Source organism: Syzygium oleosum, unplaced genomic scaffold, assembly GCF_021117445.2.
Source record: "Syzygium oleosum isolate NSW1041296 unplaced genomic scaffold, Sole_v2.1 Sole_v2.18, whole genome shotgun sequence".
Classification (NCBI taxonomy): domain Eukaryota; kingdom Viridiplantae; phylum Streptophyta; class Magnoliopsida; order Myrtales; family Myrtaceae; genus Syzygium; species Syzygium oleosum.
In genome coordinates, this window is record NW_026607502.1 from 3,326,874 (window position 1) to 3,397,739 (window position 70,866).

General features: G+C 40.7%; 6 protein-coding genes across 10 annotated transcripts; 4 read left to right on the forward strand and 2 right to left on the reverse strand.

Moving 5' to 3' along the window:
- Positions 1 to 6,784: 6,784 nt before the first annotated feature.
- LOC115682108 (U-box domain-containing protein 17) lies at positions 6,785 to 9,580 on the forward strand. Its single transcript, XM_030606244.2, has one exon. It carries the CDS (start codon positions 7,330 to 7,332, stop codon positions 9,475 to 9,477), a length of 2,148 nt encoding a protein of 715 aa, XP_030462104.2. The 5' UTR covers positions 6,785 to 7,329; the 3' UTR covers positions 9,478 to 9,580.
- A 6,747-nt stretch (positions 9,581 to 16,327) lies between these two features.
- On the reverse strand, positions 16,328 to 19,569 carry LOC115682138 (uncharacterized). 2 transcript variants are annotated; one of them, XR_008818389.1, is made up of 5 exons: positions 19,067 to 19,569; positions 17,815 to 18,437; positions 17,032 to 17,547; positions 16,581 to 16,844; positions 16,328 to 16,474 (listed from the first exon to the last, which is right to left on the reverse strand). XR_008818389.1 is itself a non-coding variant. In XM_030606281.2 (4 exons), exons 1-4 carry the CDS (start codon positions 19,329 to 19,331, stop codon positions 16,704 to 16,706), a joined length of 1,545 nt encoding a protein of 514 aa, XP_030462141.1. In that variant the 5' UTR covers positions 19,332 to 19,569; the 3' UTR covers positions 16,476 to 16,703. The 2 variants fall into 2 exon arrangements, 1 of the variants encoding a protein (XP_030462141.1); XM_030606281.2 differs by lacking the exon at positions 16,328 to 16,474 and having other exon boundaries at positions 16,476 to 16,844.
- An 8,582-nt stretch (positions 19,570 to 28,151) lies between these two features.
- Positions 28,152 to 29,787, forward strand: LOC115682061 (transcription repressor OFP5-like). The gene has a single exon (XM_030606197.2). The coding sequence runs from the start codon at positions 28,444 to 28,446 to the stop codon at positions 29,602 to 29,604; it is 1,161 nt and encodes a 386-aa protein (XP_030462057.2). The 5' UTR covers positions 28,152 to 28,443; the 3' UTR covers positions 29,605 to 29,787.
- A 4,183-nt stretch (positions 29,788 to 33,970) lies between these two features.
- LOC130140362 (ribosomal protein S19, mitochondrial-like) lies at positions 33,971 to 37,036 on the forward strand. 3 transcript variants are annotated; one of them, XM_056319491.1, is made up of 2 exons: positions 33,971 to 34,059; positions 34,168 to 34,778. In XM_056319491.1, exon 2 carries the CDS (start codon positions 34,209 to 34,211, stop codon positions 34,488 to 34,490), a length of 282 nt encoding a protein of 93 aa, XP_056175466.1. In that variant the 5' UTR covers positions 33,971 to 34,059; positions 34,168 to 34,208; the 3' UTR covers positions 34,491 to 34,778. The 3 variants fall into 3 exon arrangements, with proteins under 3 accessions (XP_056175466.1, XP_056175468.1, XP_056175467.1); XM_056319493.1 differs by adding an exon at positions 36,462 to 37,036 and having other exon boundaries at positions 34,000 to 34,520; XM_056319492.1 differs by having other exon boundaries at positions 34,000 to 34,520; positions 34,690 to 34,778.
- Positions 37,037 to 57,882: 20,846 nt separating this feature from the next.
- LOC115682053 (BES1/BZR1 homolog protein 4) lies at positions 57,883 to 61,590 on the forward strand. Of its 2 annotated transcripts, XM_030606187.2 has the most exons (3): positions 57,883 to 58,122; positions 60,516 to 61,276; positions 61,371 to 61,590. In XM_030606187.2, the coding sequence occupies exons 1-3, from the start codon at positions 57,907 to 57,909 to the stop codon at positions 61,372 to 61,374; spliced, it is 981 nt and encodes a 326-aa protein (XP_030462047.2). In that variant the 5' UTR covers positions 57,883 to 57,906; the 3' UTR covers positions 61,375 to 61,590. The 2 variants fall into 2 exon arrangements, with proteins under 2 accessions (XP_030462047.2, XP_030462046.2); XM_030606186.2 differs by having other exon boundaries at positions 57,884 to 58,122; positions 60,516 to 61,590.
- A 1,158-nt stretch (positions 61,591 to 62,748) lies between these two features.
- LOC115682052 (uncharacterized) lies at positions 62,749 to 67,948 on the reverse strand. The gene is made up of 5 exons (XM_030606185.2): positions 67,510 to 67,948; positions 65,606 to 66,514; positions 64,968 to 65,168; positions 64,023 to 64,218; positions 62,749 to 63,200 (listed from the first exon to the last, which is right to left on the reverse strand). The coding sequence occupies exons 1-5, from the start codon at positions 67,627 to 67,629 to the stop codon at positions 63,016 to 63,018; spliced, it is 1,611 nt and encodes a 536-aa protein (XP_030462045.2). The 5' UTR covers positions 67,630 to 67,948; the 3' UTR covers positions 62,749 to 63,015.
- Positions 67,949 to 70,866: the final 2,918 nt, after the last annotated feature.

The following is a 70,866-nucleotide window of genomic DNA, read 5'->3' on the forward strand; positions in this document are numbered from 1 at the left end:
GTTTGAAATTATGGCAGCAGTTATCTCTCCGATCTCCAGGGTTTCCTTGCCATAAAGGAGCGTAGTCACCAAGTGGTCAAATGAATCCGGCAACGATGCCAATAGTAGAAGTGCTATGTCTTCATCCTCAAACTTTACCTCCAAGCTTGTAAATTTATTGATCATTTGATTGAACACGTTGAGGTGTTCCAACAGATCTCCTCCTTCACTCATCTGAAGCGAATACAATCTCTTCTTCAAGAACAACTTGTTCATAAGAGATTTCATCATGTAGATGCTTTCGAGTTTGAGCCATATCTCCGGAGCGGATTCGATTTTCGCCACGTATTGAAGGGCCTCATCCAATAGGTTCAATCGGATCGCGCTGCACGCCCTCTCCTCCATGTTGGCCCAATCATCGTCGGTGATGGTGGCCGACTTGTTCGATCCTCCCAAAAGAACCTTTGATAAACTCTGTTGAATCAACAGATCCTTCATCCTTCTCCGCCATAGTGTAAAATTATTCTTTTCGGTGAATCGTTCGATATCGAATCGAATGGTCGAACCTTTTCTAGCCATCTAGTCAAAAGTTGCATTACACGAACAGAGAACCTGGATTACTCTTATACCAATTGTTGTGCAGAAGAGCACCCTAACTAGATGAGATGAAACAAGAAGAATCCGAACACAAAGATTTACATGGTTCAACGAAAAAATTTTGCTTACATCCATCGGAGAGAGAGAGAGACGATTTCTTATTTTTTAGCATATTCGATACAAGGTACAATGCTGAATAAATAGATCCTCAGATCCCTACTTCCCTAATCCCAAGAAGTTCCACTCTAAAGATCTTATCAGTTTAGGAAACTAACTAATAAATCTTTAGTGATTATCCCCTAAATATTAGGAATATCACGATATATCCCAGTTACATTGAATTAGGACTATTTCCCATGAAATCCCATATAGATAGGAAATATATTTGAAACGCGTAGCGTGCAAGCTCCAAGCCTTCTTAGATTTCCCGATCGATTTTTTCGAGTCTCTAATCGATTGAAACTTCATGGAATTCAAGACAACATCAACATAAAATTCTCGGGAAAATGACACAAATGGTTCATGAACTTTGGCTAAAAGTGCAACGTGATCCATGAACTTTTAATTTGTTCAATGTGATCCTTAAACCATAATCCAATCTGTAATGTGGTCCATGAACTTTCAATTTATTAAATATGGTCCATGGACTTTTAGAACATGTTCGATTTAGTTCCTGAACTATATGAAAATATTCAATATTGTCCATGAACTTGAAATAATGGAAATGCGGCATTGAATATTTTCATATAGTTTAAGAACTAAATTGACTATGTACATGAAATCCAGGGACCACATTAAAAAAATTGAAAGTTCATGGACCACATTGTACATTGGGTGAAAGTTCATGGACCACATTAAAAAAATTAAAAATTCAGAGATCACGTTGTACATAGTAGCCATCTGTGTCATTATCCCAAAATTCTAAAGCCGGTACCCATTACACATAGACCCTAAATTAATTTTAACTTTACGAAAAATCTCAAAATCGGTGTCCCTAATCCAAATCTACCCTCCGTTATCCCGTTAAAATCCATACATGTCAGCACACATGCATTTTTCACGTTGAATCTATCTATCTCCACATCAAATCATGGACCACATTGCATATTGGGTGAAAGTTCATAGACCACATTGAATAAATTAAAAGTTCAGGGACCACGTTACACATAGTGGCCATCTGTGTCATTATCCCAAAATTCTAAAGCCAGTACCCATTACACAGACCCTAAATTAATTTTAACTTCACGGAAAATCTCAAAACCGGTGTCCCTAATCTAAATCTACCCTCCGTTATCCCGTTAAAATCCATACATGTCAGCACACATGCATTTTTCACGCCGAATCTATCTATCTCCATATCAAATCCATTTTACAGTCGTTTGCCGTGTGTGTTGACACTTATGCATTTTAACAATATGTAGAGTGAAATGGGGAAAATTTCCAAAAAAGTCTTAAACCTATTGAGTTCTAAACCTTTTTTTAGTGCTAATCAAGTCCTAAACAATTTACAATTATGCAAATTCAGTCCATCCCGCTAATTTTGACCGGCCGGCACTAAGTTAGAAGGCGAGGTGGTCGTGCCATCGGGATCCCATGGTGGCTAAGTCAGAGAATAATTCTCAGTGTTACGTGAATATATCGATAATTGTTCTTAAGGGAGGATGTAAATTTGAATTTGCCAAAGTATACAGGATATAAAATGATGATTTCATAAATAAAAAAGAAAAGAAAAGAAAAAGAAATTGGCAACACGTTTGTGATATTGTTTTCTTAAATTAGAAAGCATCAAGGACATGTTCCACGTGGTTCACGGCCGACCGAGCCTACAACGCTAGCTATAATAATACAGTTGGAGCCGGCGGCATAGGTGGCAGCCGCCACACCACAATGTTCAAGCCATCATGGTGGCGTTGTTATTCACACCGACATCCAACGCACCCAAATCCTCCACGTCACTGCCCCCTCCTTTTTGACTAATCCCCCACCAAAATTCCAACGTTAATCTTGTGCCCACCGTTCACTTACCTCTCTCTCTCTCTCTATTTTTTCCCATTCTTAAGAATGATCTTTCTAAAGATGTTGTGCTACATAGTTTGATTTTTTAGTACCACGAAAAAATTCAAACCGGTACATTCATATCACATTTATCTCAATTCGCGAAAAACTCAATGGTGTAGTATATACCGTATTTACCCAAACTAATGTTCGTGTCACAAAATGTTTGGGAACTGAGTAGAGTTTCGAAATTTGGAGACGGCTCTCTTCGCAAAATTAAAAAGATTTCAACGGATCGCCCAATCGAAGGTTTTGGTGATTCGGGAAAAAACCCAATGGTGTATTGAATACCATATCTACCCAAACCAACATTCGTGCCACAAAAAAAGTTTAGGATCTCAGCAGAGTCTCGAAATTTAATAGGGCACTTCGTGCGAAAATTAACAGATTTCAACAGACATCCCAAATCAAAGAGATTTTGGCGAATTGAGATTTTTTTGTAACACGAAAAATTAGTTTCAGGCGATGGACATTAATTCGGAGTAAATACGGTAACGGGGGTGCAAATTTGGGATTCGTTTCGGGGTTTTTTTTTTTTTTTTGAACCTTAGAGAAGAAATGGGAAAAGGGAAAAGAACCGTGGGAAATGGATTGGCCAATGGGCGGGGGGCAACGCTCCTCGCTTTGACTTTTTCCGTTGACTGGGGAGCCACGTGGCGCGGCCGCAGTGGACCTGCGCAGCTGGGGTAGTTAACCGGGAAACGTCGGCCCCCGGGAAGAGCAGGGGCCACGTGGCCCTATCCTGTCTTGTCTTCGCAAAGGTCTGGACGCGTTGAGGTTGAAGCAGACGATTTTTTCCGGTCGGACCGGTTCGCCACGCGTCATCGCCATCGACACGTGGCACGGGCGACAAGATGTGTAGAACCTTCGCGAACAACTGGGATTTTTCTGGTTTTCTTTCTTTTTTTTTTTTCCCCCTCCTCGTCCATCATGCCTTGTTTTTGTTTAGAAATTGGATTTAAGTGCGAATTATTTAGAGATTATGGAAAAAAAAATGCATTCGAAGTTTGTATGCGGGAAAGCTTTTTAAGTGTTTAGGATTTAAAAAAAAATAAAATCAAAGTGCATGTATCGCGGAATCTGAATTACGCAAAAAGTAAAACTCTATTTACTGTCCGCTGTTAATTAATTTTAAATGGGACATAAGAAATTTTCAAAGATGGTAACATCCTGATTTATATTGTTTTGGATTTATGTATGAGCTAATTTCTAGAATTAAAGTTTGAAAATTAAGTGGAATCTCACATGTATATGTTAACAAATTTTTCTTGATTTATGGACTTACCAGTGAGGTAATGACATGGGTAGTTCATGCTCTTTTAATACCGTCTATGAAATTATCCGTCATCGATGACGTGGAATTCCAGCTCAATTATATTTGATATTTTATAAATAAATAAAAACTCTTGCCTTTTCTATTTCCTTCCTCATTCCTCTATATCTTCATCATCAGTGATTCCATGCACGCCAACCATCACCATTATTGTTATCATAGATGTCACACCGTCGATTTTCACCAATATCACTCTCGGTGCTCAACCGTGGTGCCTAGCTCATCCTCAGGTGCTCTCACTCTCCCATGTACCTCCAATGGAGGTCGTGACCAACTGTGCAACCTCCTTTAAGGGAAGTTCTTGAGCTCAAATTTGGGTCATGCAACCGCGAATTTGAGTTGCGCGACCTCCCATCCAAGTCGCACGACATCAAATGTGAGGTCACGCACCTCAATCGCAAGTGGGAACCTCCATTGATGGAAGTTATTGAGCTCAAATCTAGGTTGCACAACCTCGGATTTGAGTTGCGCGACCTCCGATCTTGGTCACATCACCTCAAATGCGAGGTCGCTCGCCTTAACCGCAGGTGGAAACCTCCATTAATAACAACGGACAACATGGCATCGAGTGAGAGAAAGAGAAGAGCGAGCGTACGTGTGTAACGACCCGGTTCGATGAGGGCAATGAGAAATGTAGTGTGTAATGACTCGGTTTGATTGAGGGCGGGAAGAGATAGCCGGAGAGATGGCATAAATAAGGAGCGGCTCCCGACAGATTTTGAGGATGATAAAGAGGGCGTGATTGAACTAAATTGCGTAACGAACATGTGGAGATCATTCCTAGATTTTATATATATAACTGGAATTAACTTACAAGAGGTGTCCTTTGACGTATCGATCTCCAATGTTAAACATGTTGAGATGAGAGCTGTACAAGTTTACCTTAGTAGAGCGATCCTTGGATTAAGGGCATAAGTTAGTGCTTCCCACGAGAAATTAAAAAGTTCGAGATAAATATGTCCTCGATCTAAAACTTCGTGATTTTTAATGATATTGACCAACTATAAGTACTTCTAACAGCAGAACAAACTCATTAAATACCGGATATTTCGAAGGGTCGCCTTGATACGTCGCTTATCAATTCTTTCCTTTTTCACCCACCACCCCCCGAAAAATCCATACTTACACAAAGTGAATAACTATTTTAATTCGACCAACAAAAAATAATAACTTTTTAAAAAAAAAAAACTATAGAATTATTTTACTTTCTTGGAATTTTCTTTTCGTCCACATGTTTTTTTGGACTTTCTAAGTCAAAGCAAAGCTGCAAAAAATTGCCGTCACCACCCCCAAAAAAAAAAGGAAAAGAGAAAAAAAGATTGACCGAGGTAACATGCCAGTTGGATGACCTATACCTGTCCACGCGCCAAGAACAGTACGTGGGGTCCACGACTTTTGTTTAGTCAACGCTTCAATCCAAATCCAATGCTTGCTTTTACTTTTAATTTTTTTGGAAGGTAAAATAGGCAAAAAGGTAATTATACTCTCAACTCACATTTGAAGGAAGCACCAAACTACCATCAAAAGATGTCATCAATTTCGAAACTGAAAAATTACCAAATAAAAAAAAAATTAACATGCCTGGTTGCGGCAAGAAAAAGTAATTTTGAAATCGTGGGCTTGGGCGTCATTGAATTTTGCCTATCAAATCAATTATTGCTTTTCACAATAATTTAGAGCGAAATTTTACTTGGTGTGGCGAGTTCTGACTCGTGTCATACCGATATTGAATCGGACTATATCCTAATTTTAAATGATTATTTCCTATGCTTGCGAAGAGTTCATTTCGATATTCCATAGGACGAGGTATTGCACGAACTTGTTAGTATTGCACCTAGAAATTTACTAATTTCGATCATCATTTGAAAATCATATCTCGACATTCATCGTGGGGTAAACATATTTCGGATGCTCGATAGCCATCTTGCTATTTAGGAGGAATAAATGTACTAGAAGTCCTACAACTTGTCACGAAAGTGCAGTTGAGTCCTAAAAAAACTGCAATCAAATCCTAAAACTTATCAAATGAGATTTAATCAAGTTCATTTGCAAACTCCGTCCAATTAGGCTAACAGAAAATGCTGACATGTCTTATTTTATTATTTTCTCGAGACAGTTGGATGACCGCCATGACAGAAAAATATTTAGAAATAAAAAAAAAGGTTAATACCACGAAAAATCCCAAGCTAGTACACTTGTAACAAATTTATCCTGAACTAATTTTTTGACCACCAAAAATCACAAATTGGTACACCTGTGATAAATTTACCAAAAATTAATTTTTTGACTACCAAGAACCCTAAACTTGTACGCTTGTGATAAATTTACCCTCCGTTAAATTGAATTAATACCACCAAAAATAAAAAATCGGTAAACCTATGACAAACGGATGGGTAAAATCTCAAACTGATACATTTGTCAACTGTTACGTCTCATCCAACTTAGCAATTTGACAATAAAATTTAACGGGAAACTACCGGAGGGTAAATTTGTGATGGGTGTACCAATTTGAGATAGTTCGGGATAAATTTATCATGTGTGTATCAGTTTGGAGTTTTTCGTACTATTAACTCTAACAAAAACGCCAAAAACCAAGTTAGAATTAAAAAAAAACATTCTGACCCAAATAAAAAACAGCTAGAATAAAAAAAAGCTAGGGAAAAGCTAAATGAATGGACATGATGGCCGTCGTTAAGTCGTCACCAAGAAAAAACCAGAGGAGGCCGCATTGGAAAGTCAGCCTCGCCTTCCTCCCTTCCTTCCTTCGTCCCTCCCTCCCAATACGCGCATTTCATCCCTCCTACTGCTACTCCCACGGAAATCTTCAATCCCTCTTCCTCCCTCCCTGTTGTTCTCCTTTTCTTTGATCGCTTCTTTGCTTTCTTGCTTTTCTTGGCCTTGACTTGATAAAATCGAGAGCCCCTTCCGCTCCCCGAAAGATTCAATTCAACCCCGCCTCTCTCTTCTCTCTTTCTCACCCAGTCCACCAAACCCCCATCAACGACAAACAGCTAAACCATAAAAGACTGTAAGCGTTTCTGTTCTTGGCTCCCCATCTACCCCCTCAATCTCTCTCTCTCTTGTTCTTGCTCTTTCTTGTTCTTGATATTGTTGGATTCATTCTTTTGCCGGCAATAGCGGATTCCCCGGTCGTGCCTGGGAATTTGGGTCATCTTGATTTCGGGTCAAGAATTGGAGAATAAGGTTCTTTCTTGATTCTTGTTGGTGGGTCGGATTCTGTTTTTCTCAAGATCTGGTCCTGAGCGTTAGCGAGGGAGCGGAAACCCTGCCTACCCATCTCGCGGGAGGTGGGAATTGTTCGGTAATTTCGTTAAATTTCGTGTCTTTTTTGGGTGAATCAAGAAATGGCGACGGCGGCGATTTTCTCGTCGCTCAGGCGGCGGAGGTCGCCGTGCCTGGAGGCTTTCTTGGCCCCGGTGGACCTCAGCGACGTGGCCCTCATACAAACCCTGGCTTCCATCTCTGGCGAGCTGGTGTCGTGCTACGCGAGCAGGTCGCTCTTCTTCCAGCGCATGAACTCGCGGTCCTTGGTCCGCAAGATCGAGGTCTTCGTCGTGCTCCTGGAGTTCCTGCGGGATGGGAGGTCGGACTTGCCTTCGGCCGCGGTCCTCTGCTTGAAGGAGCTGTATCTGCTGCTGTACCGGTCGAAGATATTGCTCGATTACTGCACGGAATCGAGTAAGCTGTGGCTCTTGCTCCAGAACCATTCGATTTCGGGTCATTTCCACGATCTGAATCAGGAGATATCCACGCTCTTGGATGTTTTCCCGCTGAAGAACCTCGAATTGAGCGAGGATGTTAGGGAGCAACTCGAGTTGTTGCAGAAGCAATCGAGACGGGCCCGGTTTTATGTTGATAAGCATGATGAGGAGCTGAGAGTTCAGCTTTTCGCGTTTCTGAATGAGTTTGAGAACGGGCGGATTCCTAATCCAGTTGAGTTGCGGGTTTTCTTTGTGGATAATTTGGGCATTAGCAACGCAAAGAGTTTTAGGGCTGAGATCGATTTCTTGGAGGAACAGATTATGAACCATGAAGGGGACATCGAGCCTCCGGCTTCAATCCTTCAAGGTTTCGTTGCGCTTACCCGCTTTTGCAGGTTTCTTTTGTGTGGATTCGAGGAGGACGATGTTGGAATGAGATGCGGAAATAAGAAGAAGCAGAGAAGAGGGTTGATCACGCAGGAAATTGCTGATACTTTCATCACAGTTCCTAAGGACTTTTGTTGTCCGATATCGTTGGATTTGATGCAGGACCCAGTTATCGTCTCGACGGGCCAGACATACGATCGGAGATCGATAGCCAGGTGGATGGAAGAAGGGCACTGTAACTGTCCCAAGACGGGGCAAATGCTTGCTCACAACCGTCTTGTCCCGAACCGGGCTTTGAGGAACTTGATTATGCAGTGGTGCACAGCTCATGGAGTCCCCTATGACCCCCCAGAGATGATAGAAACATCAGCAGAAGCTTTTCCGGCGGCTTCGCCCTCCAAAGCTGCCCTTGAAGCTAATAAAGCCACGGCAAAACTTCTCGTTCAGCAGCTGGCAAGTGGGCCTCAGGCTGCGAGGACAATCGCTGCCAAAGAGATCCGATTGTTAGCTAAGACGGGGAAGGAGAACCGAGCTTGCATTGCCGAAGCTGGGGCGATTCCCCATTTGCGGGAATTGCTTTCATCTTCGAGTCCCATTGCCCAGGAGATTTCCGTCACGGCAATGCTTAACTTGTCGATATACGACAAGAACAAAAGCAGGATCATTGATGAGAAAGGATGTTTGCAGTCTATTGTGGACGTCTTGAGGATCGGCCGAACCACAGAAGCAAGGGAAAATGCTGCAGCGACATTGTTCAGCCTCTCAGCCGTTCACGACTATAAGAAGAGAATAGCAGATGAGGGCGGCGCAGTTGAGGCCCTAGCAGGACTCTTGAGAGAGGGGACGCCCAGAGGAAAGAAGGATGCCGTTACTGCCCTGTTCAACCTCTCGACACACACGGAAAATTGCCTTAAAATGATTGAGGCGGGCGCCGTAAATGCACTGGTGGGTGCTTTGGAGAACGAGGTGGTTGCAGAGGAAGCAGCAGGCTCATTGGCCTTAATTGTTAGGCATCCGATGGGGGCGGAAGCGGTTGGAAAGGAGGAAACGGCTGTCTCGGGTTTGATTGGGATGATGCGTTGCGGGACCCCACGGGGCAAAGAGAATGCAGTTGCGGCATTGCTCGAGCTGTGCCGGAGCGGTGGCTCAGCTGCCACGGAGAGGGTGGTGAAGGCGCCGTCTTTGGCCGGGTTGCTGCAGTCTTTGCTTTTCACGGGAACGAAAAGGGCGAGAAGGAAGGCGGCATCGCTAGCGAGAGTATTTCAGAGGTGCGAGAACGCGTCATTGCACTTTGGAGGCTTGGGGGTGGGATACGCATTCGCGGGAAACTCTGCTGCGAATAGGGATTCAGGTTTCGGCAACGACGTCTCGGTACCGATGTCGATCCCCGTGTCCGTTTTGTAGGGGTAATAACGGAGCTCTTGCTATCTTCAAGTTTTCTAGTTCTTGTTCATATATACGAAATTCTTTTATTGAAATATAAAGCTCATGAGAGGAATCATAGCTATGTCACTATGGCAGAAACGTTTTTTGCTCTTTGATATGTTGGATCATCGGTCTACAATTTCCATTCTCAAGACACACATCCCTGCACCCGCGGGGTTTTGCGTACTGTTTTATTTACATAGTCGCGTTCGATCTTCTGTTGGGCGTATGAGCTAAAAATTCCCTGTCGAAATCATCATCGTCTCATCGATAGAGTTTATCATTGAAACGGAAGGAAATCTGCACTTCTTGGTGTTCTAATTCTCGAACTCAGCTCTGGTAGAATTCGGGGTTGGATATTCGGGGCAATTATAGTTTTCTGCATCCATAACCGAGCTGAACAGAACGGAGACGGTACTGTTCCGAAAGCCAATTTTAGGATATCGCATCGCCGGCAATGTTCATCGAGGCGAGACTAGTAAGAGGGTGGTTAGTTTAGGACAGGGAGGAACTAATTCAAATTACATGCGAGGGGTAAAGATTCTTGCTCGTTATGGACTTATTCAACATTTCTTATGATTTCCTGGAAAATGGAACGCTTCTGGGTAGAAATTTTCTCGTTGCTCGCGCAGCTTTCTGAGAAATTTCTCCTGATAGAAACTTCCTTCAATCTCCTCAGTTACCAAGCGCTGATCAAATCAAAGAGAGAGCAAAGAGAGAGAACAACGTCGGTCGTACGTTGTCTCCACTACTGCCAAAACAAAACTGCCCTTGTTCATTCATAAAGAAACTTCTATTCAGCATCTAGTTCTGAGCAGTCCTCCAATGAGTCGCGGATTCTTGCATTCTTTCGTAATTCTCATACACTATGTAACAACGCACAAGAATTTAAAGAATTCTATCGTTAACAGCAAAAATGTAATCAGGTGCCAGCCTTAAATCCTCAGTGGTGATTACATGAGGGTACCTCACCAAAGCAGAGGAATCCTAAGCATCTGACTGGGGCTACCTCGCCTATTTAGGTGTATATACCCGGTGGGCTAGTGTCGATATCCGCACACCCAGGCCCCCAAATTCTTTTTGTGTTTTTGTTTTCTCCAAGAGGAGGGAATACCCTCTGTGTTTTTAATGTCCAAGGAATGTCGAGGTCCGCACGAATCCTTAGATGAAATAGTTTAACCTCTTACTTATGATGACTCGTACAGAATGTAACAACGCACAAGAATTTAAAGAATTCGATCATTAACGGCAAAAGATAATTTTCTTTTTAATCCGATGGTTATCGATGGAATCTCGAAAACTCCCTTTTTGCATCCGAAAGGTAAATTCTGATTCAGATACCGGTGGAAAAAGGAGGGTCAACATCATTTCATTTCAATGGGTGTCTGCTTCTTTCAATTGTCAGAACGAACCAACCAAGCATCTCGAATCTGCTCGGTCAAAGGAACACCACTTGAAGGAAGATGATTCGTGGCAATGGCGAGGCAACAAGATTTTTTTTCTTTCTTTTGATGGCATTTCCGATTTGAAGTTGTGACGAGTTGGAATCCGACGAAGGCGTTGCTTCGTTTGGATTCATCTTTGAGTGATGCGTGCTTTTGCAAACCACTTTGCTTGCCATCATGTTTTGCCGCCATAGAGGCGCAACATGTATGGCTCCCTGAAGAAGCTCGAGCAAGATGTCCCAACTTTCTTTTTGTGTCCACTTTCTTCTATGTACATGTTCGGTTTGCCATATTATCGAATAGGAGGAGTTCCATATTGGGACGATCAGCTCGCATTTTGACTCGCGTTTTACCTAATGAATGGGTACTTCCTGACGTGGATTCAACGACCCGAGGCACTTAAGATGGTCTTTCTCGTTATAAAAAGTTTAAAGTGAAACATTTTCTTTGAATATTTTATGTTTCTCAAATGATTTTATTCCTTAATTTTGTATTGCGACTCAACTACGAATGGTCGGCCCTGGTACGGCCCGTGAAGGCTGAACACATTTATGAGCCGAGCCAAGAATGGCACGACCCTTCTTCAAATGGGCTTAGTCCAACACGGCGCTGTGGCCATTGCTAGCTATAACACTAGGAAAATTGTCCAAAAATTCTAAATCTATTGCACTTGTGCCAATTCGATCTTAAACATTTTAATTGTGCCAATTGAGTCATAAATCTTTTTCGCATTTTGCCAATTGAGTCTATTCGAGTAATTTGGCTAAAAATTGCTGACGTAGACACCGGCCGTTCTAAATGGCACGACCGACGTGGCATAGCCGGTATTGACATGGACAATTTTTAATAACATTTTTTTCGAATTTTTTTATTAATTTTTTTATTTTTCCTTTTTTCTTTTCTTCTCTTTTCCTTTTTTTACTTTTTTTTTCTTTTTTTCCCTCTGCCGGCCATCGAAAAAGCAAAAAGAAAAAAGAAAAGAAGAGAAAAGGAGAAGAAAGAGAGAAAGGAAAAAGTAAAGAAGGAAAAGAAGAAAATAAAATAAAAAGGAAAAATTATAAAATATTAAACATATTATTAACAATGGTTACGTTAACACCGGCCGTGCCACGTAAGACACCTGACATCCATGTAACAATTTCTAGTCAAAATTGGCCGAATAGACTTAATTGGCAAAAAATGAAAATGTTTAGTACTCAATTGAAACGATTAAAAGTTTTATGACTGAATTGGTAAAAATGCAATAGATTTAGGACTTTTTTGACAATTTTGCCTATAACACTTCTTTTTTATTCCCTTTATGTAATTTTCTTGTGGGGGTGGTGCTGCACTAGCAAGTGCTTTGGATTTTATCAGTCTTTTCTTCATTCTTCCTTTCTTGGTTATTCACGGTGTTTCAATACTGACTTTCGAGGATTACATTGAGTGATCATGACCAACGCAGTCGACGGTCGTGAAAATGTATATCGTGCAACTTACTTCTATACTCGGTCAATCACGTGTTCATGTTGATTGAATATGAAATTATAAAAAAGCATATATTTATTGGACATGCTTGCAATTGAATTAGTGATATTACGTCAACATATCGAATTGCATGAATAATATAAATTTTTTCATTGCTAGCTTTCTCATTGTTTCTTGTTGGAAGGGTCCTCTAATGGTTTGGTAGTCTTGGAAGCTGGAACCAAATTGGGGTTAAGGTTGGGGGGGCCAAGTCTCCATGATTGAGCCATGGTACTTCAATGGATCAAATTATGTAGAAGGTGGAGGGGAAAAAAGCAAAAATAGAAGTGGAATCACTATTGATCCACACACCTAACACATCATTGGCTAATGTTCTAAATTGACAATCCTGTGATGGTACATGGATCAACATCTTGGCAAACTAGTTGGAAGTCATGATGGCTAGACATGATTATGAATGGGAAAAGAATGCATGATTCTTGTTTCATCACTCTTAGTGTATGACAATCTCTATCCCATCTAAGATTTTATGCACTATGATTGTTCTAGAATATTTGCAGTTTTATAAATTGAGGAAATGGGTTGGGGTTAAAGAGACTGGGTACCAAGAAATGATTTTGGAAATGATCAATGATCAAGACTGCCCAACTTGATTGTGATGGGGTTCCAAATTGCCATTGACGCCTCAGAATTAGGTTGGAAGATGGGTGATTCTTTATGTCCTTGGCAGGGCAGAGGAAGCTGCAGACATTGGACATTCATTTCCATGGAAACTTACATACCCTCAAAATTAGTTTTTTTCTGTTCTCTAGGGGACCCAACACTTTGATCAATTGGTAGAGAGATATGAAAATAATATTGGGTAAGGTGGATGCAGGTTAACTTTCTTTTAAGTTTACGCTGCACAAAGTTGAATTTATGAGAATTTGCCTATTGGTTAACTATTATTAAGGCATATCAGGTCAAAATCCAGGAGCATCGAGATTAGATAATTTGATAGAGACATGAAAGATGGTTAATAATTTCAATATTATGCTGGAGTCCATACATACGTAAAAACCTAGTTAATGATTTTTCTTTGGGTTATTATCACGAAAAATCCCAAACTGATACATTTGTGATAAATTTACTTCAAATTAATTTTTTAATCACAAAAAACCCTATATTAATACACCTGTGATAAATTTACCCCAAACTAATTTTTTTACCGCCAAAAACTTCAAACTGGTACACTTGTGACAAATTTACCGCCCGTTAGTTTCCGCTAAATTGGATTCATACCACGAAAATATCACTAACTGGTTCATCTATGACAAATGGAGAGAAAAATCCAAAACTAGTACACCCGTCAACTGCCACGTGTCATCAAACTCAGCAATTTGACGGTAAAATTTAAAGAAAACCAATAGAGGGTAAATTTGTCACAGGTGTACTAGTTTTGGATTTTTTGTAGTCAAAAATTAGTTTGAGGTAAATTTGTCATAAGTATATTAATCTAGAGTTTTTCGTGATATTTACTCTTGTTTTTTTGTTTTTGTTGGGGGGTGTGAGAGACAACAAGCATGATCATGATGAGAGAAAGAGGAAGGAAGTTTCGTGATCAATAATAATGCAAAGAGGCTGTCGTACAGCAGGAGAAGTGGAAGTTTGGTGTTTTCCTTACGTGTGACAACAAAGTCATTTCCCTCTTGAATGGAAAAATAGTGGAAGTTGTGTTTCGTATGTTTGAAAACTCCTTGGATCTCTCTTTCTCTAGATGACCCCAAGTCATTGTGAAAGCACACGAAGGTGTTGAAACAACCCCAAAAAAAGGGGTGGCCCTTTAAAATTAGTTCCTGAAATTAATTTGAATAATAAGTTGAAATTTGGCAGGAAAGGGAAAGAAAAACTACTATTTGTTAATTGTTAAGTGTAAACAAAGAGGGCCTAGGAAATTCGGTAGGGGACAGGATATGCAATCGAAACTATAGCACTTTTACCAACAAGGCGTTGATTAGGATGCGATGGAGTTTTGCTCCTCCTCTTGTGATTTTGGGTTCAAGCCTCGCCGGAAGCGCTCCAAGAGTAAAACCTTGAATGCCGCAATGTGTGGGAGCTCGCCATCGAGACTCCTATAAAGGTGGACTTGCTAAGGACTGAAAGTGCACGAAAGCTGATCCGGACACTACTTGTTGAACCAAAAAAAAAAAAAGTTATCACTTCTGTTGTATTATTCAAAGGGTTTAAAAGGTCGATTGCATTTTGTATACAAGATTTAACCCTTGGCCTCTAATATTGCATTAGTAAAAGTACCATAAATGTCGAAATTATAGCCTTGTAAAATCCATTCAAAATATAGCATTTGCAATTAGCCCTTTGACACAGATTGCTACATTATATTAGGTAGTAGAGATAAGCACATCGAATGTCTGAAAACCTATCGTGGAATGTAATTGAACTCTAAAACTTTTAAAAAATGCAATCAAATCATAACATTGTCAAATTAATACAATTAAGTCCCTTTGTTAGCTGTATTTAATTTGGCTAACGCAATATGTTAACATGATTTTTTTATTACTTTCTCCTTCCTACATGGCCATTTTTTTTAAAAGATTGCAAACGATACCTTTTTCCTCTTAAATTTAATTCAAATTAGATTAAAAAAAAAAAGGAAACCAGAGAGAGAAAACACACTCAGAGAGGGAGAAAGAGAGAGAGAGAGAGAGAGGAGGGCTAATGGCCTCCTATTCGCTAGTAGTCCTTGCCCGATAAGTGGTGGTGGAATGGTCTCTAATGCACTTATTCCTAGATGATATTATGACAGTAATATCATGATATTGATGAACCATTTTCATTAAGAAAATTTCTCATGTTAGCCCCTAATTTTACCAATTCTTGGTCAATAAAACACCTGCTATCATTTTGTTCAATTAGGCCCCTAAAATTCTAATATTAATTTAATCTTCCATTTTTTTGGGCAAATCGTCTAGAATTCTTGACTGGGCCTCTCCCCAAATTACAGTTAACGTGAATTTTGACCCATCATCTGGAATGGGTCGACCGCCTCTATTTCATGTGGACTTCTTGAATGTAGAGGTCCGACCCCTGTTTTTCTGAAGAATAGAATTTGCATTTTAACTATGCTTAATGAAACAAGAAAAATTGCAGAGGAATTAGAGACCGCCGGTCTTGATTGAGCCAACCTTTTTCAATATAAGACTCGAATAAATAGAAATCTCGAGAGATCACGCTCGAAGCGCGCGATTTAGTAAACATGTCCGAACTTTTGATCTGGGAGGAGAAACAGGCTCAGATCACTAGTCTAAATACCTCTTGTATTCCAAAAGAACACAGCTCTGAACAAATCCTATTCTATAAAAGATCCTCCAAGGAGAAAAAAAAACAGTATTTGGGCCTAATTAGCATTATCTTTTTAGCAGATTCAATGTGAATGTATACAAAAATGGTGTACTGTGGGCTTTCTGGAAATGGCTTTTGCGAAAGTCCAGCGTTGTAGATGGGCATTAAACCTTCATGAATTGACCGGCGAGGATGAAGAGCCGGTCCAGTTTAATAGTCCAGGATTGAAAAGACATGGGGCAATCTTTGAGCAGATTGGAACCAGTATCATGGTTCCTTTGAGGGCAGGCACTTTTGCCTCTCTTCCATGTTCATTTGTTTCAGTTTGCTTCCTAGGCGAATCCGCCTTGGTTCGCCCCGCCTTTTTCATGTCTGAATGCGACAGAAGTTCGATCATCCATTCAGCATTTTCCGGCAAATTGTTGTTTGACCAAATAATTTAAGTCAGTTTGGGATCGAGATTAGGCGCTGTAATTAGGAAAGTTTGCCCTCTGGCATGAATGGAAGAGTCAATCGTTGTCAACTCTTCAATCGGATTCGGCAAAGAGGGCGAACTAGGAAGGATTTGTAAACCAGAGGGAGCAAACTAATGTAAATGAAAACTGATATTGGCAAATTAATACAGATTTGTAAGCATAAACTTTCTTGCACCAGCCACAGATTCTTTAGTGACTGAAGATTCCTAGCCTCTTTCACACACTCCACCAAGAAACTGTCAGATTAATCTGCACCTAAACATGTGATTAGCGAGTTAAGAAACCAAGTTTGATGCTCGGAACGAGTCATGCATTTGCTTTTTGCTTCAGTGAAAAGAAGAGAAACAGAACTCACTTGCAAGTTCGGTGTTTCTCTGGTTTGGTCTCAACGTTACACAACCCTTTGGGTTGAAACTCTTTCTCTGTTCCCTTCAGTTTTTCTCACTCTCGAAAAAGGAAAAAGGACAGAAAATGCAGACTATGTTCTGACCATCTTCTTGGGCACAACAATATCAAAATCACTAATGATCCATTCGGCAACCTGATCAGGATCTTTGAATATTTCAGTCCCCAAATCTATAGACATCCATTGCCTCCTAGCACTTGGTGTCCCTGGATCCTGCAATACGTTCACACGTCACACATTGAAGCTAAGCAGAAAAAGACGGTCAGCAATGTATGTTTGCTTATCCTAGGGCCTTGTTGGCTCGGCAAGCTTGGACAGGCTCAGCGGGTTGCCAGGTTAATGATCAGGTCTATTTGTCTATACAACCAAAAATGTGAATCCGAGAAAAACAAAATCGAACCTGGTAAAAGTAAAGTGATTGAGACAACCTCCCAGTATCCAATTCCCATGTCCTAGGGTCTCCAATCCAACCCTCCCCTTGCCTTGTCGGGTACCCGTACTCGCCCCACACAGGGTGCGGCAGAATCTGCAGGATCTCCTGGGTCTGGGGGTTACTGTAAGGGTCGCACAAGCTGTAGGGCTCCTCAAGGCGCTCGGCATTCCCTGGTGAGCAGTGCAGATGGTATGCGGCATAGGGGAACCGGGCTGTGTCGTTGCGGTGGACCCGGGTTCCACTCCGGAAGGTGTGGTAAGGGGGGCACACACCGAGGTTGTCTGGGCGGCACCAGGCGCTGGTGTTGGGGTTCAGGATCATCTCACTGTACCTGGTGACATCAGAGGTCACGTCACCATTGCAAGGTTGGCCACTGTTCTTCCAACAGCTTCCGATGTCAATTAGGTAGAATTGGCTGTTTGGACCCCCACCTTGGAGCACATTGAGAGTGAACCTCACTTTGAAGTTTGGTGATTCTGGGATCTGTGTATTGTAACGAAAACATAATGATAAGATTGGTTTGAGTACCCGCTAAAGTTGGTCAAATAAGAATCTTTTTGCTTTCAAGAATAGTTGCACCAGACATGATTGAAATGGTTTATCAAATGGACTATGCTCAAATCTGTTTCTCGTGCGACCAAAAAGAAGTTGCTTTCAGTAAAACCTCAAGAACAGTATTAGCAGTACCAAATGGAGTCTCATTGGTTTCCTTATGATGACTTGAAATGGAAGGAAAAAGGATGTGCTCACAATTTTGGACATTCCTCTGGTGGGGTAGTGATACCCACCAGAGAGCCCGCTGGTGGCATCTGATCTCAGGTAAAGCATCAACCATGGATACTTCTTTGAAGTCCTCAAGACATGATGAAATGCCCAACTCTTGCCCTTCCCAATTTCCTTCTCCCATGTCACAGAATAATATGAATTATTATTACCAATGCCACTGAAAACACCATCCAAGTCCCATGACCCATGAAACCTTCCCTTAAGAGTAGTCAAATTAGGGCCTTGCAAAGTTGTGTAGTCATGGTACATCAGCGGCTGGTTCATGCATCCCTTGCCAAAGCAAGGGAAGGCGGTGTCGGGGCCAAAGGGTCCAACCTTGTGCCCGTTTTTCGGGCACCTGGAGGCAAATGTGTCCATGTTGCCGTTCTTGAGCATGATCATCCAGAACTGCCATGGGTTCGGGGTGTCCTCGACCTGGCATTTCGCGCCCAAGTAGAGCTCCTTGAGCGCGGCGTAGAGGTCTGCATTTAACAGGGCTTCGGCATGGAGTCCTGGGAAGGGGTCTCCAACTCCAAGCCTGTTGTCTACCTCCGTGACCCTGTGGACCAGTATGTAGGGCAGCAATTTGCACAAGGAGCAATTCTTTTCTGCATCAAAATGAGGTGCAATTGGAAAATGCTGTCACCAGAATTTAACTAATATATGGTTGCTCAAATCAAAGAGAGAAAAATGAAGAAGAAAGCAGAACAAGTAATTTGTCGTGGATGAAGAATTAGAGGTTTGCAATACACACCAATTTCACGGATTAACTACATTGTGCTAAAATCCAGGAAATGAATAGGTACCTCTGCATTTGGGTGACGCACTATCAAATCTGAGAGTCACTTTCTTTGGGCAGAGATCAGGTAGAATAATACAAACCCAGAATATTATTAGTGTAATTGAGCAAGTGCTTACATGACTGTGCTTCCCTAACAAAGCACATTTCCCTACTATTTGCATTTGAACACTCGTGGAGATACAGACCAAATGTAGGAGTCATTTTCCTCCACATACGAGAATGTCACATTAAAGAAAAACAGCAAAACATGTTTTAATAACCACAAAAATCGACAGACGAACACTTTATCATATGACTTAAGCTGCTCGGTCCAGGATATACTGAGCAAAGTGAACGAAGGACACAAACCAGAAGAACACCAGAGGCACACAAAGCAGGATTCTTATCAATGAGAAGGAGATGCAAATGAAACTGAGAAAGAAAAATGAGACTGACCATCTCTATTAGGAATGGCTCGGTAAATGTCAAAGCAATCAGCAGCTCTCGGGCTTCCCATGTGAGGAGCTTCCTCACCGACCTCATTGCATTGGTTCCATGACTCTATTCCCACCCTCAGCGCATCTCGCCTCATTCCTGGGTCGCCAACAGCTGACACATACTCCGTCTCATCGGTGCTGGTGGACGAAACCCAATGAATCTCCGAACCCACGACCAGAACAATCAGAATGAGAAAGCAACTCAGGCTCTCCCGCTCGGCCATTTAACGAGGGACAAACAAACACACTAGCCCAAGAAGATGAGCTTCTATATGTACGTATCTGAGCTTCTTTATAAGCATGGACAGGCCCTTTTGCAAATGGAATTGAAGACTAGCTAGGAACTTCGACAAAAGGGTAAGTCTTTCTCCTGGGAATTCAACTTTGTGTACGTATGGAACATTAGCTTTTCTTCTCTAAAAGCATTGCCTTTTCAATTCCCCCATTAGGTAGAAGATCTGAAGTTGTCATAGACATGCATATTTTATACTACTGCTTTTTCTTCCTTTTTCTTTTTATTTTGATTATTGTGGTTTGGTGCATTTGGGTGGCAAATTGATATCTTTAGCTCTTTGTCAATCGACCAAACTTTCTTGTGAGGAAGGAAAAGGGCAAAGCATATGTCTATCCTTTCCCACTAGTGGGGGAGATCTCTTTCATCTTACTTTCTTCATTCAAAAATTCCTAGACTGTCCAAAAACATGTTATTCTATAGAAATCGCGACGCCTGTAATTTTGAAGACACGAACGTACATGTGCACGCCAATATGCGCGAGTATTTATAGGAAAACCAATGTGCGATAATGGGTTGAAAGTGATGAGATTATTTAGAAAACAATCGAGCTAATTACTGAAGAATAATAAGCCCCAGATTAAACAGGTAAACACATATTATGTAAAATTGTCTTGAGGGAGTAGTACTCCGATTCTCTGGGGTTTCTTTCAGTCAAAGTGATGCCTTCATGATGCTTTACTCCAGTTGGGAATGCAATCATTCTTCATTTCCATGTCATCGTTGGTTGCACTAAACTTGGGCCATGTTAGTTGGTCAAAGAGTGTTGCGGACGATTGACATCTACATATTCCAAATCCATACTTATAAGTTTCTAAAAACAAATAAATATTCCACGAATTTTTAACTTCGTAGGAGGGTTTTTTTTTTTAATTTTTGTTTTCAACATGGAGGAGAAATTAATAATAATTTTCCGTCGGACTTTTGCCGGTGTTGATGGATACATCAATTACAAGGAATCGGATCTGGAGCCAAAGGAACTTTATTAGAAAAGTTATAAAATGCATGTTCAATAAGTGGATTAGAAAAATTAAATTTCTAATGACTTGATATTGAGATTCTCGTTGGGTTTGATTCATATATAGTAGAAATTAAGGCAAATTTATCACCTAACTCGGGAAAATCCATATGTTTAAGGTGGAGGCATATTTGGGTCGGGTCAAGTTTAAATTGAAAGGACATTTTTCAAATTGTGGAGTTTTTTTCTCTTGATAAGATGAGTTCATTGCCAACAAGTCTCAAATACAACCCACTATTAACAACAAGTTCATAGCGACAACTCTCAAATACAACCCGCTACTAATTATAAGTTCGTAGCAACAGCTGCTCTATTTTAATCCGAGACATAATGCGAAGTTACAATATTAAGAATAGAGTAAAAATGTCTTGTGTATGTTAGCTTAAATATTGAAAGGAAAATGAGCTGAACGAGAAAATGTCTTGATGCTGGAGCTAGATTGGATTTCAAGAACTCGGAGTGTGTACAGAAAATATTGATTTGCAAACAAAGGGGAAATTTGAGTAAGTTTGGATCTTTAATGTGGTTTTCTACTTGGCTAAAAAATCTAACCAATAAAGTAGACTGTTTTCCTTTTCTGATTCTGATATCTATACCAGGACATGGTGTATACACAGTAAGGATCTAATACATTAGAACCAGCAATTTCCTACATGAATAGGACAAGATACGAATTTACTAAAAGAATACGTATCCGACCTGACACAATTTAACTTGAAACTGATACGAATTGATATAATTTCATTTATTTTTTTTATGGCTAATACCGCCAAAAACTTCAAATTAATACACCCGCGCCACTTCACCCCAAATTAATTTTTGTGTCACAAAAAAAAATTCTAAATTGATATACTAGTGTCATATTTACCCTAGATTGTGGTAAATTTGGGATTTTTGTGGGGGAATGTGGCACGGGTGCCTCAATTTAGGGTAAATGTGGTATGGGTATACCGGTTTGAGATTTTTTATGACATAAAAATTAGTACAGATAAATGTGACACGGGTACACAAGTTTGGAGTTTTTGGTAATAGAGACCATTCTTTAATTAGGAGATTTTTCTTAATCATGTTGAAATATTTTTGAAATTATGAAAAATGACGTGCACGACCAAGATAAATACTATGACAAGATTTTATCTATTTTTTGTGATATTGATGAGAGAGACCGTAGAGACAAGGTTGGTTTTCTTGGTCAACATAGCGACAGCCGGCGACCGGCAGAGGAAGCAAGAAAGAAAAAAAGAAATATTAAAAATTATTTAAAAAATTCGAAATTCAAAAATAAAAATAATTCAAAATTCGATTTTTTTAAAAAAAATATATTAAAAGGAGTGCAATGAGGATTTTCTATACCATTTTCCTAGAAAATGACTTTCTGAAAAACATTTTTAAAAAACATCACGTTTTTTGCAAAACGAACGGAGCCTTAGTATTATCCTTGAAAGAAATCATGATTATATATATAAGTGGTTTGTACGTACGGTAATTTATCTTATTCGGATAAAACTTTCTATTCTTAAAAGGCGTTGTGTTTATATGGACGAAAGCAATCATTAATTGACTATAGTAATGGAAAAATTCTTGTTAGACATGATCATAAAATTACATGTAGTTTATTAATCTATAGTAATCAAGAGAAAAATAATTTTCTTGTCCATATACTTGTTTAGGTTCATATAGAAAAGTTCAAGGAAAGATTTGCAAAATTCCAAATTGCGATTTGTATTTTTTAAACTTACTAATTCTCTAGCATGTGTAATTTTTTCATGGGTTAATATCACAAAAAACTCCAAATTGGTACACCCGTAACAAATTTACCATAAACTAATTTTTTGACCACAAAAAACCCCAAACCAGTATACCTGTGACAAATTTACCCTTCGTCAGTTTCCGTTAAATTTTATCATCAAATTGCTGAGTTGGATAACACATTTTAGTTGACGGGTGTACCAGTGTAGGGTTTTATCTCTTTGTTTGTCATAAACTTATCAATTTATAGTTTTTCGTAGTATTAATCCAATTTAACGGAGGGTAAATTAATCATAAATGTACAAGTTTGGGGTTTTTTGTGGTAAAAAAATTAATCTGGGGTAAATTTGTGACATGTGTACTAATTTGGGGTTTTTTTATGATATTAACCCCTTTTTTCATTGTCGAAGTTCTCCGTCTTAACCTAAATCCCAGCTCCGTCGCTAACACTATCTATGGATGTGCCTTTTCACAAGATCGGGAACTTCCCGAAACTCAGAGGAAAAAACATGATCATTTGGCCATCATTTGATGAAAAATTGAAATTGGAGAAATGGAACATATAGACACATTATGCATATCGCCAGACATTGTCTTAACCAACAGCAGATATTGCTCAATCTGTAAGGCATTCATGCTCAAAATAAATGAAAGTCTACTTTATCTTTTTCTTTTCTTCCCCCTATTAAAAAGATAGAACATGGATTTCAAGGCCTACAAGTGAATAATGAAAGTAAAAAAATTTCGCCTTTCGGATCATTAATTAGTCAGTGATTGTCGCGCAAAATTTGTGGTCCACTACACAGATTACTACTCAGTTATTATGCAAGCATTATACACCCAATTGATTGTAGCTCTTTGGCAAAAGAATAACAATAATAGCAATAGTACGACCACAGTAATAATTATAATTGTACCTCTACCTATTCATTTAATTGCGATAAATATTGGCCATTAAGATAATAGCAATAGTACGACCACAGTAATAATTATAATTGTACCTCTACCTATTCATTTAATTGCGATAAATTTTGGCCATTAAGAATCAAGATTATTCGGAGCCGAACATATTGTAATTCGTGGAAGGGATCTATGCTTAAACTTACTCGAACAATAAACTTAGCATGTTTTACACTTACCATCTATTTGCACTCAGACTTCTTGTTCCAATTTGCATATACGTGATGTATGCACTTTGAGTTGGTTTTGTAACCGAGATCTTATACATGTCAACAATTTAATTAATTAATATTTGGATTACCCATCAGTAAGCTTTTTCAGGATCATGATCATGAAATCTAAAAACGGTAGAAGCCGAAAAGTTTTTTCTCTCCCTCTCTCTTTTATCTCCGTCATCTTCTTCAAATTTCAGCTATGGAAGGATTTGAGCTAGTCTCACCCTTCCCTCCTATTGATTTTGTTTGAGTCATTTTGTTCTTTTCTTATTTTTTCTTCTCTCACGATATAGATTTGGGAGCTCCCTTCTCCTGATATAATTCGAGATTTGAAAGTTTAAGCTCTCCTAATTTAGCTCTAGATCTTGAAGCGATTATCTCTCTCTTTTCTCTCTATCATCTTCTTCAAACTTCAACCATGGGAGGTTTTGAGCTAGTCTCACCCTTCCCTCCTGTTGATGTTGTTTGAGTCATTTTGTTTTTTTCTTGTTTTTTTTTCTCTCACGATCTAAATTTGGGAGCTCTCTTCTCCGGGTCTAAATCTAGATCTGAAAGTTTAAGCTCACCTAATTTAGCTCTAGATGTTGGAGCAATTATCTCTCGATTTAGATCTGAAAATTTAATAATGTTTTGGGATTCGATATCTCTGTACTCTATCCGTGTACAAGTTATCTGCCTTCAGTTTCAATGATGATCGCAAGAGTCTTGGCATTTCACTGAACTATGAAAATTTGCTCTTACAAAAGTTAAATCTATATTTTTTTCAACCCATTTTGATTATCTCCATACGGTGATAATATGAAGGAAGCCCAATCTAGGCATGCACTGTCAAATGGCAACGCTGTAGTTATTGTAGAATGAATTTTCATCGTGTGTTCATCATTGATGATGATACGAGATCCAGTGATCAGTCACTGGTTGTTTTGCTTAACATATCTATTTTTCTGGAATAAGTGTGTGCTTAACCTTATTAGTGTTCTATTGATCCTCCTTGTTTTATGGATTTGGCTTTGTTATGTTGTATCATGGGTTTTGCTGTAATTCGATTTGTTTTTCCATGAAATTCTATGTACTTCTCATGTATCCTTTTAAGTAATGAATACAATTTTCTTTCGACCAAAAAAAAAATAGTAGACGATATCTATACTACCCAATTTGTGTTAATGCTATAAATTAGCCATCCTAGAGGGAAATTTGAATCATCTTGAGATCAAAAAGTTTAATATCGATCTTATTAATCTATTTCGATTTATAAATCTATCTCTAGTTCTTCCTTTTTTTTCTACAATTTTTATTTTCATTTGATGCACCCATTAAAGTAATTAAACAAAATAAATTACTTGTGTTCCAAATTTCCCCCTCCTTTCCTCCCCCGATCAAATTTCTAGCTCCACCAAGTGGTGTGTGGACGCGAATGACACCGGCATAATTAAGGTCGGTGTGTTAAACATTCGTCTATCTTTTTAGTTTGTATTTTCATTTTATGTTATTTATTGAGCTATCTTTTTATCATAAAAAATAGAAATATCCATTTGATTTTTTTAGTTTCTTTTTCTGCCAATTTTTATCCAACAAAAAAATTATGATGCGTTCCTCATGTCTTAGATACAAGTTACTATTAACATTATTCGCGGATGTTATTATTATTATTTTTTCTAATTAATCCATTCAAGTGTCCATGGACGGCACGGAGCTCGGCAATGCATCGTGCTACTGGATGGAGTGGAGAGTGCGTGACTCGGAGATGGAGTTGGAGACAAAAGATGGAGAGAGAGAGAGAGATCCACCGGGATGCAAAGGCGGAGGCCGGCGATGGTGGCCGGTGGGGCTCGTCATGGCGGCTATGGTGGCTGCATGTTTGTTCAATTAAAAATCTTTGTTTCCACTTTGCAATTTGATGTTCTTCTCTTTCTAGTTAATATTACATGCACCACTCAAAACATGCAAAAAAAACCGACCGATCAGGAGGTGGGCGGCAGCCTACGTCTGCTGTCTGGCTAAGCTTGGCCAACTCGTAATTATGGGTGGGATCAAGCATGACCCTAGAAAACGATTGAAAAGAGATGTTTCCCTTTTTTCCAGCAAATAATAGACGTCATTAGTATACAAATCAAACGCACAAAAAGCCTACACATCATTGGGGGAGGAACTAGACATAGATGTTTGACCAAAACAAAAAATGCAAACTAGAGATAGATGAATAGGCGAGCGGTCTACCCAGATTTGAGAGGTGAGTGGACAGATATGGACAATGCTTTTACATAAAAAAAAGCTTGGCATGCTCAGTTTTTGCCCTGCCCGGCTCGAAATTTTTAAAATATTTCATGTGATGGGCAAGCTTAAACAACACACGAGACTCGACTTTCGGACCCAATTCGTTGTTAATCCGTTCGATGAACACCTTTGGAATGGTACTACCCATCGAATAAAGCTACAAAAGGGTGTGTTTTCGTGCCGCCCATGGATTCTGTTGGACTCCCGTGTGATGGAGATGGAACCATGGGCGGGAGTCATCCCAAGGTACAAGAGGATTGTCACATCTACAGAAGTGTCACATTAGCATTAATAAAAAAACCCAAAAATGGGATCCCAGATAGGTATTTTTTTTTTAAATTGTACATAGGTATGAAATTTAATGCATTGATTTTCGAAGTCCTTATTTTACCGGTAGTTTTGCAATCGCTACAGAATCATTTCTTGGTACATTGATAGCCGTTGGATTGAAAAATAAATATTAACTATATATTGTGAAAATTTTAAGCGTGTTTAGATGCTCAAAAGACCATAAAAAGGGCCGTATTTCGATCAAGACACATTTAACCTAAGTTGGATGCAACATTCACGTTTTTAATTACTCTTTTAAGCTGATTTGAAAACAAGACATTCGTTATGTGACGCGAGTCATGTCGGAAACAGTTGACTGCCGCTCGAGAAGGCAATTAAACCCATATTTGTCTGCTAACATTCCCTTTCTTTAGTAAAGTCCGCTTCCAAGATGGATATCTTTAGGACAAGAAAAGATAAGAGATTTATCTTTCCGAGCGACCAAGGCTTCTAGGCTCCCGACCCCAAGCACTCTTGAAATTTCCAGCTATCAAGGAAATGAAAATTATTTGATTCCTCTATTCTTTCTCATTTTGACTAATCGGGCCGTTTTGATTAAAGAGGAGAAGTTGTAAAAACAAGATATCCAATAATAAAAAAGGAAAAGAAAAAAGAAGGCAAAAGACGGGAGCTCCTACAAACCCGATAGTCGTTGGATTGTATAAAAATAAATTCCACCCGTTAATTCTAATTTATTCTAAGATTTCTTATGGTACGGTACGGTACGATACTTTATGTAGAGACTGTAACAAAATGTGCGCAATTACCATACCACATTATTGTACTAAAACAAAGAAAATTAATGAGCATCACGTTACATTATTGTTGCGCAATCACTTGTGTTTCTAGGACTCCACGACAATAGTGGCTCTATGCATTCTACTTGTCATTCCATTATGCTAAAAACAATGGTACGACATGGGACACATCAAGGCTAGAGACCACAGCCACAAAAAGCCGATTTGAGGCTGAGAAATCGATCCGTAGGGGACCACAAGGATCACCTTCACTGACCTTAAAGTCCAATATGGATGGAAATGTCAATTGTGATGGCCATAAACTACTATATACATTTTGGCTTATCGGTTGAAAGAATTGATGTATCTATCTTCTCCAATTTTCAACAATGCGATTTTTATATTGAAGATGATCGAATGATCACATGTTCACTGTCACCGTGGTTGTTCGAGCCGATGGTTGGTGATTTGGAACTCAATTTTGCAAACCTAAAGTTACAGGTTCAATTCCCCAGTCTATTCTCGATCTCAGGATACTTTTGTTACTCTACGAAACAAGAGCCTGAGCTTAAAGTGCATCATCGGCCTTGAGCTCTCCACTCACACCTTGATGGAGCAGGGACAGGGATGACTGGCTAGCCCAACGGGAAATGGTTGTGGGCTGCAACCTGAAACTGAACATTTGCCGATGGATGATTTACAGTTTGCCAATGCTTGTCATCCTTTTCGACTTGGAAAAAAAATTGCATACTCATCAATTAATCTTGAAAATTTAAGTCCAAACTTTTAGAATATTAATCACCGGAAAATTTCTTTACTTGCTATACATATAGTATATACAATCTCTTTTCCTTTTAAATTAATTACCCAAGAAATGTTGTCATGGTACCTTGGTATTCAAAACTCACTTAAAACCTATATGGAGAACATAAGCATCAAGTTTCTTCTCATCCATAATAAACTATACATTATGATATCAATGTGGATAAGACCAAATAAGGAAAACCAACTTTTCCTAATAAGACTAGGGCAAAGACATGCGCTCATGGGTGTAACATGAAAATATGAAGATGAGACATGTCATTTTTCTCTTGATAATTTGATTTAGATTTGCACGACGTATATATAATCAATCCATTGGATTCTTGGTGTTCGATTAAGAGGTAACCTCATCAAAGGTAAAGAACTTTAACTCTTACGAGGGCCTTCGCGGTCTGTCCCCATCCTATAGGGTGAGTTTCACAGATGCATTTTTTATTTTAACGTGTCGGTACTCGCACTCCTCGTATCCCCAATTCTCCTTGTATCTTTTTCTCCCTTAGGCAGAAGAGATATCCCATGAAAGTTTTACATCTAAGTGATCTCAAGGTCCGGACAAGAACCAATATTGAGCTTTTTGAGGTCGTGCTAAGGTCCAATGTGACTAGCTATAAGGGTATATAAATGCAGTGAGAGAGAGAGAGAGAGAGAGAGTCCCCCATCTCTTTCCGAGTACATAAAAAGCGAGAGAAAGAAAGGGAAAGTGGTCACGAGATATATGGCGGGCCTTTCTTTTGAAAAAGGAAGAGGAAGAAGTCTCTCTCCTCACTGAAAACCCAAACCCTCTCGATCCCACGTTCCCCCCCACCACCACGTTCACTCACCTCCCCCCCTAACCGTCCCCTGACTCCTCCATCATCACCATCAACCTCCTCTGTTTCTTCTTTCCTGCGATCCTGAAGCTGCTTCCCACCCTCAAGAGCAGAGCTTTTCGCCCGAATTATGAAGCTGGGCAGATCGAGAACGAGGAGACGAATCAAGCCCTTCTCGGGTGCTGCTCCGTCCTCGCCCCGCCCTTCTTTGCTGTCTTCCTGGCTGTTGAAGCTCAGGAAAATCGGGGTCAATCGCACCGACCACCGTCGAGGTCGCCCCGATCATGCTCTGAGGCCGGGGAGCTTGAGCCCCGCGGCGACGAGGCATTACAATTCTCCGTCGGAGGTGGTCTCTCCTCCGGAACGTGGCGGCGGCGTCGAGGGGGAAGAAGAGGGTCGGTTCTTGGAAGGCGATGGTGGTTTCTGGAGGCTGTCCTTCAAAGGAGGGAGGATGTTCGACTTGGAAGGGGATTCCAGCGGAGATTCGCTCGGGCCGATTTGGTGCAGATCAGACGGGGAGGAGGAGACCAACGATTTTGAAGAGATGGTGTCGGGTATCAGGAGGAGGAGAGATAGTCAGAGAAGATCGAAGAGCTTGCCGGAGATAAAAGTCGAGACCGCAGAGAGAGAAGCAGAGCTGAAGACTCCAAGAAGGAGAAAGGTCAAAAGGGAACGCAAATTCGGAATTAGGAGCGATGAAAAGGTCTTGGAAGCGAAGAATCAGGACCGCATTCCGTCCAATTATTCGATCTCATCGCGAAAATCGGTTGAAGACTGTGAATTTCCTTTGAAATCGATTCCCGAGATGCAGAAACCGGAGGAAACAAGCGACCGCGACGGCACGAGCAGAGAGAAACAGAGGAAATCCCTCTACATAAGCAGAAGGGAGCCACCACGGCGAAGGCTGAAGCAGAGCAGCGGGGTCCGAGTTCATTCCCCGAGAACTGTCAGAATCGAGGTGCGCAGGCCACGATCGCTGGTCGAGGACGCGAAGAAGGCGAATTCGAAGTCCACGGGGGCGAGGACGAAGACTAAGAAGGGCGGCGCGGGTAATACCAAGGCCAACAGATTGGAGAGGTTTGCGCTGGTGAAGTGCTCGTACGACCCACAGAGAGACTTCAGGGAGTCGATGGTGGAGATGATCGTCGAGAGGCGGATCCGGCAGTCGGAGGACATGGAGGAGCTCTTGGCTTGTTACTTGACGCTAAATTCGGACGAGTATCACGATCTCATCATCAAGGTGTTCAGGCAGGTCTGGTTTGAGCTGAACCAGGCTTGTTTTGACTGGTGAATAATTGCAGAGAGAGCACAGATGTCGGTATGGTTAGTTTAATTTTGCTTCAATACCATCACTTAGGTAACTTTACGGCGAGATGCAATTGGCCGATATTATGTATATGTATACTCAATGAAATCATCACCGAAAAGGCTCGGGTGTTATCTTTTCACCGAATTAGAACAAAAGATAGTTCGATCGACGAAATTTCCGATAGAAATTTCAGAGCCTGATCGTCAAGTTTCTCTCGATCGATGAACTATGACGAAAGGTACGCACCTTTTTAATGTGAACCTGCAATGTCATGTTGGATTAGTAAGTTTGTATAAGGTGCTACTCATCACATTCTCTGGACAGCAAAAAGGGGAGAGAATTCAAACGGGTCATGGCAAAAAAGGAGAACAATTTGAAGAGCAAGTGCCCCCAAAAAGTATGCCCTCTTGACTTTTGGGCTTTCCCTCTTTACCTCTTTTGTTTCCTCCTTTTCTTTATGCTCTTAAATTTGTGATCTTGAAGAGGAAGTTAAATGCTGGAATAATAGTGAACCGGACATCTCATATACTTAAAGAATCCCATGGAGTAATGTTGGTAAGGATAACGAAGTCATAGGCATGCAGGTTCAAAGCCAGCCCGACTCTTTCGAGAGCGCTCCAGATTCGGGGGTTTCAGAGTTTCTCGAGACTCCGTTATAAGTTCTATCCATACACGTTCAGATTGACGATGTTAGTCATTTTTAACCTCACTTCATTGTCCTGATTCTGACGAAGAAAGAGTGCTTGGATTCAATATCTGGCGCACGACCCATATCAATTGGTCCACGGTTGTCGTTAGACTTGCTTATCTAGAGTTTTTTATTAGTCGCTACAATAGTAAAGGTTGATATAATTAAGTTGCAGTTAAGCTTATGGCTTTCTTGACATGCCTTGATTTAAAAACTTATGAGTATCAATCTAGGTTATTATTTTTTTTAAACTTGGTTTGCTTTCCAAAAGACTATAATTCAAGATAAGCGTGCCTTCCTGTATGCATAATGATGAGCATTGCTTGTGGAAAAAAAAAGTTTTGGACATTAAATGCACTAAATTTAATGGAAGGAGTCTTTTCTTGTTAAATACTAATTTAAGGAATTTGCCAAGAAAGTAAAATCTTTTGAAATCTCAACATTCATAAATAATATTTATGAATGCAAGAACATCGACTAAGTACAATAACTGTGAGTCGAGAGAAACATTGTAGAATATCTATCTGTCACGATTATACACATAAGAAAATTAAGTTAACTACACATTACACAGTAGAATACGTAAAGATGGAAATATTATAAAGTATCCGATTTTATCACGATTCCTATGTACGTAACAAAATCAATGCGGCTACACACAACACAATCCATTACCACATTCAGAGAACCCAAATGTGTAAAAGCATAATATTATTCATTTTTTTACTAATCGAAAGATATTTTAGCTTTTTTAAAATTAAAACCCACGCTTTTAAATTTGGACAAGAGCACTCATAAATAACTAAAATTACAAAAAAGACGATACAATAAATGAGACCTGCCCAATGAAAATAACCACCATTAATCATAATCCGAGCTACAAACATGAGATGAGCAAGCATTTCACTTGAATTTCTCAATCATTTGATCTGCTTTTGTTGCTCCCTCCTTGTGTAGCTCCTCTCTTAGCCCTCAAAAGAGGATGGGTCCAACTCAATAAGCCAAAAAGCAAAGAGATTTTATGGTCCTTGCCAACTCTATTTGCACATCATTTTCGATTAGGGTTAGCTTAGGCATTCATTATACCTTGCTTTGGCTGCTGGATCCTCGTAACTAGGTCTTGGGCTAGTTGACTAGGGTAAGAATGAGAGTAAATAGCCAAACCCTTCTTTGTTTTTGTAATTTTAACAAAGTTAACCTAGTAATATTTCGATTTTCTCATATGCATAAGGCGCGAGCAAAGCCGCGCTTGAAAATTACAAAAATTTTCCTATTTGGTTGCTTGATAAGTTTCTCAGAAATACTCATAAGTGACTTCTAATATAATTGTTAAGGTGGTTGGATCTAGTTGGAAGATTAGAGGAAAGGTTCACGGCTTGATAATTGCGATGAAATAGTATGAGTTTTTTTTTTAACTTTTGGAAGATCGATATTTTCAGAAAATTTACATTACTCTATTCGTGGACGATCATGGGAACTGGCGATGATCATGTGCCTTTTGGCACGATAGGAATAGTGACGCGTACACTTATTTGGTCAAAACCTTTTCTAGGATAAAAAGATGTGTCATAATAATATTATAGTAAAATCTTAGAAAAGAAAAAAAATAGATAATTAAATAGGGAAAACGATCTAAATGATCATTGAACTTTGATTCAATATGCAATGTAATCACTGAATATTTAATTTATTCAATGTGGTCTTTGAATTTTCGACCAATATGCAATGTGGTCCCTGAATGTCTAGTACATGTTCAAACTAGTATTTGGACTATATGAAAATATTCAATATTGTTCCTGAACTTAAATTAATGGGAGGATAATATTATATATTTTCATATAGTCCAAGGACTAATTTAAGCATTTACCAAAAGTTGAGGGACCACGTTGAATAAATTAAAATATTAGGGACCGCATTTCATATTGAGCCAAAGGTCAGGGACCGTATTGAACAAATTAAAAGTTCAGGAATCACATTGTATATTGGGCCAAAGTTCATGGACCATTTGTGTCATTATCCCAATTAAATAAATTTTTTTTTTGGTGTAAATGTAAGTAGTATGTAGAAGATGACATACAGAAGTTTAGGAGCATTCCCCAGCATTACAAATAGAACCCAATTAAATAATTCATGTTCTTATTCTTGCTGTCTAAAAATAGTAATTTTAGCAAAATCATATCAGTCGGACGAATTTATTGTTATATTAGCTAGGTGAATGACATTTTTTTCTTAAAACTAGAATTATCTTTTTTACTTTTTATGGGTTCAAGACACCACTCACTTAAATTTGACAGTTCAAATATCAAGTAGACCCAGCAATCAGGCAAGTTAAACTAGCTTCCGACTCGGTTTATTCGGTCTATGGATCAATGTGAGTTCAGATCATAAATCGAGTCTTTTTCATTAATGTTTCTGGAAAGAGAAGAGCCTATCCCTTTAATAAAATTAGGATTAAGGCGGGTTCACAAATTTTTGGTGGGATGGGGGTTAGGGCTGATATTAGTCTTGCTTTACTCGCATGTGATATTTTCAAATATGTCTTTCGGACAAGTAATGTGTATTCGTAATCTATTCTATAAAACATGTAAGTTGCCTTGGGAGGTTAGTGATACTTATTCGATATCGATTACTCAATATACAAAAAAAAAAATTCAACTTTTTCTAATTGATGCATTTTGGCTGAAAGCCGATAAAACTTGAACAAACTATAGACACTTAAACAATTTTATAGATGCAATGTCAAATTTTTGTACCACGCAATGCGAACTAGCAAAAAGGCACACACGTTGCGGGCATGTGAAAAATTAACATTCAAAAGATTTTGCAAAATTGCATTATTACAAGATTTTTGAGTTTTATGAATTAACGGAAATAAATTGATGATAAAATATGAGAAATTGATTAATATATATGTAGAAAGATAGTCAAGATTTGGGTTTACTTGGTAATGTTGTTTATAAGAGAGATTCAGTTTAAAAATTAAACTGAAGTACTTGAGATGATATAGAATTATTAATTCACGCATTTATCTGTAAACACAACATTTACAAAATATTAATTGAGAACAATTTGCAGAAGTAAAATAGAAAGACTCATCGATTACAACATTCGACAAAAAAAAAATCAATTACAAAAGGGAAAATAACACAAATAGTCATATCCGATGTGTAATGTGGTCGATAAACTTTTAATCTGTCAATGTGGTTCTTGAACTTTAACTTGATGTGTAATATGGTTCATGAACTTTTAATTTGTTCAATGTGATCCTTGAACTTTAACTTCATGTGCAATGTGGTCCATAAATCTTTAATTTGTTCAATTTAGTTCCTGAACTATATGAAAATGTTTAATGTGGTACTTTCATTAATTCAAGTTCGGGGACTATATCGGGGACAACATTAAATATGTATGAAAAAGTCCAAGGAACACATTGAACAAATTAAAAGTTTAGGGGCCATATTGAATATCGGGCTAAAGTTTAGGGATTAGGTTAAATTAAAATTTTAGGGATCAAATTATACATTTTGTTAAAGTTCAGGGACTGTTTGTGTTGTGATCCCATTACAAAAAGATGATAAATTTACTAAAATACCCCTCTAAGATCGAAGGAGAAGCAAGGAAAAACCCTAGAAACTCTCTTTCGTTTGTCGTCCGCCTCTATCCTCTTCTCTTCCTCTCTCTGTACGTCTTCTGTCGCCGACTATCTCTCTCTCTCCGGCCTCGCCGCCGCCGCCGCCGCCGGTCTCAAGGTCCGTCGCCCTTGCTCCCCCAACCTTCTTGTCGCTGTCCAGCCGCTGAACAGTGCCTCTGTTGTCGTTCTTTTCCTTTTCTTTCGGTTCTTGAAAGTTGAAAAACAGAGCGAATCTGATCAGGGGGCCCGGAACCGAAAGCGAAGAGGATGGGGCGATCCTTATGGAAGGGCATCTTCGTGGACGCGTTCCTGTCGAAGATCAAGGACAGGAGAGACCTCCTCTCGAACAAGAAGATCTGGTCCCGCCGGTCCTCCATCCTGCCGGAGTTCGTCAACACCACCGTGCGGATCTACAACGGGAAGAACTTCGTCCGCTCCAAGATCACCGAGGACAAGGTGGGTCACAAGTTCGGCGAGTTCGCCCTCACGCGGAAGCGGAAGATTCACAGGACGAATACTGGGTCGAGCAAGAAGGGTGGAAAGAAGTAGAGTGTCTAAGTTGGGTATGATCCGGTTCCGGTAAGACTTGATCTTGAATCTTGGTTTGAGATTCAAAATTCAAAATTGGTTGGGTAAGAAAGGGCGAGGATGAAGTAGATAAACGAGTGGGAAGTAGTAACTCAACCTTTTGACTTTGTTCTTGATGCCTTGCCATGATCGAGGGCTAATGATCACTGTGTATGTGCAGTGACAGGCTCTTTCATGCTGATGACTGATCTCTGAGCTTTGCTGTGGGACTCATTAGGTTAATAAAAATTGCTTTTTAGTGCATTGCGATACACTTTCTCCTTGTGTTATATTGATTTATATGTTGGTTTTGTGGGCTTGTAGCATTTCTTGAGTTTATCAATGAAATTCGGTGTACGAGTTCTTGCCAAGTCTAAATTGTGCACGGACTTCGCAGAAGTAGTCCCTATGTTATGTTGATTAGCATGTCTGTTTCTCTTGCTCGCATTTCTTGAGCACAAGAAAGAGGTTTAGAGTGTTGCTGCATTTGTTGAATTTTATGATTTGGACTGAAGTGGGCATCTGCACGAAATTGAATGACGGCCCTCGTTAACCCACGAAGAAAAGCGCTCCATTCGCTGATTTCTGATAAGCTAATTTCGTGTTACATCATTTGGAATGTACCTTTGGTCCATTGTTAGCATCTGGCTCACTTCACTAGAGTTCTTTTGGGGGATCAAGATCAAATGGCATATCTGCATTGCTGAGCAGTTTGCACTTTCATAGGCCTGCCTTCTAACTACTTTGACATCTGCAGATACATAATCAAGAAAGCAAAGCTTTAATGTCTTTGATTGTAGCGTCGTTTTCCCAGCTACAAAGCCTTGCCCTTCCCAACAATCTCTAAATTAGTCTCAACGACTGTATTGGGTCAGATCCATCCTTCATCCTTTGTAAGCTGCCGTCTTTGATGGCTACAGCTTCAGTTACCTCTGATGATCCAGCAAGTACTGGCTTGATTTTCTCATCAACACCACCACCAGAACTTCCTCACTTAATGCACCATCACAATTAACTAGAGCTTTTCATCTAGTCGAGGCTTGTTTATACAGGGTAATTGGAGGAAAGTCGACGAGATTCACGTCAGTTAAAACCGTTCCTACTTTCATCAGCTTCCTGGGTCATTCACAGTTCAATCCCTTGTACATTCTATCTGCTCAATCTGTCTTTTGATAGGCGACTTGTGGAGAGAATGCTTAGGTGTTCAAGTGGAGTCATACGTTTTTGCATCATTCGATTGATCTTTATCTCTGAGCAATTCATCCCCAAGCATCAGAAATAGGGAAAGCTAACGGTGTGTAGAACTTGCGAGGCGATCCTGCGTCTCATTGAATCGAAAATGTTCATAATGTCATATTTGGTTAGACATTTTACATAGTCTATGGATGCTTTCAGATGAATACATCACCTACAAAATAACTACTGTCATTTCAGATGAATGCATCGCTTACTCTGTTAGTAATATGCGGAACGGAAATAAAGCGATTCAATATATGGATGGTTATATATCTCGTTATGTTCCTTAAAAGTATGTCGAAAGGGTTCGGTTGCTATAATAGAATTGTACAATGATGTTATCATGATTTCACATCAATTGTATTATAAACAAGAAATGCTTAAGTTTTAGTAGGGATGTTTACATTACAAGATTTTATAGAAATGTCGTATCTAATAATTGAACTTTATTACTAATTCGTGTCGTCCAATAAAAAAATCACAAGAATATCATTCTGTAAATTTGAGATAAAATATTCATATTTTGGGCATGTAAATCAGTCTTTGACATGTTACATCGTTCATTGACCAATAAGAAAAAAACATAAAATAAGTTTAAAATTGAACTATTTTTACTCGAGTATAATTCAAAATATGATTTATACGTGTATAATTAGGTTCACTCCAAGTGACCGAAGATGAAGGAATCCTAAAGAAGCACTTTTTTACCAACTGTAGCTATTTTGGCCACCGCTCGACCCTTCGTGTGTGATGGATGATCTGAGCGTGTGGAGCATGCTACGGGCTGGATTGGCGCGGAATTTCGCCCAGAAAGAAGGCGCCGAGATGACCTGATCTGGTGCGTCGGGCATCGGAATTGGGCTGCTGCAGCTGGTGAGGCGCGATGGAGGCTGCGAAGAGACTCGCCGGTGCTGCTCAGAACTCGCTGGGCTGAGGTGACTCTGCTGGGATTCACCCGTGCAGATCGACAGGAACAACGCCAGGCAGCCTGCAGCTCCGGGGCTCGCTGGAATCGTCGCTAAAAGGAAGCTTGCTTAGAGGAAGGCCGCCGGAGCAAGCTGTGACCACCGGGAAACCTGCAAAAAGTTTGACAAAAGTGAATCGGACTATTTGCAGCGCCGGGGACTGGTCTGGGCTTGGTGAAGAGCGGGAGCAATCCGGAGCAGAACAGCAAAGTCGTTGAAGGCTGAATATCAAGAAAATAATGCCCATCTTTTCCTTACTTGCCATGGGTCCAAATTTACTTCTAAAATTTAATCTTAACGAACCAATTTTCTGACTCGGCATTTTAATTATGCCAAATTTCGACCATTTAATATGTGCAATGGGTTTGGCCAAAATTTCGTTCTTTTATGGGCTCAATTAAGTTCAAGGCCAATCAGTTGAGTCCATTCGCCATCGGTCCAATTAATATGTGAATTATGTGGGCTTATTAAGTACTAATGCAAATGCTTTTAATATCTATATGCATTTTAATTAATTTTTTTGGTTAGGGGTCGGGATTGATCCCTAATTTTCTATGTAATAAATGATTAATAGAGTCGTCAAAATTTAGATGCCAATACTGTTACAAATAAATTTCAGTGTCATGAGATTATTTATGCGTGCTTTGTAGAGTATAATTATTTTTTGAGGCTATCCTCTTTTTTACATTATAATGACCTTAAGAGCAGTCCCTTAAATTGACTGCTTTGGAGCAACAAAAAGCTGATGAAAAAGTTTAAATTGTCTAAAGAACAAAAAGTGTTCTCTTCATAAAGAGAATGCATATCTTTTCATATTTTTCCTTTTTGACACTTATATGTTCCAAAGGCATAAAGATGAAGTCCAGAATTGGATAATTCAACTGGAAAAGCACTTTGATGCAAAACAAGCCTTGGAATTGGAAATTGAACAACCGAGAGAATCGTTAACGGCGCGAATGATAACCACATTCTGTTTCCCTATTTTTTTTATTTTTTTGTTCCTATGAATAGGTTTGGAACAAAAATTCGTTTGGTAAAATAATTTTATTATTTTTTTTAATTTATGGGACAAATTTTGGCACATAAATAAATTTGGAAAAGAAATTCGCCGCCTGCCCGCCCGCCTCCACCGCTTGCCGGCCTCCCACCCCTGCCACTTGTGGCAGTCCGCCACTGCCGCCGTTCGTCACCTTCGCTCATCGGTCGGCCATCTGCCGCCGCCGCCATCCATTGCCACCAATCGCCAGCCGTCCGCCACCACCACTCGCCAGTCGTTTGCCGTTGCCTGCCGTCATCGCTTGCCAGCTGTCCTCCGCCGCCGCTGCCGCTCATCGGCAACCGGGAACAGAAATTTTGTATCGTTATCAAACGAATTTTTATTCCGATAATAGAAATTTTGTATCGTTATCAAACGCTACTTTTTGTTCAGAAACTCGTTCGAGAAAGAGAAATATATATATTTTTTATTTCTAGCCAAAAATAGGGCGAGGGAAGAGAAATGTTGTCATTCGCGCCCTAAATGTCACGAAGCAAATGGAAGACAAGGATAATGTCGAGATTTTGAAAAAAGTAAATTTTTTGATGGCAGATTCCAGGGAAAAGGAGGGGAGTCTTGAGGATCTAGAATCGCTTAACAGAGCTCTCACAGGTACAGGAACATAATAGTAATAATGAGTTTCAAGAAACTCTCAAAGAATAGATCAATATAAGTTTGCCTTTCTCTTCCTCTTTTATGGCGAGAACCTTAAACTATTTTGCAAGGAAATATGTTCTCCTTTATCATTTGTCATATTTTCTATTTTGCTCTGTTTCCTTCGATTACTTCACTCAACACAAATTGCTCTTGTAGCTCTACGCCACTGATTGACTTACGTAAAGTGCCAATTGACTTGCTTTGTAGGCATTAGAAGACATGTAGTGATTCTAAAGTCAACGGCAATGTCCAACTGAAGTCGATCGAGGACTTCAATCCTCCGACGAAGCTGCGCGGTGACAAGTATGCCTTCGTCTGCGCCATCATGACCTCCATTTTGCTTGGTTATAGTCTGTCCTCTCTCTCTCTCTCTAACAATCCGATGTTGTGAAGCATGAGAAGACTCACCTTGATGGTCATCCACGAAGTTTGGAACCTACTAAGGCTGTGTCTGGAAGGGACTATGTCAATTAATGACATACAACTTCCATGACTTGCATTAGTTTTCTTTATTTAATTGTGATTATTATGCGAAACCAATTTAAGAAAGGTTTTAGCATAATGTTATTGTGCATATTATGGTATTTATTAAACCATGAAAGAAAGGTCATATGGACCAAGTGGGAGAAAGTAAAAATAATTGTGGGTCACATCAATTAATGGTTTAATAATTATTTAAATGCTAAAAAACGTTTTGTTTACGAATAATTGTAATTTTTTATGAAGACATCATATGAGAACTTGTAGCTTTTTTTTTTTATGTAAAATGTAAGTAATATATAACAGATGATGTACAGCAGCTTAGGGGCATTCCCTAGCATTACAACTAGTACTAATAATTCGAGAATATGGAGGTAGGAAGTCTCCATAAAGTAGCTAAAACAACGTTAGCTTGCGAAGGTTTGATTTTTGGTATAGCGAAGCTCTACCTCTTACATTTTTCCGCACCTTCGCCAAAATAATCGAATGTCGGTTGGATTGTTTTGAAGCGCATGGTTGCGCTCCATCCAAGTGCAATATACGATCGCTAGGAAAGATACTTTGAGGAGTTTTGCTGCCAAATCTTTGCCTCTTGTTGCTCTAGCCATCCATTGAAGCTCCTCATTCCATCCTCATACATTACGCCTGATCCCATGTTGCGCAAGAATATTGCGCCAGATGCTACCTGTCCATTCACATTGGAAGAAAAGGTGAGCCCTGTTCTCTATACTTGCCCTATAGAAGGTACATTGGAACTTGTAGCTTTTATAAAGACAGAATATGAGAAGTTGTAACTTTTATGAAGACAGAATATAAGTTGTAACTTTTATGAAGATAGAATATTTTATGTACTTTGATGGAAGGCACTCATTGAAGGCACCTGTTGATAGCTTATAAAAGGAGTTTGGTCCTCTCCACCCACACAGGACAACAAAAGTTGTATTCTCGATCAGGTTTGAATTCTACGATGGAGCCCCCGATGAAATTTGTTCTTGAGTCAATCTTCTCAGCTACCATAGGCCCTGCTTCCTTAGGAGGAACTCCTCCTCCATCAGATAAAATACATTAAGAAGAAGTGAGTTAAAGGAGAGAAATCAAATTTCTTCATTTATTCAATTTCTACAATAATCATTTTCTCAAAGTTATTATTATGTATAAGTGTATGTGTCTTCGTCCCTTTTGTTGTGAAAAAATATGAAGATCTAAAATTCTTTGATTATAAATTTCCGCATTTTTTTATTGCATTATCTCTAACATTTGTGGGTGTATGAAGTTTGGAACCCACAATGTCGTGTTCATTTAAGCGACTATTTGTTTCTGATGCTCATACACATTTTATTTTTTGGATAGAGAGAGGGAGATGGTGAAGGACACGACATATTACGATAGCCTAAGCGTAAGCGTGAATGTTTCTCCAGCTAAGTCTGCATCCGAATATCCAATCACCTCAAAATGATCCGATCTTTTATAAATGAGTATATGATTCTTAGTTCCTTGCAGGTATCTAAGAACTTTCTTTGTGGCTTTCCAATGATTCTTTCCTAGGTTACTTTAATACCTTTCCAGCATTCCGACAAAAAAACTAATATCTAGTTTGATGCAAGTTTGAGCATACATCAAACTCCCAACAACAGATGCATAAGGAAAATTTCTCATTTACTCTTGTTCCAATTCTTTTTTCGGACATTGCATACGGCTAAATTTGTCCACATTCTAAATTGGAACTACTCTTGCTGAACGTTTATCTATATCGAATCTATCTAAAATTTTATCAATGTAGGCTTTCTCGGACAACCCTAATAATTTTTGTGATCTATAACGGAATTTTTTTATTCCTATCACATATGTTGCCTCTCCAATATCTTTCATTTCAAAATTATTAGAGAGAAATTTCTTGGTTTCACATAACAAACCATAATCATTAATAGCAAGAAAAATGTCATCAACATACAAAACTAGAAACATAAACTTGCTCTCATTGACCTTCACAAACACACACATTGAGTCTTTTTTTTAAATCCGAAGAAAGTTATGGTATCGTTAAACTTAAGATACCATTTTCAGGAAGCCTGCTTAAATTCATATATTGATTTCTTCAACTTACACACCATATGTTTCTTTCATTTAACTAAAAAGCCCTCAAATCAGTCGATATAATTCAACACGATCCCAAACTTGATTCTCATATATAGATTTTAACTCTTCTTCCAATGGCATCAAACCATTTAATAGAATCATCACATTCCATGGCTTGTGAAAATGAACCTAGATAATTATCAATTCCTAAGTCAATTTCTGACTCTTATAGATAAACCACAAAGTCATTATAAATGCTTGACATCATATGAGATTTTCTTTCGCGGCTATGTCATGTTCATTTAAGTCATTAGTTGTTTCCGATGCTCGTACACATTTTATTTTTTTGGTAGAGAGAGGAGGATGGTGAAGGACACAACAAATCTCGACATCTTTGGCGTGAGCGCGGATGCTTCTCTGGCTATGTCTGAATCTGAATACCCAATCACCTCAAGATAATAAGATCTTTTACAAGTGATGAAAAACATAATGGGTGAGCCGCCCTAGATAGGCCAAACCCAGCCCATGAACTATAAGGCCCAGAGGGTGGTTATTTGCCTTTTACTATAAATAGTTGACTCCCAAAGGAAAACGAATGTGATTTTTCATATACACAATAATACACATCTTTGAAAGAACGTCTTCTCCTGTTTTCCTTCGAAACACAAGTGGGTACTAAAAATAATCGGGGATCACTCTCAAGTGTGCAAAGTGGCTTTTAATCTATTGCAATAGTGAGTATGTTCACATATGCCTGCATGATTGGTGATATAAGTTGATGATTATTGGGCACATTTTCGTGTTATTCGAATATGTTTCAAATATATTGATCGAGGAATGTATTTTTTCCACATTTGTATCAGAACCCACTTGTTTCTTGATCATGCATGTGAATAGCCTCTGAAATTGAAGTGTATTCTGCCAATTTTTTGTTTCGGTCTCGTTTTTTGCTCGTTTTCTTCACGTCGATGTACTGTTCATGCATATTTCGATTTGATCCTTTCGACAAAACTTGTTTTTGAATAGACAGACAGAAAATACTCATCGAGACGAGAAAAATGAGAGGCAGTGCGTCACCAGAGAAGGCCACACGCGCCCTCAAGCGACGACATGCGCTATGGGCGCGTCGGCGCGTGATGGCCATGTGCGACCGTGGTGGCCATGCGTGGTAGTGGCGAAGCGGCATGATGGGCGTCGCCAATTGCCGATGCTGACGTCAGCAACACGTGAATCAGGGTTGACCCGGATCCTAACCCGACCGACTCGTTGACCACTAACCCAACCCGGTTGACCGTTGACCGGTTGGACCGGTTTAGACCGGTCAAAATGGCTCCAGCGCACTATTTTAGCCCGTACAAGCTCATTTGAACTCCGATTTTGGCGTTCTTGGTATCGACATGTTCATATTGGAATGCTCTACATTATGGTATATCTGTATGGCATGTTTGCTGCACTTATGAATGTGAAAATGCACGATGAACCCCATGTATGCGTACCTTAGGGTATATTCTTTGGCATTTTCTCTAGTATTTCTCTATGATTTTTGGAATACAAGTGCTGGTTCACATGTATATGAACAAGCATTCCCTATCTAAATGTGTCATGGATTATGAGTAACCATTTTTTTGTTCTGCATTCGTTGCAGGAACAATGGTGCATACGATACGCACTCTGATAATCCCAAAAACGGCGGCTAAAAAAGAGAGGCTTGAGAAACTTAGAATCAAGCTAGCTCTTTATGGATGGGACGCTAGTGATGACATGATGACGCACATCATCAAAGTCAACAAAATGATACAAGATATCATTTGAAATGGTTCTATAATGCAAGAATATGCGATGGTTTGACCCCTAAAATGCACCATTCCTGAGGAGTTAAGAAGAATAATTGATAAGATTTGGGAAACCTTAAAGGGTCCAAGTTATAATACGCTTGTGGAAAATTTCCTGAAAGGGTACATAAGGGTCGGGGTAAGGAGAACATCAACCCTTGCATTGAATGGGTCTCGGCACAAATCATGGCCCGAATCTAGAGGTTTTCTAAGAGCCTCAATTTTGGTGCCAAAGAAAATGAAATTCCCTAAGGAATTCCATGTGTCTTTTCCTGTCTATGAGCTGCATACGTACACTTAGTTGTTTCTTTAGGATTTGGAGTCACATGTGTATATATTTCGAGTAGATATTTCATGTTCTTAAATATTTGTGAATGTGTTATGAAATATATGGTTAGGGATATTTGTGGCCTTGTGTAGGAAGTTCTTAAAAGTTTGAATAACTTTTGAAGAACTAATTTTTTTTTACATAAATGATTATGTTAATGATAATTTCAAATTAGGATTCTTAGACGATGATTGAGAACATAGTGATATGTCGACTCTAAGACCTTTTGTGAAACTATTCATTAATATGATTAGTTTATATATTTATGATGCTAATAAAACATTAAGATAGACATTAATAATTCGTACGTATATGTCTAAAATGTTCGGATACAATGGCTTCAGCAACTAAGAACATAGTGGCAACTAAGAACATAGTGGCTGAACTTAATAAGGGAGAGAAATTGAATGGCGACAATTATGAGATTTGGAGTCTTAAAATTCAATATATGCTGGAAAAGCAAAAGCACTCGAAACTCTTAACCAAGTTATGGAAGAACCTGAGGATGGGACTACTGCCCAGCACAAAAGGGATAAATATGCCTTTGCTACGTGGAAAAGGAAGAACTCTATTGCTCGCATTACGTTGCTAAGCAGCATAGACATTGATATCATGTGAGAGTTCGGACATTTTAAAAATGCCAAAGACATATGGACCGTATTGGCAGCAAGATTTGGTTGAACTTTTGTGACCAAATTGAGACAACTCATTATTCGTTTTGACTCATTCAAGATGCCTCATGGAAAAACCATGAAATAGCATTTGAGGTAGATGTCAAATATGATAAGTGAGACAACAAGATTTGGTCAAACTTTTGTGACCAAATTGAGACAATTCACCATTCGTTTTGACTCATTCAAGATGCCTCATGAAAATACCATGAAATAGCATTTGAAGTAGATGTCAAATATGATAAAAGAGCAGAATGATGCTGGTCACATACTCACTGGTGAACAGCAAGTGCAAACAGTAATTCATTCCTTGTCTCAAAGCTATAAGCATATGAAGGTCCATTTGACCCACACTGAGGGTATCAAGACCTTTGAGGATGTTATTCGGCATTTTAAGCTGAAAGAGGATCGCCTCCTGGCGGCTAAGCCAGAAATCGATATTTACTTTGCTGGTTCTAGCTCGCATGGAGTTTCGGGCTCTAAGCGGAAGCATTCTGCTAGGTTAAAGCAGTAGAAAGGTAAGGGAGCAAGTCCTTCAGACAAGAAATCGATGTTCAACCAACGGGAGAAAGGAAAGCGTCTTTTGAAAAAGAACATTTTAAGGATGAAATGTTACAACTGTGATAAGAATGTCACTTTGCTCGCAACTGCGGTAAGCCAAAGAATGTAGAAACCCTTAGCATTCTTGAGAGTGCTACTTATGTGTCTAGTTCAGTCTTTTTAACTAAATCTAATACTTTGTGGACTGTAGACTCGGGAGCCATAGACCATGTGACGAAGGATAGAAAAGCCTTCATGGAGTTCCGACGAGTTCCACAAGGAACGGAGTGAATATATGTGGGAAACAATTCCCGAATGGAAGTAAAAGGCATTGGCACTTGTCAATTGCTTATGCGTGGTGGATGCACATTGTTCCTATATGATGAGTTATTTGCTCTAGAAATTCTTCGAAACTTAGTTTTAGTGTTGGTTTTAGTAAGACTTGGTTTTAATGTAAACTTCCATAAGAGTGGTGTAGACTTGTCTTTAGGAACAAGTTATTATGGTTTTGGATATTTTTTGGATGGTTTCATTGTATTGGATATTAACTATTGTGAAGTTAATGTTAGTTATTCGTTATTTACATCCTCTGATTCTTATGAGAATGATGTGAATGTGTGGCATACTAGACTTGGTCATATTAGCCTACAAAGGCAGTTTTGACATCCATTTGGTACAACTCTAAATCGTAATGAGCCACTAAAATCATAAGAATCTAAGTGAATCTTTATTGGAGATTGGTGAAAAGGTCTCCTTATGATCAATGCCTTCTTTCTAAGTAAAACATTTAGTAATGAGAATGGCCTCATACTGTTTGATATAACGTTTTGTGTTGCGCTTGGTCTTAAAAACCCATTTACCCTCGACCTTTTTACATCCTTCAAGTAATTCAACAAGATAGATTTTAAATCTTCTTCCCATGGCATCAAACCATTTAGTAGAATTATCACATTCCATGGCCTGTGAAAATGAACTTAGATCATTATCAATTCCTAAGTCAATTTCTGACTCTTGTAGATTAACAACAAGGTCATTAGAAATAGCTGACATCATATGGGGTTTTCTTTTGCGGGTATGTCATGTTCATTCAAGCCACTAGTTGTTTCTTATGCTTGTACACATTTTATTTTTTGGGTAAAGAGAGGGAGATGGTGAAGGACACGACATATTACGACATCCTTGTCGTGAGCACGAGTGCTTCTTTGGCTAAGTCTCAATCTGAATATCCAAACACCTCAAGATGATCAGATCTTTTATAAGTAAGTATATGATTCTTAATTCCTTGCAAGTATTTGGGAACTTTCTTTGCAGCTTTCTGATGATCTGTTCCTAGGTTACTTTGATACCTACCCAGCATTCCGACAATGAAACCGATGTCTGGTCTGGTGCAAGTTTGAGCATACATTAAACTCCTAACAACATATGCATGAGGAAAATTTCTCATTTACTCTTATTCCAATTCATTTTTACGGACATTGCAAAATGCTAAATTTGTCTCCATTATGAATTGGAACTACTCTTGATGAACATTTATCCATATTAAATCTCTCTACAATTTTAACAATATAGACTTTCTGAGACAACCCTAATAATTTTTGTATGCCTATCACATATGTTGCCTCGCCTATATCTTTCATTTCAAAATTCTTAGAGAGAAATATCTTGGTTTCATGTAACAAACCATGATTATTAATAGCAAGCAAAATGTTATCAACATACAAAACTAGAAATATAAACTTGCTTACACTGACCTTCATAAACACATACACACATTGATCAATAGTGTTTTCATTAAATCCAAATAAAGTTATGATATCGTTAAACTTAAGTTTTTATTGTCGGGAAGCTTGCTTAAATCCATCTATTGATTTCTTTAACTTACATACCATGTGCTCCTTTCCTTTAACTAAAAAGCCCTCAGGTCGGTCCATATAAACCTCTTCCTCTAAATACCCATTAAGAAAGGCAGTTTTGACATCAATTTGATGTAACTCTAACTCTTAATAAGCCACTAAACCATAAGATTCTAAGTGAACCTTTCTTGGAGACTAATGAAAAGGTCTTCTTATAATCAATGCTTTTTTTCTGAGTAAAGCCTTGAGCAACAAGTATGGCCTTATACCGTTCGATATTACGTTTTGTGTCGCGCTTGGTCTTAAAGACCCATTTACACCCGACCTTTTTACATCATTGACGTAATTCAACAAGATCCCGAACTTAATTCTCATCTATAAATTTTAACTCTTCTTCCGATGACATCAAACCATTTAGTAGAATCATCACTTTCATGGCCTGTGAAAATGAGCCTGGATCATTAACAAATCCTAAGTCAATTTTTTACTCTTGTAGATAAACCACAAAGTCATTAGAAATACCTGACATCATGTGGGATTTTCTTTCGCGGCTATGTCGTGTTCATTTAAGCTCCTAGTTGATTCTGATGCTCGTTCACATTTTATTTCTTGGGTTTAGAGAGGGAGATGTTGTAGGACACAACGTATTACGACATCCTTGGCGTAAGCGCGAATGCTTCTCCGACTAAGTCTGAATCTAAATATCAAATCACCTCAAGATGATCGGATCTTTATAAGTGAGTATATGATTCTTAGTTCCTTGTAGGTATCTCAGAACTTTCTTTGCAACTTTCAGTGATCCATTCCTAGTCTACTTTGATACCTACCAAGCATTCCGATAAAAAAACTGATGTCTGGTCTTATGCAAGTTCGAGCATTCATTGAACTCCCAAAAGAGAGTATAATAGGGCATGGGATTTATTTATTTTTTTATTTTCTTGTATAAGCTACGATTTATGTAGGAACATTATGATGATAAATAAGATTTTCTTTTTATCTTTTTGAATTTGGGCAAACATAGGAGTGATGAGAGGAGCGGTGGAATACATAAAGAAGGATCTGAAGATAAATGATATGAAGGTTAAGTCCCGACGGGATAGTCAACGTGTTCTTGCTCCTCGAGTTGGCTATTCCGAGGTGCACCTTCAACTGGATCGGCCGCCGCTACATGATAATGTTGGCGGGGGCCATCTTCTTCACTAGGCCCCTCCTTATGGGTTGCTTCACCCCCAAGTATGTGTCTTTCCTATTAGGCCGCTTCGCTAGTGTCGGCGTCGGCTACGCCCTCATGTTCACAGTCTACGTTGCCAAGGTCTTACATGCTTCTCCCGCAACTTCCTTGCCTCCTTCCGTGAGGTACCAACTCATTTTCTTTTCTTTCTTTTTTCCTAATTTTGTAGCATCTTTTTCATTTTTTTTATTTGTCATTAATATTTTGTCTTTTTCATCTTGAATGTGTTCTTCATGTTCACCTTTCAAACATTAATTTTTCTCGTAACAAGATCATCATGCCTCACTTGGAAGACAAAGGAAAGCATGTACAGTTCGACACTCAGTCATGCACACAATTCTAGGGAGTCTAATGTTTTGGAAATTCCTAGAAATTCCTAATTTTCCAGAGATAAAAGGAATAAAGGTTTTTCTTATTATACTTCCACGACGCTTGTCATCAATTCTCATAATTTTAATTTACTTCAAAATGTTTGAAATAAAAAATGGACTATCGATCATTTAAATTAGTTATTAGCAGCTAACGTGCGTACTTACTAAATTTTCCTAACACAATGTCTCCAAATATCTCTTACAATTATAAGAATCCCGACTACATTGACAAGTAGTATTATGTATTTACATGTCATTTGAAAAACTAAAGGTGACTTAATGATATTTACTTCGCAACTAGCTAGGCAGTCAATGGCTTTGACTTTGGAAAATTTTGAACCAGATGCTGAATCTATATTTTCACATATTGCACGCCACATTACCATGGGTTCCTAGCTCAAACTAGGGGTCTGCTCCAGAACATTTTGAACTATGACAAGTTCACATTTATTCCATTGACTTCGAAAGCATAGAATCTCCTCTTCATCCAAAATTGCACTTGATGCCGGACAATACAAGTAATTGTCAGCGGAGCCTTCTCTGGATGCGGATTGCTGTAGCATCTTATCCCCAACTTCAGAGTAATTATGCTTCTGAGGACATGTTCAATTTTGCCAATTTCCAGCAAGTTTCTTGCTCGCAACTCAAGCCTCCTTATCCAATCTTTATCACGTATGCGCTTAAGCTCTAATTAACGATTACCGCATCCACTCATCTCACTTGGAGGGCAGTTGATGCCCCCATCAGTGTTAGCTTTCCATTCAATGGCCACCTGAAAGTTCAATCGAGTGCCATAAACAAATCATTCTAGGTATGAGAAAAGATTATCTTAAATACCTGAAAAGGAAAAAGAGATATACTTGAGCTTGAAGCTTCCAAATAGATCGTATAAAAAAAATGAGAAGCAGAAAAAGATGACTTTCAATAGTTTCAGTTGACACATATATTTTGCGTACTTACTAAATTTTCCTAACACAATATCTCCAAATATCTCTTACAATTATAAGAATCTTGAGTACATTAACAAGTAATAATATGTCTTAACATGTTATTTGAAAAACTAAAGGTGGGATAAATATATTTACTTCGCAGCCAGCTAGGCAGTCAATGGCTCTAACTCCGGAAAATTTTGAACCAGATGTTGAATCCATATTTTCACATAGTGCATGCCTCATTACCATGGGTTCCTAGCTCAAACCAGAGGTTCGCTCTAGAATATTTCGAACTATGACAGATTCACCTTTAATCTAGTGACTTCGGAACCATAAAAGTTCATCTTCATCCAAAATTGCACTCGATGCTGGACAATATAAGTAATTGTTAGCGAAGCCCCTACCACCGAAGAAAATGGCCCCCGCCAACACGATTGTGTAGCGGCAGCTGATCCAATGGGAGGTCCGCCCCGCCATCGCCAACCTGAGGTGTAAGAACACGTTGAGGATCCCCGTCGGGACTTAACCTGTATGTTGATCATCTTCAGGTCCTTCTTTATGTATACCACCGCCCTGCTCATCACTCCTATATTTGCCCAAATTGCCCCCCAAAAAAGAAAATATTACTTATCATCACAACGTTCCCATGTAAATCATAACCATATACATGAAATTGAAAAATAAAACCTAAAAAATATTTCATGCCCTATTATCCTCCCTTTTTCTTTGAATTTTTTTTTTGCTAATTTATATGGTTATAAGAGAAGAATGATAAGAAACAATAAATGCTATGGACTTCATCAGAAATTAACTTGCTTGGCGAAAAAAGAGAGATAAAAGTTGGTGATGTTTTTTGAAAATAAGTATTCTTTTTTTCATTTCCTATACATTAAATAAATGACCATTGGCGATAGATCTATCATTTTTATAAGTAATAAAGCTAGACAAAACAAAGTGCTATGATTAAGATATACCTAGTTTATTTTTTTTTGCAACATAATTAAATTGCAAAAGATTGATTCATTATATGGAACATTGATTCGCATATATGTATGTGCTTTAAATCCGAGGACTTGGTTACACTAATTATATAACTAGTGCCTTTTCAGTACCTTTGATTGATTATCAACTAAGTGTCACATGCGGTCATATATCCAATTATGAGTCCTGAAAGTTCTTATCTGCTAAATATCCATGCAATATCTTTATGGATATTATGTTCTTAGTGTGTGACCTAACTACCCAACTAGGCGAAATGACATAATCAAATCACAATCAAGGGAAACGGCATAAAAGAATCGACACCAACAAATCAAAGACGATAGTAAAAGGTAAGTAAAAAATAAAGTGTGGAAAATAAGCTGATCTGATGTCCGATAAAGTATATTATTATGAACCCCAAGACATAATTCCCATGACAAGTTGGGCCAAAAACATACACCGCCTCATCAGTAAGCCCCGGGACATGAATCTCGTGAGCTAAGTCCCTAAAATTGAAATCGATCTTCTCCTACTAAAAGATCTTCACTAACGATATTAAATGCTAAAGATGAACTATTCCCTAAAAGTATATCTAATATAAACGCTAACGAGTTTTTATTTTTTTATTATCACTCTATTTTCTTTATTTTCATTATTTCTATCTTTTTTGCTTTTATTTTATTTATAACCTCAAGAAGAAACCATCTAGGAGATCAAATTACCCTAGAAACCAAGAAAAACACAACATCCTAAATTATATGAAATTCGATTAAGCCTATTACTGAAGCCTACTTCTTTATTGATATTTTATTTTACTATCCAATTCTGGTGCTCGAACTTATGTTCTTTCTTAGTGCTTTTTCATTAGTCCCCTTAATCCCTTGATTTAGAACCCTATTCACTCTCGAGTTCAGGAAGCTCCCATCTCTTCAAACCTTTCATTACACTTTCCTCCATTCTTGCTCAACTTACCCATCATTCTTCATCCATTCACTCATATCTGCACCGCCCGAACTCATATGTTCGCATCGTAGAACCCCGTGTATTCGGACGTAAGTGTCGCGCGCATACAAAGAAAAGACATATACACCTAGAACGTGTGTATTTGCATATACTGAAAATGCATTCGCTCAAATGACACACTTACACGGAGAAGACACATTCAGCAAAGACGATCTGTGATGTAATATGTTAACACGAATGCATACGCGGGAGATATCTCATTGACTCTCGCACAAGATTGATATAGTTCTTCATTCCAGTACGTGCCTAATGAATTCTCCAGCGATAACCATCAAGCTTTCGCGAATCAGCACGTGGACATTATCCAATAATTCCGGAGAACCTAGCTTAACACATGCAAACATGCAAGGCATTTTGAAATCGAGATTCTCGGAAACCGACTCTAAAGTGACTAACAAACGAAATCATCTAGCCTATGCAACTAGCGCAATGATCAATCGAACAGACTGAGGTGATCTCGGTCGGATCTGAAGGTATGTTCATTAGTAACGAATGCGGTCCAGACATCTCAGTGAACAATTGGCGAGCATCTAGTCAGAGCACAGCGCCACGAAGGAATTAGCGGAAATCAAAACCGGTTCAACACGAAACCATCACAGACGAGTAGCAATCACGGGCGTAAACTCCGACACGTGCGATTTTCGAGCTAGCAGGAACTAGATTCTCCGCCTCTGTTTTCATTCCCGTACATCTAAAACAGAAGAAGAAGACACTCAGTTCAATCTAGCAAAAGGCGAATTACCCGCAGCGGCGACGACCGACCGATCGGCTCCGAACAAAACGGCTCGAGAATCTGCGAGGGGAGTCGACCGCGGCCCCGCCCACCGCTGCGCTCTACAAAAACAGGGGCGAGCAGGGGAATTCCTGAGGCAGTAGTGAGAGCTTTCTGGGATGTGAATCGTAACCCACCTTAGGAAATACCCCAGAAATCTCTTATATGATCGAGAAAGAGTGAGAGGGGTGTGGAAGAAGAGAGTCTTATGGGCGTCAGTCATGAGAACGAGAGCGATTCTCTCGGCTTTCTGCTTTTTTGACTTGCCGACTCATCTGTAAATTTCTCTCGAGTGTTCAACGTGGTTAGTATCTCCTCTCCTTTGATTGGAAGCTCTCTCGTTTTCTCTTTTCTTGAGCAAACTATTCAAAAAGTATAGCGATCTCCGGCAGAAAAAAATAAAGATTAATATCACGAAAAAGTCCAAATTGATATACATGTGATAAATTTACCACAAACCAATTTTTTTGACCATCAATAATCCCGAACCGGTGTACCTGTGATAAATTTGCCAAAAACTAATTTTTTTGAACACCAAAAATTCTAAATCGGTATACTTGTAACAAAATTTACCATTAGAGACAAGGCTCAAGTCTCTCGAGGCTGGGCCTGGGGACACTAGTACCCTTGTCCGGGTCGCCCGGGGGCATGCCCGGGTTCCCAGCTCCAACGCCCAATTCACTAGTGCTCAGCTCGGGTTCTCGGCACCGGTGCTTGGGTTCCCAATGGCTAGGCAAGAGAAATCTTGGTGGCCAGGTTTGAGTCCCCCGTGGCCCAAGACTTAAGCACTTGGGCCTGAGCTCCATAAGAGAGAAAAAAAAATTATTTTCAATCTAAGAAAATTTCAATTCAATGAAACTTTATTTAAAATTTCATGATATAACACATACAGCTCTTATACCACACGAATAGCACACATCTTTTTAGGAGATAACGAAAAATAGAAACAAATTTTCCTTTCCAAAGGACGGAATAATTTCTAATTCATTTTCAGATTTCAACTAAGTCCCCGTAGTATATTGCCATTTTTTTATTGAAAAATGAATTCTTGAAAAATATTTTTCACAAATGTTAAATCTTTTCGCAATACAAATGCGCCTTTAGTATACCTCATTTTACCTTCTTTGGATTGCCTCACCCATCCATATTAAACCCAACAGATCATTTAATCCAAGATTGAGGCCGAACCATGAAAATTAAAATTCCAATGTGGGCTAACCATCCTTGGGCCTCGATTAGTTTGACTTCACAAATCCTTTAGAAAGCACGGACGAGGCTTTGTGACCCGCTTCGATTTAGCCACGTCACGCATTGGATCTTATCATCGTAAAAGTTTACCTGTAATTTTTTACCGTGAGGCCTTCTTGGAACGAGGTGAATGCAATGTAAGGAAATTTTAACTGTGCATATCTTTTTAACTTTTGTCCATTGTTCGATGTCGATAGGGTTGGTAAAATTGTACCACGCTATCGTGCCTAGGCGTGGGCCGACACCCTCCCGCCCGCTTGCAGAGCACCTTCCCTCTGCCGGGCATGCGGTGACGGGGGCTGTTGATCCTATACACTACGCCCCTTGCCCAAATCTATGGTGAGGTCCGGACCATCGACCAAAACCATGTTAAATGGTCGCAACTTCTCTCTCTCTCTCTCTAATTGTGCGTTTGTGAGTTCGTGGTTGTGTGGGATGCAGTGGTGCCCGCAATCGTGCCATTGCCCGAGCGGCCCGACGAGAATCTGGCAGCACTCTGCAATAGTCACTATTGTTTTACGCGGGACATTGGCTCGGGACCTACTCTTCATCTTCGAAGGGACTAAGATGAACGAAAACAATACAAAAAAGTTTAAGTACGGTATTGAACAAACGGGCATTCATTGCTATCTGTGTCCGAAAGAGACGGGTGGTCACTTGAACATAATTTGACCAAATGGGCATGGCCCAATCCATAGTCCTGCCCCCAGCCCTAAGCCTCAAAGTTTACAAAATAATAATAATAAAAGAATAAGACAAAAAAATAAATAAATAAGGAAATAATAATAATAATAATAATAAATAAATAAATAAAAAAAGAGAAAGTAAAAAAGAAGGAAAGAAAATCAAACATACAAAAACCCTCGTCAAAAAAGGGGCAAAAGGCGATGCCTCGTGGGTGGCAGGCATATCGTGCGTGACGCGACCCCACCACCCACCCCCCACCCTCCCAAACGGATAATCATTTCGCCGGATCGGCCGAACATGGCGGTCCCCACCGCGCACGGCGCCACCACGGACACACGACACACGACACATGCTCGTCCGCCTCGCCGGAACTCTAAAAAAATTGAGTAAGCACCCCCGCCACGTGAACCCCGCATGATGCGTAGGATCGAGATACATGGAATGCGAGTGCACCCGGTGCAATCGAGAAGCATACGGGTTACGTTTGTTTGAAATCGAGGGGCCGAACGAGCGTGAAGTGACGAGGATGCTTCGGCTGGGGATTGGAACGCTCTCGACGGTTTTTCGAACTTGCGAGAGGCCGGAATCTCGACGAACAACGTTCACGTGGGAGTCGCCCCTCATCGATAGTCGCGAGCTGTAACGGGCTCGGACATGGCGAATTAGGTCCAGGTAGACAAGTACATTGCCGCTCCAGCCGGCGAGGACACGGAACCATTCGTCACGAGTAACTCCGGAGCGATATCCAGAACGTCTATTCCCGGAGAAAGAAGTCAATGCGGCGGTTCACACCACGTGGCATTGACGTGTGGCGCTATGTGCAACAGAAAACGAAACAGGACCAAACGAGAATTTCAAAGCTCGAAATCAAGAATTTACGGAGACCGCATGTCGGGCGAGCAATGTTTTTTGGTCGGCCACATCGCGCCAGTCATGTAACGGGTCCGTCGGACCCCGATTTTCCCATTTTTTGGGGAAAATATTCTCATGGAAAAGATGGGATACACTTAGGGTTTTTGAACCATAATGCTACATACCATGTAGCTTTGAGCGATCTAAAGTTGGCCCGTGCACGTGCGGCACGTGCGTGGGCCGTCGCGGTTTTGGGGACAAAGTGTCAAAAAGACTACACGAAAAGGGGGCCTCCTTCATCTTATCCGAGTGCCCACTGTAGAAGTTTAGCTGCTGATTTAGGAAATTATATATAAGGAATATATAGCGGCGGAAAATATTTTTGAAAAAAAATTAGGCTTTGAAATTATCGACATTTTATTTTCTCGTACTATTTTCGCGTTTCTTTATTACGTTAAAGACGACAATTACCCACCAGGACGTCCACGCTCGGTACGAGAAAACAAACAAAAGAATCGAGCGTAAATCGGGGAGCTTATGTTTTTTTTTCATTTATTTTATTGTGTAGAAAAAAGATAAAGAAATTGTTACTAAGTTAGTTTTTTTTTTTTTTTTAAAAAGAACTTTTTTCGGCATACGAAATTTCGTGTCTTCTTTAAAGACAATAATCCCATAAAATAAATGACAATTGATTTGGGCTCCGTTCAGTTCCAACGAGGGAGGACTCTACTTTAGTTTTAAATAGTGATCTCGAAATCGAGATCCCCTTTAATTTCGTGGACTAGAGTTAGTCAAAGCTTATGGTGAAAGCTCTGATGGTTATGGCATCCGCATTACCAAAATAATGAAGGACATGTTCAACGAGTGGTTTTTCGTTTCCTTTTTTAAAGTGGACGGATAAAAAAGATGGACATATTGACTCATCGTTTTTTTAGAAACCCGACTCGACATAGGATACTCCATGCCATCGAGCTGTGTCCGAATTGTCGTTTGAGCAAACGCAAGGATCACATCGGACATTCATCAACAGTTCGAGGGACCGCATTGAACAAACTAAAAGTTCTGGGACGATACTGCACATTGAACCGAGCCAATGTTCGGGGATCGTTCACGTCGTTTTCCCAATCAAAAAGCCAGGATGGGAGACTAAAGCTCATCTCCCGCACGACCTATCAACTTCGTTCCGACACGAAAAATCATCGACATCCTATGGATAATCGGTGGTCCGAAAAAGAGGTGCGAGACGGAAAAAAAAAAAACTCCTGATAAGGAGTAACTATCACATGCTTCGCGAGCATTGCCTCGAGCGCATATCGACCATTAGATTAAAGATCCAAAATACACTTCATGCACAATAACCTCCTCCCTCCTCCTTTCTCCTATTTCTTTACATGGGTATATAGGCCAAACGTTGGACTTGAAGCATGCCCTTAAAAGGCTCTATTTTGGTTCTTATTCAGATCTTGAGATTATCGGAATGTAAAACTTTCAAAAGGTACTCTCTTTTCTTAAGAAAGAAAAAGATATAGGGTGTTTCGAAAGCAATGCTTCGAGCGAATATCAACCACTAGATCTAAGAACCAAAATACACTTAATGTACACTAACCTCCTCCTCCTTTCTTCTCTTTCTTTACATGGGTGTATAGGCCAAACGTTGGACCTGAGCAGATCCTTAAAAGGCTTCATTTCGACCCTTACTTAGATTTCAGAATCACTCGGACGTAAAACTTTCAAAGGATATTTCCTCTTTTTAGGAAAGAAAGAGATACATAATGTTTCGAGAGCGTTGCCTCGAGCGCATGTCAATCATTAGATCTAAAAACCAAAACAAGCAAAATGCACAATAACCACCACCACCTTCCTCCTCCACCACCTCCTCCTCCTCTCTTCTCTTTCTTTACATGGGTACACAGGGCCAAACACGACACGTGAATCATTGCTTCCAGAGAGAGGGGGGAAGGAGGGGGAGGGAGGAAAAGAACAAGAGGGAAGGTTTGAGTTGGGACAAGGGTTCTAGGTATACAACCAAAAAAACAAATGGAGAAAATGTCAACAGTTTCGATTTGAAAAAAGGAGAGAGGCCAAAGAGGAGACAGTGTTTCAAAGAGATGCGAGGCATTGAGGGCGACCCGTGGTCAAAGGGGGAGACCGGTGTTGTCCTCTTCTCCCACCCCCCACACCCTCCTGTGAAATTGACCCGAGTTAAGTTTTTAGCAGCAGCAGCAGGAGGAGCACTTTCCCTTTCTCAAATCCCACACACCCACCAACCACTCACACCCTCCCCGTTGGCATCATTTGATCCCCCTCCCTCCCCATCCAAGCCCATTTTTCAATCATATCCCCACCCCACACCCCCCACCCCCACATTGAATACCCTTTAGTACCCTTTTGGGGAAACTTGCTTACTTGGAATTTTTCTCCCTTTTTTTTTTCTCGAGGGAAAAATAATAATAATGCCGGCCGTCGATTCGGTGGTGATCGACCGTGGTCAGGGCAACCGCTGCCTTTTTTTTCGTCGCGGTCAAATTGGTATTCTTTCTTTTACCGGACGATGGTCGGCGTTCCGTTCGTTGAAACTGCGTTTGGGACGATAAAAGACGATTCGCCACGATTTGTGATGGCGAAATTTCAATCTTTTCCGGGTGGCCGTTGGAAGGTCTGTACTCATATCCTGCCACTTTGTAGCAAATGGGGCTGCTTAATATGGTTGTTTCGGAAACACTTCATCTAAGAACCACATGGATAGCTATAACTTCATCGGTCGGTGTCGCGCCTCATATATATATATATATATATGTATGTAGTTGAGTTTCATATTTGTGCATCGTCTAATACCGTAAATTAAATTACCGCCGTGTAAAGTACGATGATAACCACTGAACCGTACAGTATCTCTATTGCGATCGACTTGCTTCCCACTATGCCCACCCGCAGAAAAAGAACAAAATGTCGTGCCAATCCGTCCCCGTGATCACCCGTCCATATACCGCAGCTTCAACACAATTCTAACTTCGCGAGATCATCGTCGCGCCATTAAAACTCGGCGTGCCAAACTCCACAGCATAACATGTAACGCATCGTTGTCTACACGTGGTGTCGTGAAACTACAAACATACATTTATAAAAAGAAAAATCAGGAAAAAACAAATATATATTTGCTTTTTTTAAGGGCTTCACGATTAATCCAACAAAGCAATGGTTTTGCCTTGCTTTTCCATCCTCACGAAAAGCCCGAAGGCGAAAACACGTGCCGCCCCCGTGATCCCCGGAACGCGGAGAAAAAGCGCCCCCCCACGCCGAGTCAAGCTCGGCTCAGTGAGCCGCCGACCCGGAGTGGCACTCTCGTAATTACCCGCAATCCCCGTGGGCAATTACGCACCGCCCTCCCGTTTTTTAGACCCACCTCCCCCGTCTTCGTCACGGCGCGTCCTCCCCCCCCCTCCTCATGCACACAACCACTCCCCAACAGAACCCCCCGCGACCCCCGGCAGCGGCACCAGAAACACCTCCGAAATCCGCCGCCGCCGCCGCCGGACCGCCGGACCGCCGCCGTGAGCTGAAGGCGAGAGGGGGCCCGGCGAAGGGGGGGTAGAGAGGGAGGGAGAGATAGAGAGGGCGGCGGGGGAGATGACGTCGGGGACGCGGACGCCGACGTGGAAGGAGCGGGAGAACAACAAGCGGCGGGAGCGGCGGCGGCGGGCGATCGCGGCGAAGATCTTCGCCGGCCTCCGGATGTACGGAAACTACAAGCTCCCCAAGCACTGCGACAACAACGAGGTCCTCAAGGCCCTCTGCAAGGAGGCCGGGTGGACCGTCGAGGACGACGGCACCACCTACCGGAAGGTAAAACCTCGTCACCGTCGCCCGCCTTTTCCTTCCCTCCCCTTTACTTCCTTCGTGCGCTGCCTCGCTCTTCTTCTTCTCCTCTTGGATCGCGTGTCTCGATTTGCGCCGTCGCGAGCGGGTCTTGAAAAGCTTGAAATGCGACAGAGCTATGAGAAGCAGGTTTACTGCTGAAGATGCAAAACCCTCCCGCGAAAATCGAACCCTCAATCCGTCGGCTGTTGATGCGAACCTGTGGACTGCGACTCGCTTCTTCGTTGAGAAGTTTTAGATCGCGTCGGTGCGCGATTCCGAGAGTGTTCTTGAAAGCTGGAAATGGGAGCTGAGAGATGGACAGACCATATCCTAACTCCCTCTCTCTCCGTCTCTCTCTCTCTGTGTTCGCGAATTCCTCTTCTTCTTCGTACGGGCTTTCCCTGTTTGTCCTCTTTTTGTTGATTGGTGATGATGATGATGATGGACGGGAGCCGCGATCGATCTGCGGAATCGAGGCTTTCGCCGTGAGCCATCGTGCGCCGGAGCGCGTGTGTCCGGCGCACGTGAATGCATGTGGGCTCGAGCTCGAATCAGACCTCGTTTTTGCTTCGTCTTGGTTGGTAAATGTGCGATTACATGCGAATTTGTCGAGAATTAGCGGGAGATTGATCTGGGTTAAAGCTCGGAGGATGCTTGAACGAGGGTCAATTTGTTCAGTCCAGATGGGGGACGTACACGAAACACGAGAGCCCTCTTTATTAGAGATTCCATACAAACTGCTGAAAATTTCTGAATCTGAGAGAGACCCTTCTGCTTCTGCTTCTGCTTCTGCTGCAGAAGCAGCAGCCGCAGCGAAATTGTTCACTTCACATGACGAGAACGTCCCCTGCCTCTTTTGCCTTTGGTTTTCCCCCATTTCCCCCAGCTCCTCCTTTTTGCGTGGAGCGAAAATTCGAGGTGCTTTGATGGGCGTTTTTGTCTCTCGGGGTCTGGGATCTCAAGAACTTTCTCTTCCCTCGACGCGAAATGGAGCTCCTTTAACCCCCCCTTTTCTCGTTTTTCTGTTTTTTTTTCTTCACGTCCTTTGGCCGTGTCGTCTTTAATGACGCTGAAGAAACTTTCCCCTTCTTTTTTCTCTGGTGGGATTTTCTCGAGCGAAAGGACTTCGTTTTCAGAGTTTGTTGGGTTATTATTTTATCTCTCTCTCTCTCTCTCTATTTTTCATTTGGGAATCGCCCTTACCTGCCGGACACCACCCCTGCAAGAGCAGCAGCAGTAGTCTTAGGACCTGACGCACACAGAGACATCCCAGGTAAATTGAAGAGGGTTGTTTCGGTCATTGTGATTGAGCAGCCAATGAGCGCGAGTAACGTCTATTTTCCGTTCTTTATTTTTTTTTCTCATTTCCTTTTCCATCAATGATTATCCGAGATTCCCGGGTTTATCAGGATACAAGAGAGAGAGAGAGAGAGAGAGAAGTAATGGGTAGGAAAAGCTGCTTTGGGGTGGAGATGGGTTGAATTTTGAAGGGAGGAATGGGGGGGGGGGGGGTCCTCGGATTCCCCTCTTTTCTTTGCGTGAATTTGCAAGGCGGAGAAAAGCGTATGAAATGTGGGGATTGGGAAGTCTTCTTTCGATTATGGAAAATGATGGGTTTTTCTTCTTTTTTTAGGGATTTTTACTTTAATGGCACCATTTGTCAACCGTTAAAGATCGGGCTGTTTGACGTTGCTGCCTTGCTTTAAAAAAAGAAGTTTCGGGTCTTGGTCTGATAGTCAATTACCGTCTTGCCCTTGTCATTTGGCTAAATTTGCCCCCCTCTGCGCGAAAGTGCACGTATCTGCTTTCAGTTTCTCTGGCACCCCTTGAGCATTGAGATTGTTCCCCTCTCGTTGCACTGCTTGGTTTCCCATAGGATGAGAAGAAATTCTGTAAAGAAACTCCAGGAACATGATACTGAGTTTACGTTGAAGCATAGAAGTATGTTTAGACTTTACAAGCCACAATTACAAGTCAGAAAATGGTAGATTAGCTGCCATAAGCACCGCCTGCTTTTGAGGCTGATAGGTATATTAGGAAGTCTATTATGGATTAGGAACTCTTGCCAGATTTCCCGATGACGAGCTTTATCGCATGGTCTCCAAAATGTTACCTATGCCAGATTTCTGGATGACATGCTTGTTGCTTGGTTTTCAAAGTTTTTCTCTGTGAAAGAAGGGAATGTCTCCCAGAAAGCATGAATTAGTAAATTGTAAAATTTGATTAAATCAAGTGATCATCGGTGTGGCATCTCTCAAACGAGTTATATATCGAGTTCAGGATTTTGATTTGTCATCCCCGAATCTTCACATGCATCTATTCCGGCAATACTACTTTAGATGATTGTTTGATGTATCCATTTTAAATGCTGTGCTCAGGGATGCAAACCTCTGGAACGTATGGACATTATGGGAGGATCAACATCAGCAAGCCCATGCTCCTCGTACCACCCAAGCCCCTGTGCGTCCTACAACCCTAGTCCTGCTTCATCTTCCTTCCCGAGCCCTGCCAGATCACCATACCCTGGCAATCCCCATGGTAATCCTGACGCGGATTCTCTCATTCCGTGGCTGAAGAATCTTTCATCAGGCTCATCCTCAGCCTCTTCGAAGCTACCCCACCATCTCTTCCTTGCTGGGGGCTCAATAAGTGCTCCAGTTACTCCTCCATTGAGCTCTCCAACTTCCCGAACCCCCAGAGCCAAAAACCACTGGGATCAAGCCACTGCTTCCATGGCCTGGACTGGACAGCATAACTCTGTCTTCCCCTCATCCACTCCGCCGAGCCCTGGCCGTCAGGTCTTACCTGATTCCGGATGGCTTGCTGGTATCCAAATTCCTCAAAGTGGGCCATCTTCTCCCACATTCAGCCTCGTTGCCCGAAATCCCTTTGGGTTCAAGGAGGAAGCTTTTTCTGGTGGAGGGTCCCGGATGTGGACTCCTGGGCAGAGTGGGACATGTTCTCCAGCAATTGCTGCTGGTGCTGACCTCACATCAGATATTCCCATGTCGGACAGTATGGCAACAGAGTTTGCATTTGGGAGTAACGCAACAGGCTTGGTGAAGCCCTGGGAGGGCGAGAGGATTCACGAGGATGCTTCTGATGATCTTGAACTCACACTCGGGAATTCCAGAACCAGGTAGAATCATGAGTTAACTGGCTGGTGGGGTAAACATCATGCTGCTGAGGTTTGAATTCCCTCTTGGCCTGATGATATGACATGGTCAATGCAGATAAAAGGCGAGTTCTCTTTGGATGGGTTGGCAACTTCTGTTTTGTGCAAATTTCTACTTTTTCACATGGTTCAAATCACGGTGTTGCTGTAGTCATGCGGGCTGGAATTGCAGTGTTTAGGAGCAGCTGTTTTTCTTCTTTTCTCCTTTTTATTTCCCTTGGAAAAGGATAACTGAAAATTAAGTTATAAATATTTGGCTGGCTTCGCTCCCGAGTCAAGTTCATTTGGTCCACATATTCTTTCAAATTTGTGCAAGCGGAGAAGCTCCGGAATCTTTTAACCTCTCTTGTTTTTTCTTTGCGCATGGCCGGTTATTGGGCCATTGGTTGCGAAGTTCAATCCATATAATCTTAAGAGTGCTCCCTTGCGCAGTGCGGTGCTGGAGAGGTTTCATTTTTGCAGGCTTCTTGGTTGGTCAGCTGAAAACTTGTTATTCCAAGATCTCTAAGTACATGGCAGTGGTTCTAGATTTGAGCTGCGACTTGTGTGAGAGCTTTAAACCAAGGACGCTTCCTGATATGGTTCGCTAGGTTGTTTATCCCAACTTTGTTGCGGTTATGGTAAACAGTTCTTGAGCTAGTTCAAGTGCAAGTTCCACACGAGGTGCTAGCCAAATCGTCATAGTTGGGCAGGCCGGTAGATGAACGAGGCTATCGGCCGTTAGCCATCCGAACAATCGGGGAGCATTTGCCTTAGTGAACCGGTGTTCCCTCTTGCATTGCCAATGTCTTCAATGAATTCAACGAGCAACAAATTACGGCCTAGGGTCATGCAGTCCATGTTGGCTAGTGGTTTCCCTCCCTCTGATCTTTTTCTTTCTTGACAACAGCTCATACCTACATACCCCCTTTCGTTTCTCAGGTCGATCTTCGTTCGGTTTCTCCATACCTACATTCCCCCTTTGGTTTCTCGTGTCAATCTTCGATCATATGTTAGGTCAAGACACGGTTTTCTGAAGAGAGCGCTTTTTTCATCCAAGTCAAGTATTGAGCCACTTCACATTCCTTCTTCACGTTACCACTTTCCTGCACATGCTCAATTCCCTCACCATTCGACTAACAAGAGAATTCACATGGGAACATGATCTAGCACACGACGAGATAATTAACACGAAATAGCAATGATCTGTATACACTACTTCGAAACAGGAAGAGCAGCGGTTGATTTCCGCTACACTGCATTGACTCGAGTCTAATGCGCAGTGCCAGTACTGAACAGGATCTAAAGAAGAGCTGTAAGTCGGGTCAGGACCACGCAAGCCTGTTTCTCTTGGTTCATCATGAACAATCACGCAAACATTCCTCCATCATTTAGGACCTGCCCAACCAATCTTCAAGCAATTTGAAAAGAAGGGCATTTTTTTTTGCCAACATCACTTTTCGTCTTCCCCGATACCTCGAGAAAAACAACAAATATGAAGTGGATAGCTTTATGTACATCCGAGAGATTGATCCCAGCAATTACAACTATTTACATATTCCTCCAGAAACCCCTTGGGGAAGAGAGGGAAGCTATAAGTTTGAACATGCTGTACACTTGATAAGAATAGACAACTTTACGGTGTGGCAAGAATTGTGGCAAAGAACTTCCACAGGCAGTATCGGGGACGATCGGCCGAGTTGTACAGCACTTAATTTGGTAAATCACCACTCCAGCTTCTGATACATGTCAGTGAGCGCATTGTAAAGGATGGCAGCAGCTGGTGGCCTCGGCAATGAGCCAAGTAGTATGTCCAATGCATTTATAGACTGGCTGCCGTAAAATCGGGAATTTTCTCTCGTCCGCGTTGTCACGACACTGCCTTCAAGCGAACATCCAACAAAAGCACCTGCAAATCATTTCATGCAAAAGTCGAGAACAATTACAGAACTTCAGAAAGCGGAACGAGCCCCCATGGACTGCTGGCAATGAAATGAAAGGACAATGAGGGATGCAAACTAGACCTCTCCAACTTTGCACTATGATTGTCTCGGTTTAAGTAAGATCTATGAAAAATCAAGCTCAGTTGTTCTCCCAAATGATCGCTTATACAAAAATATCTCTGCAGAGGCTTTCTCAACTAATGTCTTTCTCATTTCCCCTTTCTTTGGCACTAAGAAATGGGCAACAAGCGAGCTTCTCAAGAAATGCTCTTTGTAGAAGCTTTTTCAACCAATGATCTAATCAAAACGGCCTCACATAGCTTGAAAAGGTAAGGGTATCATCATTTTATTAAAATATATAAATAGCATTTGGCCAAAAGCATTTTAAGTAATCAAGAATGTTCTTTTATATGACTGCCTAAGGACCACTACCTATGCCATAAAAGCTAGGACTCCGTACCTCACCTCAGCAACAGAGACAAATGAGGAAGAAAGAAAGTAAGAGAACAAATCCTTCACAAAATGAGCAGTTTTTCTATATCCCATGACCGTTATTGTATCCACTTAGCAAGCTACTAAATAAAAATAGAGAAATTACTATCACATTAAAACGGTTAATATCATAGGATAACCCATTCACCTCAACATCCTCCACTGGTTCAACTGTTGCCAAGCAGTTTTTGGATATACAATCTATGTTGTTTTGCATAGCGATGTATACGTACCCCCAAAATCAGCTCAGAGGACAACTCCAGTTCAAAAGGAAAAATAGCTAAATAGGTGAGTACCTTTACTGCAGCTGTACGTATAACAAGCAGCATAGCCACCATCCCCTGCTCGTACATCAGCTTCAGCAGCCCTTCCAAAGGTACCGACTGCTGCACTCAAACCAGCCCCAACTGATAAATGAGCAGTACCACTAAATGTCTTCACAGCCTCAGTTGTTCTCAACACTATTATGAAGTCCGTCAATTGTCCTCCAGCCTGCAATCACCCTTGACTGGTTACTATTGACAGGAATAAGGATATCTCCACATCAAATTATAACACAAAATCAAACATTTATTGCGGGGATAATCTTTTCATTTATGTATTTGATTTTTACTATTATTCTTGTTATGTTTTTGGGAGGAAGGGGAATGGAGTAAAGAATTTCTTTAGTTGATTTTTATGTTTTATCCAAGACTTCTTTGCTCGAGCTTAAGCCAAACCGGCAGAAGCTGTTAATGCCAAAGAGATGCTAATAGAGAGGGAATGATTATCAGGGATACAATGCAATCTCTGGCTCAGGGACTTCTCCCACTTCCACAAAAAAAAAAATCAAATTTAGAGAAAGGGAACGGAGATGCAGAAAAGAACTTGAAAATTGAATGAAAACACATTAATCAAAGAAAAAGTTCAAATCTCTTATCCTGATAAATACTGTTCTTAGATAGAGTTCCAGAAAGGGAGAAACAAATGGCACATTCCACGAAATAGAAGGATGACAGACCAGACATTTACAAAGGAAAACCCTCACAGAGACCATGGAAATGAAGCACACGATACTTCAAGCATTCCAGATGGAGTCAAAAATTAAACTGGTGTTTGTTATCTAAAACGATCAATTTGAGCACGTTGATCCCCGTGGTTAATCTGCAAACTGTATGACAGAGAAAAATACTTCTTGGTTTTGATGCTTGGCCCTTAAGATTGATGGAATCAAATCCAGGCATACCAGAAAACAAACCTACCTGTGCTCCCCACCCAATTCCCAATGAAGAAATTGCAGAAGGTGGAGACCATGAACCATCTTGCCTACGAGCAACCACAAGGCCGGTTCCAATATTGTAAGTTACCATCATACCAACTTTCGCAACAGTTATTATTGCAAGGCCTTTCGCTTGTCGTAAAATGGTATCAGGAATTGCCTTCTCAGGTTTTAGTGAACCCACCTGAGCATTCAGAACGCATCATATAATAAGCTTAATAACCACATGAGAAGTGCCAGAGAACCTAATTTTAATGCCAAAGTAAAAAAAAAAGGAAAAAGAAAAGGCAAGACAATTAACTTATTTCTGAGAGAGAGAGAGAGAGAGAGAGAGAGAGAGAGAGAGAGAGAGAGAGAGAGAGAGAGTTCTTAATTACTTTATCTTGCACCGATAGTATGAAAAACTCTTAACGGAATAGTTTTAATAAGATCTCAAACATCTCTAAAATAAAATCACCACATCACCGACGATAACAAGAAAATGGCTTCCCTTGTCAAAGATCAAGTCCACAATAGAGAGCATTTATTTTTCAAGTAACAACAGCATTACTAGCCAACTGTTCTAGGATATACACAGATGGAATCATGAGGCAGACAGTATCATCTGAACTTTACCCCTACCTTACTATAACCTCGGATTGCGTTTGTTGCCTTGTAAATCTCATGTTCCATTGATTGTCCCCATGGAAAATTGATCCAGGATCTCAACGTACTAAGGTCTGTCAGATCTTGGGTCGGAAACTGAGAAGCATGGCTTACTTGATCCATTAGGTAAGGCTGGACAGACTCAAGCCGCACGCAGCAGACATCACACACTCTCTGGGGATCGCTAGTCCGGAACTTTACAGGCAACAAGCTCCTTCCTCTAGAGCACTCGCCACAAAAAATCCCTCCACAGAATCGGCAATGATGCCTGGAACGCATGATTGGATGAAAGCGCACGCTACACAGCATACATGCTGAAGCGCTGCTGTCTGCCATCCATGTTGGTGGCTCTGCCTCAAGAATTTCCCTCACATTTCCAAAACTGGCCTCAGTGAGAGTTTGAGCCATTTCTTGCCAAGCTTGCTCGAGCAGATGAGTAGACATCCACGAAAATTTACTACTAATATCACCTGAAGTAAGAGCACTTACTTTGCCTCGGGCTGCGAGTAACATTTCAACTAATACATCCCACATAGTAAGCTCCTTTTCTTCCATGACGTACTGGTTCCACCCCAAGTCCCCTTCCGGAAAAAACCCCCCATTTGAGTAAAAACTTCTAGTCCAATCTTCTCGATGATTTTCCAACATAGGTGGACAGGAAACAGGTATCCACATGCCTGTATCTTCCTGCAGTGGTTTATCATAACAGAAGTACTTTCCAGGCTTCTGATTGATATTCTTTGAATCTCCTTCCCTACTGCTCTCCTCGTTACTGCTCTGGCATGGTTCAGCCTCACATTTTGCAGCCGAAGTCCTGTCCCACGTAGAATCAACAGTGGCTATTGGAGTATCATGAATCCATAAATTGCCAACGGCACCTCCATCCTGTCATCAGTATTAGGGGGGAACAACAGTAAGTTTTCCTAGTTTCAACTTATTTGCGTCAATATCCACAAGTAATAATCTTCAGTAGAAAGCTTGCACAAACGTACACAATTTACATCAAGCACTAAAAAGCCAACTCTTTACACATGAAAAAGTACAGCATTCCAGAAAGTTTGGCTGCTAAAGAAGGTGCACAACAAACTGTCCAATAGACCCTTTTAGCCTCTCGGGCTCAACATTCGCCTTCGGTGAGTGCGTGACGAACAAAACTGGTCCAATTTCAGTCAGCATTGGAATATACCAACATCCACCCTGACAGAGCTGCTTTCTCTCCCAACAACTAAAAATACAACATAACAGGAAAGCAACGCAAAGCCAATCGCTATCTGATGATCCGCTCGTGTGTTTCATGTGTAATTGTCAAGGCTATAGAACGAAGTGCAGAGACAACCAGCTCTGAAAAATTTTCAAGAAAGAGGGGAAGCATCAACCATTTAAGGCAACCCTAAGTTTATGAACAATTCTTAGACTCGAAACTAGAATTGTCTTTTCCCGATCCTCATGATACGATAAAGTTCAATTGTACTAAACTAATCAAGACCGAACCTTTTCCACTAGCACATGAAAACCCATCATTCGCAATCACATAGCTAGCCCCAGCATTATATACCAAATCACGCACACCTTTCTTCTTGCCCCCTCGCTAGCTCATGCCTAAAATGTATCAGAGAAGGTCTTGCCCACACGAAAAACATCAGTGTCACACGGCAACTTGTCGTCCCGCCAGCACAGCAAGACAATCAGAATTCAGAAAGAAACACCAGACAGATTCTCTCTGCCCATAAGACAGAATTCCAAACAACCCCAGATGTTCCCAATACGCAGTGAAATTGCCAAGCCCCTCGCATAACCAACAGATACCCCGAAGATCACACCAATTCACCAAACGAAAGCGAACACAAAGAGCTGGAAGAAAAACACAGAGGCCCACTTACAGGCAAACTAGCGGGAACCCGGTAAGCCTTATCGGGGACGACGGAGCTGAAAACCCCGGAGCCGCCCAAAGCATCGGCCTTCGGAGCTTGGTTGCCGGGATTCGAGCTGACACCCTCCATGGACGCGCGATTCAGGAGCTTCCTTCGACGAACGCCGACAGGGTCGGCATACACGCACGCACGCCCGCCCCCCGGCTACGATTCGAAGAGAACTAACCCAATTTGGCGAACGGGAAAGATCAATTCAAAGGGATGGAAAGGCCCCTCTTTTGTTCAGCGATTCGATCGAACGAAGATGGAGGAATCATGGGTTCGTCGAAGGCAACCGGTTGATCGATGATCCAGCGACAAAGGCGATGACTTGTTCGGAGATTTTCGTGTTCGTTTGAACTGGAGGAGAGAGAATGAGAATGAGAGAGGAGATGTCAAGGAGTCATTACGTTTTCTTTGCGTGGAGTCTGTGAACTTCGATCGGCAGACAGCCGGAGGACGGGGGTTGAGGCCCCCCTATTTTAACGAAATTGTGAATTCCTCCCCTGAAGTTTTGGGTATTGTCAGATTTTACCCCGGGTATTTTCTGATAAATGAGCTTTGTGGCACTTCTCAATCTTTAGTTACGAAATTCCCCATGCACCAAACATCACTTGGTCGTCATGGAATTGACATTAGCTATCTCCAAATTTCTTCTTTTTAATCGTACACTGCCATCCTTGATTTTTTTTTTTCAACTTTAGTTTTCGAACTCTTAAAGATTTATTCTAATGTAATTCTTTCTTTTGGATATACCAACACTCTTAACTGATGTAAAAATCGATTCTATTAACTTGCCATTAATTTATATAGCTAGCGTTCATATGACGTCTTTGTCATGTCTCTTTTTCTCTTTGAATTAACTACCATGTGGCCGCAACTTGATTGCCCGCCACCTTTTAACACATATCCCTAGCCTGGAATACCTCGTTGCTACTTATTGCCATCGATAGTGGTTGCTACATCTCCATCGAATAAAAAATTCAACACCACCAACACAAAACTGAACCTCCATTGCCAAGATTGGACTCAGAGAGCACCACGAACTTAGCCCCCTCCGCCATAAGTGCCATTGTGCCCGTCGCACCATTGCCACCGAACTTGTCCATTGCTAAGCTCATCTATCGTATTACGATGGACAAACAGATTTAGATTTGAGGTTGGGTTCTCATATTTGAGTAAGCAAAATCGAATTTGCGGTATTGAATCCTTGATTTGAAGTGACGCCAACTCAATCATGGTCATTATCTCCATTAGAGAGATAGATGGTCCGAGGCCGAGCATTATCAGCTACAACGGAGCACAATAAATTAACATGGCGTTGATGGTGGCGACCCACAAATATTATTACAATGGGCCTGCTATCGAAAACGATGACCGGAAAGTCACCACGGCTCGCCGTCACCAAGTTGCTAGAATTGTCCGGAAAACACGCATGACAAATTGGTCTATCACATTTCAAACCAAAAGGTAAAAAAGATCAGTACCTCAATTTCAAATCTTAGTTCAATTCTGTCTAAAAATTCATAAAAATTTTGCCTAGGTTGAAAATTTAAGTGTTGCAAGTTTAATCCTTCACAAATAACTAACGAACTTGGTACTAATTAGTGGTAGTCGGCTACATACTTCTCCACAAGTATCTAAATATCTATTATTAGAATCATTAAGGTTGCGCATGGAAACCATTCTGTGTCCGGGAATAGATTCTGCTCAGAAATAATTCTTTTTTATTTTGTATTCGGAAATAATTTCTAAGCATTTGAAGGCGTTTGGTAACTTCTTAAAATTTCTATTCTTAAAATAGAAAAAGAACAGAAATGCATTGGTAACTATACAAATTTTCATTTTATTAATAATATTTTGAATTTTTTAATATTTCTTTTTTTTTTCCTTTTTTTTTTCTTTCCCTTCCCTTCCTTGGTCATGGCCGGTCGCCGGCGACTGGCCATAGGCTAGGGCAGGCAAGGGCGTCGCGGCCCTCGTCGCCGGCCTCGTCGGTCGCGACGGCGAGATCGGCCGTCCCGGGCTGGCGGCGAGATCGGTCGCCACTGAGGTTGGTGTGGCGAGGTCGGCCTCGCCACCCGTGATCTGGGTGAGGTTGAGCCTCGCCCTTGGCTAGGCAAGGCCTCGCCGTCGTGGCCACGAGCTACCCTCGCCGGCCATCGGCAAGGGCCGCGACGCCCTCGCCGGCGGCCGGCGGGTGGCGAGCGGCAAGCTGAAAAATAACAACAAACCAATAAAAAAAGAAAAAAAAGAAGAATCAGAAAATGGAAAAATTGTTTTAGAATCAAGAAGCTACTTTTTTTTTGCTTCTTAATTCAGTTTCAAAATTAATTCTGGGAATAATTTTTTGCAAAATTGTGCCCAGACACAAAAAATTTAGCAAATGAAATTTTATTTTAACTGATTTTGAGAATAAAAAAATATAAATTTTTATTATTTGGCAAGTTGCTAGACGGGCTCTGGGTAGCTCAAAGATTGGATTTTTAGCCAACAATTACTCGGCTCTCTTTTGGCCCAAAAAACCAAGATTCTACTATTCATCTGGAGCACAACAGAAGTTGGAAGAAAGGCAGAGATCATCTTCCAGTTTTCTGCAACACCGACCCATCATCAATGGCAGCAGGGACCAACACACTCTCCAACAAACTCCCCATCCTGATCCTCTTCTTCTTGACCCTCTTCAGCCTCTGCCAGTTCTCATCTTCCCACGTCACCGGTCCTTCAATGCCTGCCAAGATCTCGTCGAGCCGCCATCTTGTGTCGGTTCGGAGGAAGAGCGTCCCAGTGCCCGAGTGCACCAATCTCGGGTCGAGGCCCGATTGCGCCCAGAACTCGCGTTGCCGGTGGTGTCGCAGCGAGGCCCTCGACGACATGTGCTTCAGCAAGGCCGAGGCTTGGCGCTTGCCTTCCCAGGTCTTTCTTTGCGATTGATGGTTCTTGATCCGTCGTCTCCACGACGTCTGGTCTTCTGGGTCGAGCAAGATTGCGGAGCAAGATCAGTAAATTTGTCTGATTGCATGAGCTTGAGAGGAGATTAGGGAGTTGGTTTCTTGTTTTTGGTAGTTTTGTGTCATGCCCAAGTTTTTTTGGGTTCCGTTTCTTTGTTTCATCTCTGTTTGTTATAAGAGGTTTGAGAGAGATTCGAAGGAGCGTCAGGATGTCCCGTGCTTTCAGTTCATGAGCTGATGAATTGGATGCATCTCTTGTTTGCTTCTGAATTTGTTTCGTTCTTGTTTTTTTTAGAAATCTACATGATCTGGTGAGAGATTGTAGAGGGTTAGCTCTTATCAGCTTTAGCTGTCTTGGTGCAACATTTACTTGTAA

Coding starts and splice junctions, on each gene's coding strand:
- LOC130140362 (XM_056319491.1), top strand. CDS start 34,209: ATGGGGCGATCCTTATGGAAGGGCATCTTCGTGGACGCGTTCCTGTCG.
- LOC115682138 (XM_030606281.2), bottom strand. CDS start 19,331: ATGGCCGAGCGGGAGAGCCTGAGTTGCTTTCTCATTCTGATTGTTCTG. Junction 18,438..19,066: donor AGCCATTCCTAATAGAGATG/GTCAGTCTCATT, acceptor ATTTTGATGCAG/AAAAGAATTGCTCCTTGTGC. Junction 17,548..17,814: donor CCAGAGGAATGTCCAAAATT/GTGAGCACATCC, acceptor TACAATACACAG/ATCCCAGAATCACCAAACTT.
- LOC115682061 (XM_030606197.2), top strand. CDS start 28,444: ATGAAGCTGGGCAGATCGAGAACGAGGAGACGAATCAAGCCCTTCTCG.
- LOC115682108 (XM_030606244.2), top strand. CDS start 7,330: ATGGCGACGGCGGCGATTTTCTCGTCGCTCAGGCGGCGGAGGTCGCCG.
- LOC115682053 (XM_030606187.2), top strand. CDS start 57,907: ATGACGTCGGGGACGCGGACGCCGACGTGGAAGGAGCGGGAGAACAAC. Junction 58,123..60,515: donor ACGGCACCACCTACCGGAAG/GTAAAACCTCGT, acceptor TGCTGTGCTCAG/GGATGCAAACCTCTGGAACG.
- LOC115682052 (XM_030606185.2), bottom strand. CDS start 67,629: ATGGAGGGTGTCAGCTCGAATCCCGGCAACCAAGCTCCGAAGGCCGAT. Junction 66,515..67,509: donor GGGTTCCCGCTAGTTTGCCT/GTAAGTGGGCCT, acceptor TACTGATGACAG/GATGGAGGTGCCGTTGGCAA. Junction 65,169..65,605: donor CAATCCGAGGTTATAGTAAG/GTAGGGGTAAAG, acceptor CTGAATGCTCAG/GTGGGTTCACTAAAACCTGA.